Genomic DNA, 57,003 nt, shown 5'->3' on the forward strand with positions numbered 1-57,003 from the left:
AAATACTTATGAACGGGAGTCTCGATTCTGAATGAACATCGATCGAGTAAATAATGCCAACTTTTACAGAATGTTTCCCATAGGTCATCTAAAGTAAAAAAAAAAACAGTTAAAAAATTCAATCTAGGAGTATTATATATTTTTTATATTTCAGATATAGCCTCGCTTGGAGTTTATATGTTTTAGTTTGGTTGAATTCTAGGCTTAATATAAATGTAAAGTATTATTGTATGTCCCCTTGGACATAAGATTTTCCCTAAACTTGTGGGGAAATCTCCCAAGTTGGCATCACTGCTGTCAAATATTAAAAACAAAATTTAAGATAGAAAATTTGAAAAATTATACATTGAATTGACTTTTAAAACGAAATTATACATTTTATTAAAGAAAATAATGAATGTATAATGAATCTATTAGTTAGTTTTAAACCATCATGCAATTATATGATCGGTTTTAATTAAATGTATACACGATGAATCGTGAAAGAAGTTTAAAAATCATTGTCTAAAATTTAATTCACACAATATCACCTTATAATTACTAAAATATAAGTAAAAGTTTTCTATTTATTTAAGAACTTATATAAAATGTATAACTAAACAAATTATATATAATGTATAACTTAAATTTTTTATAACTTATACACTTAGCTGTTCGGTTGATAATCCGCCCATGTGCCGAACCAGTTGTAATTAAACATGGCTGCGTAGGGATGTTTTCTTTTCTTATGGAGTCTTAAGGATTCTTCAGACGCATACCAGTACTGTGGGAATTTGTCGAAAGGATATTTCACCGGCTCTTTAACAAAGGGCTCGGATGTTTCATCTGTAAAGATAATTTTAAACAATGCTACAGGTTTGTTTATGCCAGATTTATTACAATTTATTACCACCCCTCACGTCCTCTTGTATACAAAAAGAAGCTAAGTTAAAAATAGTTGTATAAAAACGCATTAATTTGTGGCATGAATCCTGGATAGTGAATTATTAATATAAGCATAGACAATATATGTGAAAAATATGTAATTACTGTCGACGTAATCATTAAATAAGATAGCCCCCTATATACCCCCACTATAGGGGGGGGGGCTAAGTGCTAACGTAAGACCTGAACGGCCCCATATCAGTCACAATTTCGTCTTGCTGTCAAATGTGTCAAACTTCATAAATAAAATTGACAGCTCTCGAAAAAACCATTCAGCAATTTTAGAGTAGAATCTAGGTTGTGGTCACAGATTTCTGATCTGTATTTAAATGTGAAAAACATTTTTTTTTGTATGTTTTAATGTTATGAATTGCTCATTTTTAATGCATTTACTGTATTTATATACACAGATAAACATAACATAAAGGTTTAATAATACAATTGAAGGAAGACTGTTTTGGAATCACTAATCATATTAAAACTGCTTACATCAAAGGATCTCAATCAAGAGTGTCTATGGGCAGCGGTATCACTGTTGTGAGTGTCTATGGGCAGCGGTATCACTGTTATGAGTATCTATGGGCATCAGTATCACTGTTGTGAGTGTCTATGGGCATCAGTATCACTGTTGTGAGTGTCTATGGGCATCAGTATTACTGTTGTGAGTGTCTACGGGCAGCGGTATCACTGTTATGAGTGTCTATAGGCATCAGTATCACTGTTGTGAGTGTCTATGGGCATCAGTATCACTGTTGTGAGTGTCTATGGGCATCAGTATCACTGTTGTGAGTGTCTATGGGCATCAGTATTACTGTTGTGAGTGTCTACGGGCAGCGGTATCACTGTTATGAGTGTCTATGGGCATCAGTATCACTGTTGTGAGTGTCTATGGTCAGCGGTATCACAATGTTTGGTTTAAGTTAGTCGTTATATATATCACTTTACCTGAGGACAAGGGCGATATGATGTCAAAGACACAAGATTTTTTTTTTAATTACTTACTAGGAGGTAAACAATAGAGACAGAATATCCTATGTTTCCTGCTGGCGTGTGTTTCCAAATGTTTCTTGTGCTGCTTCCGCCGCAGCGACACGTGAGGACAACAGGGGCATGGTATGGCCAGGTCTTTTGGCACTGAGCCGTGCCGTTCTGCCGCATGACTGATGAGAGTCGATGCCACTCGGTAACCCTGGAAATTTGTAAAATTTTATATTATAAAATTATACTTATACTATATTATTTTATATTACATATATAAAAATTTACAATCAATAGATTGCCTCAGTATTAAATATAGTATAGTATATAATTTAGTATAAATACCTTAAAACAATGTTCACAGCGATAAGGAAAGTTCTTCCACTTGGGATTCTTTTTCCGGCTGAATGTCATACGATAAGGTTCAGTTGGGAACCAGTCTTCGGGATCCAAGTAGAGTTCTACTAACTCTACACCTGTAATAATTGTATTTCATTATACTTTCTTACAGTAAGGTAATAGTAGTCAAAAGAAATAAAATTAATTCTAAATTAAAATTTACTACTTCACAGTCAAGGGAGTAGAGCAGACAAGAAACTTTCCCCCACAATTTTTAATCCCTAAGTTTTTAACTGGAGCAAATCAATCCCAAGGATAAGGATCATTTAAATATTCGTCAAATTTATAATTTGTTGAATTGATTAATTACATTTAACAAGAGCTTATTGAGTCATAATTCTATAATTTCACTTGGTTAAAACGTAATACAATATAATACTTTTTTACAACAAACTACGAAGGAGTGGTTTATATTCTGAGCCTGGTTAGTTGAATACTTAAATTAGTTATATTTTGCATATTATACAGTGTAAGTCTACATTAGTTTTAAAATTGTTTATATTTTTTTGTGCATACTTGTACATATAACAAGGCTTCAAGAATATATTGCCCAGATAGTGTCATAATATTTAGTTCCTTAAACTTATTCCATAACTATATTATGAGCAATTGGCATGGATCATAGATCTCCCTGAGAATAAGTCATATTAAAGCTTCATATATGTCAGGCACACAAGACTTAATTCTCTTCTGAAGGTAAATTATAATTGAAATAGATGCAGAAATATGTCAGTCCCCATTAAGTAACAACACAAGTTTATGGAACAGAATAATTATTAAGAGTCTTGAATTACCTGGTGGTAATTTTATAGGTTCGCTTATAACTGGTGCGGCTACTTCTGGGATTGGATCAACTGTTGTCACCGTTGTGTTGTTTGTCGCTAGGAGACTTGTCAGTATTTTGTTTTTTGTTTGCTGTAAATTAAGGTAAATTTATTAAAAAATGACTTAGCATAATATTGCAAGTTATCAAGCCTTACTAATGTATACCTAAATAACACTAATATAAAATTTAAGAAGAAGGAAGAGATAGGCCGTAAAACTAACAATAGTTTACAGATCAAAATTGTTTTGCAGGTCAACCAGAATGACTTCATACAAAAACTAAATCTTGAAATAAAATAAAAATGACTAGAAGTTACTTGCACAGAACTTATGTGACAATATACATGTAAGTAAGTGATTCAGTAGCTAATATTAATTCTCTAACATCTAAGTCAATGTAGAAATTGTAATATGTAGAACATACAGAAAATTAATAATAACTTTGGCTTCAATAAAAGACAATTAAGCGTACCTGTAACACAGTGCCATTAGTAAAACTCTGAGATAGTTCCTTTGGCTTCCGTTTATATCCTTTAGGTGGCCCTCTCTTCTTTGCTACTTCACCATTTTTTTTATATCTTACTATCTCTCCATCAGTCTTAGGCACCGGAGTTATCATCAACTTTGAAGGCAATGAATATCTACTTTGCAAGGACTTCACTACATTATTAACATTAGCAGCTAAATCTAACGGATTTGCTAAATTTAATGGGTTGTTAACAAACTTAGGCAGTGAATTAGAGAGAGTATTTGAAGGTATAGGATAGATTGATAGTGATTTTGGTGTATTAAAGGTGGGTATCTGGTATACTTTAAGGTTGAGTTCCGAGTCATATTTAAGTCTTTTGGCTGTAGGTTCATCATCACTTGAGTCTGTGAGGTTGTGACTTTCCAGGGGATCCTTTTCATTAAATGGATCAGAATGCAACTCCTTCTCTTGTAAGCAGAACATCTGTAATGAGAATTAATTTATGAAAAGTTTGTCTAAATTGTCTAGGCAAATAAAAGTATGTCAAAGTTCTTGTTTGTCAAACACTTGTTTGTTATTAATTTCTTATAAATATTTACAAAATATACTTAGTTCAAAATATTGCACTTGTACAAGAAAGACACTCTAAATAATGTAAGACAAATACATATATGTCCAGAAATAGAAAACACTGTTAAAATAATCAACTGTTTACTTCTTTTTGTAATAATACAATACTGAGAATTTCAAAACTCTATAATTAATTTAAGTTGATACCAATCAATATTAATAACAAAATATGTTTTTGACACCCACATAATCTAAATGCATAACTTAAACCAAGCTTACTTCAAGGAAGTTGGAAACTCAATCCAAGTTAGAAAATACACGTTTTTCTAATATATACTTAAATGTTAAAATTCAAAAGGAATGAAAGTAGAAAAATTTCCTTTCAAATTGTTCGCGTAAATATATTTGCGATTAGTGATTACTTCAAGCTTTCGGCGTTAAATACTAATGTCTAATGAATTTTTATCAATGTCAATCAGGAACTGACATTTTATTATGAAAGTACACAAAAATAACTGTAAATAATGAGTCAAAGTTTCCGTCACACGAGTAGTAAGGCGACTAACAACTTTTATTAACAATAGATATTAACTAGGACATTTACATAAGAATACAGTTAAAAATGTATACGTACCTTTTAGATTAGGATCAATAATGCCGAATAAATAAAGAAATAGTATCAAAATGGCGTTTATATTAAAACAGATACCTATAATTAACTCGTGAAATACAACACATGCTAATAAAACTTGGGTACCTAGAGAACGAATTAATTTAATTCTATATTATTTATGAATGAAAAACTTACCTTGAGTCATAAAATTCGACGGTGGTTGGAATATAATTCCAAACTTAACAATATTTTGCACTAATTCATTCGATTTGTAATGTTTATTGTTAGAAATAAAAGCGAAAATAAAGGTTATACGCTTAATAATAACAAAAGTACCCCATTATTCATCTGTGATCTGTTCTGACGCTTAGCAGTGTTAACACTCATATTTCCTTTAACTGCAACATATAGAAAATATTTTTAACCACAGATTTTTAAACACGATTTTTTATAGTTTAAACCATTTGATATAAATTGCTCATTATGAGCAATTTATATCAAATAAGTTTTAATTATATCTAAAATGAAAATAAAGTATCGCTATAACACAAATTTACCACGATTTCATACTACTGTCGTTAGTGGTCACACTGCCATGACGCTTATAAAAAAAGTTTAACGGTAACGTTCAGAAACTGACAAGAGCGTTGCTTTTAATAGGGTCGTTTGTATGTACCTGAATATAAATTAATATTAATGTGTACGATTAAAATTCCTGGGACATAAAGTTTAAATTTGATTATAAACTATAAATCGATTATTTCATCAAATATTTGTAACGTAATTTCGCTGCTTTTTAATTAGCATCACCTCTAACAGTTTAAAGTATTTATCTAAAACTTGTATTATTGTAATAAATATCTATTTATAACAATAATACATGAGAGACATAGTTATCACAAAATAACCGTTTTATTTAATTTAGTTTTGTGTCTTTGTTTTGCTCCATTTAATTTACTAAAAAGTTATAGAGGGCATTAAAACGATTCTAATTTTAAATGAATTTTTATAGTAACAGATGGCGTTAAAATAAATTCAGTTTTAATATCTATTAAGACGTAGTAACATTATAAGTCAACTCAGTATGATTAAAATAAATTTTGCTTGAATATGAGTCACTTAACGAACTCAAAAGATTATTTTTTTTAGGTCTTTTTTATTTAACTACTGTTTACCATGAAAATAACAGAGGGCGCTCAAAGTCCCATAAAAATTAAGCTTAAAGTTCTTATAACAATTCAGGGAGAGGTATGAACATAAAATTACACAGCACGGTACCTACTCTCAAGCTCAACTCACAACTCAAACTCAAGCAAACTCTCAGTTATATTAGGCAATGTCTAATATTAAGTCTAATATTTTTTATTCTCATGTAATTAAAATAACATTGTCTTTTTTTATTTTTGTCCACTGTTTTGTTTTATTGTGTATCCGTAATAATCTTTTATGTATTGAGTTAATAATAATTTTATAAGTCAATACATGAAACAGTGGATCATAAAGCCACTCAGCTCTGTATTTCTATACTTCAATTTATAAATAACTTTTTGAGAGTTGGAGTAGACTCATCCCTCATATTTTTAATTTAAAAGGTATGTATAAAAACAAAAAATAATTTTGATAACCATTTTATTTGTAAACTTAATCTAAATGCCAACATTGAAATCAAATGAAATTTTGAAAGAAAAAAATAAATTACTAACGACTAGATGACAACGCTATACAGTGACCATTAAAAAATAAAACTTATCACAAACTTGGTACCTTTACGGTCTTAACATATATTTGAGGCTTATTTAGTAAGACCTAGTACCTGCCTACAATTAATTGCAATTAAAATTATGTCATAAGCACAGGATATTCCATCTAGGTTTTACAATAACCACCATTACACAGAAATACATGTTTATGAAAGTTAATGTTACACAATCTGTAAAAACATTTGATCTATTTGAAATATATATTATTGAGTGTGTTAAAATGTATTCATAAATTTGTAAATACACATTAAAATTAATTAGCATCAATTAACAGCAAATATCCTGCACTTAATATCCCATAAATTAATATAAAATGTCACATTAACAAAAAATAATTTGGTTTAAAATCATTACTGGTCACATTGTTTTGGTAAAATACACATCGAATACAGACATTTTGAGTGGAATGTCAAAATGGCTGTACCCAATAATTAAAATAATCTTACACTATCAATAAATAATAAAGTCAAATCCGAGATACAGTTAACATACTGGCTGTATTAAAAATAGGAATGATTATAGAAAAAACAGAATTGAAAGGATTGAATCAAAATTTCAAAACACTCCAATAATATAGGAAAGTATTCATTAACATTTAATAAAAATAATTGTACCATTTAAACAATAGTGCTCTCTTTTCATAGTGTTAACACAATTACACAGAAAGAGAGAAATAGAGTGCTTCAGTTAAAAGAGTACAATTAGGCTTATTTAGTTTAGAAAAGGACTGTTTTGACGATACATTTTTCATTTAAAATTATAATGTAAATGTTTTATAAAATTATGTTGTAGTGTTGTGGAAACTGTTGAACACAATATGCATTAAATGATATGCCTAGAAACTTGAGCAGATAGGAATGGTTAATATCAATTCCTGATTTATAAAACTGAAATTCCTATAACACGAACGATGATTTTCTAAACAATTCGTTAATAATTAGCTATGTTAACCGAAATTTTTTAGAAGCATCACCACTTTTTACCACACGGATATTTTTAAATTCAAATTTGTAGCTAATACGAAAAATCTATCAAATTTAAAAACAAACATCAAACGAGGGATTTACGAGGAACTCGGTCAAGTTTAGGCGCGAACTGTCAAAATCGAGTGACAGATGACAGTTCCCGCTTAAAATTGTCTCTGTATAGCTTTATTGTTTAGTAGAAAATCGTATAATAAATGCAATATCACGAATGAGGACGTCGATGTTGCAGCCTATATGCCCTAAGTTTAGTACATCCTAGGAACCCTATTTGCCTAGCATAGCTAACTCTCATAGAAGTTTAAAACCTCGAGTATACCTTAAAACCTAGTGCAATTAAACATTTCACAGAATTTTTATTTCATTATTAAATTGTGCTTTATTGTGTCAAGCTGTCATAGATTAAATATTATAGTAATACTCCATTTATGTGTCCTAAATCTAAATTACTCAAATATATTACAATCTGTCATGGTTTATATACAAAACCTCGTTTTTGGCATTCGAGATTGACAGTGACAACTGTCAAATGACCACAGACTCACGACTTGTAAGTGCGTATGACATCTTTTATCTGTGCTCTACAGAGGGGGCACTGACCGCCCCCTTTGCCCCTCCATTGTTGCACCGCACACCTATAGCACATACACATATGTCCACACATATATAGAACACTATCGATTGGGTTTTCGTAGCAGATTGTGCACTCTGTGCCTGTGAGCCCTTCTCCGATGACTGAGTATATTGGTTGGTGCGATGTGGACGGTCGGCTGGTTGAAGGACCATTTTGATATCGGTCCAATCTTATTTCTGAGTGGCCGTTTGGTAAGCGGACTTGTTCGTTAGAGTTGTTTTGGCTTGTGGAGCAAACTTCTCTTGGACGTTGGTAAGATGAGCATGTCTGAGATTGAGATGCTATCGGCAGACTTGTGACGCACACTTGGGACGATGATTGGATTGGCTGTAAAGAAAATTATGTTATTAAACATTCAGTTTATATAACTTTAAGAGTTCATATTAAGAAATTCTACAATGAATTAAGATCACCCATTTTCTAGAAGTCAATTCGTTGAATGAGAAGATAATTGAGAAACTCACCTCAATATAATGAGCGCTGGCCAAGGTCAAGCCCTGCTGATGGTTGGCAGCATTCTGAGCTCCATTTTGAGGTGGCAGACTGACGACCAGCACAGTCCCGCCGTTGGTACCTGCAATTGGGGCTGCAGAACGCGTCAGGACTCGCAACTGCTGCGGCGGCGTCTGCGCTTGCATCACTTGTGACGTCAGCATCCTGACTTTCTGAGTCGCGCCATATATATCCACAAACGCCCACAACTTCAACGTATGATCCACGTGCATCACTGTTATAGGCGCCGATCCATTAACGCCAATTCGAACCTCTCCATCAAAGGTAAGAGTGACGGCCAGCTCGTCTCCCCTTCTCAGATCGTTCGCCGCATCCCTTCTAACAACCCAGTACTCGGGTCGATCCAAAAGTTGTTCAGCATCATCTGGCAAGTCGCATGTCCTGAGGGTAGCCGGATCGCAAGACGTCAGGCCAATAGCTAAACTTCCAGAATATTCTGCATCTGTAGATAGGATTTGCACGATGATCGTTTGGCCGGGTCGCATCGGACGCGCTGTGAAGACGTAGCCCTGGCAGAACTCTGACGGGACACGTGCGGCGATTCCCCTCTCGTTGACGAACTGGACATTTCGGCCTGTCATTCTATGAAGGTTTAGGGGCGCTAAGGGGTTCTTGTATCTCGGTATTGGCAATGGTTCCTCCACTGATAACGATCGCATGCTGCCGATTAACCTGTCCTCGGTAACCGGTGAGACGTGAGTGGCTTGGGGCATCCTTGGATCTACGAATTGTACGGCTGTGCAGTTACCGTAAACATCTACCAGAGCCCATAGAGGGCTGCGAGTGTCCACGTTGGAGAAGAAGCAGCCTTTGTCTTCGCCATTGATTCCGAAATGGACGTCGCCATTGGACGTAACATAGTAGTGTAATAGATTGTCTTTATCGTAGAACCTCTCCCCTAAAGCCTTTGCCCAACTGCCAGGTTTGTTGGTGAGGTCCGGACAAGCGTATTTTGGTATCGGATGAGGCAGAGTTTCTGGATTGTGGGAGGTGAAGCCAAATCTGATGACGCCACTCCAACTGTCCGAAACTTCGATGAATCGAATGCAAATCTGAAAACAAGATTTTTATTAAGCACAACTTTATATTTATACCAGCTGTGTCGGCTTAAGCATGCGACTGAGGTCGTAGGTTCGAACCTCGGAATAGTAAACGATTATTGGTTAAAAATGAAATCACCGCCAATCCCTTGATACACTTCCTGACTTTATGTAACATTATTGTTATCTTCAACAAGAATTATTACCTTTTCATTAACTCGCACAGGTCTGGCACTAAACGCGACGCCCTTGCAGAAGGATTCAACACGCCGTGCAATACTTCCATCTCTGGAGATGCGAATGTTCTCACCATGGACAGAATGGAAGGTGAGAGGTGGAAGATTGTTCGGCGTTCCACCAGTACAGGTAGTCCGGGGTGCTGTAACAAAAGAAGATGAGTTAGGGAGTTTATTACATCTGCATCATGAGCAAACCCGTCACATTCTCACTTTCACACCATCACACAACTCAGCCGAAATAGGTATTACGTTTCTTTCTTTTTTCGTTCGAAACTTTTTGTATATCTTATGTATTGGTTTTGGATATATCTTTGTTCTCATTGCTTTTTTAAATGTATAATATAAGTTAACCAATCGTCTAACGAAATAAATTAATAACTTAGTATTAGTGCGTATTTTTTTATTGTGTTTTGTCATTAATTATAATTATGTATATAAATCACGATTCAAACCGTTGTAGAATTTTGTTACTAAATGAGAATTACTACGATTTCACTATTAAAATACTACATTATCCCTGAATAATATACTTGCTGGCACTGAGAATTGACTATATATTAGCCTATAAAACAAAAACCTCATTCGTTCCGCGATTTGTAGTCTGTAGCTAATGGATATATCTGTGTACTTAGGGCATTTGCAGCCAAATTCTTATCGTGTTCCCCTCATTTACCCAAGTGTCATAGATAATGTCTCCCCCCAAGTTAAACTCAAGATGTCTGCCACCTGCGCGGCAGATGCGCTGTCAGCTTGCATCGCCGCCATTTTCTAGCACTTATGAGTTTTATAAGACATTATTAGTATGTAGAACGCAATTTATTAGAAATTATTAAAAATAATTTATATCGCTGTTAATTTTAATATTTAATATACCGTTTCGTAATTCGTAGTATCTAAATTTACGTAAACTTTAGATAGAATGATTCGTTATAAGCTTTCGTCTTTGTCTGTGATATTGAGAGACAACTGATTAATAATACAGTATTAAGTATTTTTTTCTTTTATTATTCGCCTGTGGCCAGGCTTAAGTTTTTAGACCATACCACTTTGAATAAGATATATTTATGGTATTTTCCCAATCCAGAAACATTTATCCAAATACTAATTAAATAGATAACAACGACTCAGCTCGCTGTTGTATATATTCGATCAATTAATAATTTGCTTAACGAAAACGCTTTGATTAAACCGCGTCTATATGTATAAGATACCACAGACATTTTAAACGTGGAACATTTGTAGATATATAGAATATGTCAAAAAGCCCGCCATACACGATGGGATATAGGACTTTCATTATTAATTACACTTCCTGGACATTTTTGTTCCTAGTAAATAGGGGAGGAAGTGACACGTGCGACGACAATACCCAACTGTGGGGTAAAAATCATAAGTACTTCCCGCTTATGCAAATGTTGCCACTTAATTAATTACTAGTACTAATTAGTTAATGTAGTGTACCAGCTTGAACTTTTGATTCGCGAAATATTAAAATATAATGTATATTGTTAAAAAAAATATTACCTCAAGCCCCTTTTAACTGAATAGATTTATTCTCATAGGATTTTAGGAAAAAAGTAATAAGGGGAAATCTCACCTGGTGAGAGGGTGGGCTCACTTCCGACGGAAGTAGATCCGTAGATTTTGAATTTCGACCCCAAAACGGGATGTAATTCGATATTTAAAGTACGTTAATGTAACAATAGACTTGAATAAAGATCCAGAGATTCTATGCACAGATGCTATATAAGTTACCATAGACAATAAAAATATAAGTTCTTGCGTTTTTCAATTTTTGAATTTGAATTGCGCTAAAGATATTTATACCAAATAGGCAACGGAAATTTTCTGTAATATCTAGTAGAACAAAGCAGTTAGGCAGTAACGACCCTTTTTAATAAAAATAATCACAATAGAAAATGCAACCCTCGCCCTAAACGCTTCTAATTAATTGCAGTGTTGCTAATATTAACAATGAATTTGGCCACGTGCCTACACCTAATATAGATATTGCAACACTGGTATCTATTAGTGTTGCTATTTATAAAACGTTTAACGACCCTTGACTTTTCAAACTAAACGATTTTGGACTAAACGAGTTATGGTTCTTATTTCTTTACTTTAAGTTTAAGGTTGCCTCAACTGCATCCCTTAATTGTGGCAATCCTCATTTCAAATTTGACTTTCCTCTAAAGGTGGAAATCAGCTATGGATATACAAAGAATAGGTGTGGAAGGATCGTAAACATTTCCAACGACCAACCTTTAAACCAAACCAAGAGAGAATCCTTTTTTGTTGTTATGGAATCTCGCTGTTGGCCTTAAGGGCCTTTACCGCTCAGCAAGGGCTGTCTTGGCGAGCTTAGCTCGGCCTGAAAGGGTGTGGTTCCCGCGACTTGCGCAAGGGCGTCTCCTGTGAGACTCGAACCTCGGCTTGGTCCGTCGCCGGGGGAAAGAGAGCATCCTCGACCAGTGGAACTACTAAATAACTGAAAATACTTCGTTAGCGCGTTTTAATGTGTGACGTCATCGCCATGGCCGTAAATTCTTGTTACATAGAAAATATGCAAATAAACCACAGAATTACAAAACAAACAGTGTTAAATGTCGCGTTTTGCGTCACTGTCTTCCTGGTGCATGCTATATTTACTATTTGACGTCATGAGTGCACTAGATCTGGTAATAGATGCATCTGTCGATAGCGGAGCTATTCTCGCTAGAACTTTTGCATGGGCATATTTGGAACACAAAACACTTTATTATTTGCTTATAATAAATTTATTTAAATTTGTACACACGAATATCAAATGTAATTAAATTAAAATCCAATCAATTAAGGGCTTAGAACAGACCTATTTTTGTAAAAACACTCGAGCATGGGCATATTTGGAACAAAGCGTAACAAACATAAACGCGAGTTACGTAATATTACAGTGCGAGAGATAATGATTCTATAAATATTCCAATACGGAAGTTTATAAAAAGTCATAACACTCCACTGAACACCCTTCAATAACAATTCCTGTCAGGATGCGCATGCGCCGAGCCGTGACTCCTATTATTCGTGACGCAATCATAGTCTATATCTATATGTAATACTCGTAGTCCGACATGGTACAGATAATACCGAAGATTTTCTTGGCCATAAATTTGGGTTTAAATTATCCTAAGATATTGGGGCAAACGCACCCATAAAGGGCAGTCAACAGAGCCCATTTACACCCATTTACACCCATTTTAATGGGTTCGTTGCCAGCCTTTGAAGGACTCTTCTCAGAGAATACCTCCACAATTGACTAGAATTGATTGTTTTAATGTATCCACAGAACAATACGATATATAATTTTGATAATTGACAATGTACTTCAAATATTACTAACAATTGAAAACCGAAGAGTTTCAAGAGGCTTTTATTTTTTCCACAGAACATTGCTGTATACAACTTTGACAATTGTCCAACTTTAATATCCCTTGGCGTGACAAAATGTCTATGAACATTCGCTTAGGGTTCGACCCCTGTATAAGAGGGGTCGAATACCCATGCATCGATCACTAAATAACAACAATTATCTATGACCAATGTAGCTCTATAATTTGTCTTTGGAAAGCGCTTAACAATTTTTCCGCCAGTTCTAGTAAGCCCGCGTGAAATAAGACGATACAGGATTTAGGAACAAATATGAAGAAAACAAATATTTTTTATTCAACTCGTAAAATATGAAATTAAAACTAATACACTAATAATATTACAAAGAGGAAAGATTTATATGTTTGTAACGAATTGGCTCAAATAGTACTGGACCGATTTTAAAAATTATTTCACCATTTAAATGCTACATTATCACAGATCACTATATGCTATTTTAATTGCAAGAAAACAAACAAGATCCCAAGATAAAATATCTGTCATCGCATGCGCTGCGAAAACTATTGATGGTAGAACAAAAAATGTGCAACAATATTAAAGAACATAAATTATCAATATCTGCATAAAACGATAAAAAAAAACCACTTCCACCCGTGCAAGCCGGGATAATTCAATAATACATATTTATTTATTTTTATTTTAAACATCGTTAAAACAAATCTTCGATGATTGATTTTGGTTCCAGCTTTTAAACTAAAATTTCTTACCACGCATTCGCTCTAAACTTTCGTATAGCAAAGCTTTCAGCTCTATTAATTTATAAGCTCCGAAAATAAACTCGTACATTGAACCATGTTTAATATCAACAAAGTTATCTTAGCATCTGTTTGACTAACATATTTTTATTATTAAAAACATATAAAAACATATATTCTATATTTAGACGAATTAAACAAAGCGGTACTTCATAAAATAAAACTAACACCGCCCTCCCTTGTACTATCAATGCCAGAAGGCTCGCGAGTGCGTTGCCGGCTTTTTAAGAATTGGTACGATATTTTCTTTAAGGACGGAAAATATTGAAGGGACATCATTAATCATATACAGTATTTCAAGTATCACGCAAGCAAGTTTACTGCAATTGACCCCCCCCCCCCCCCATCTTGACAGAATAAGTTAGTTAGGAATAGGAATCCGCGAAATTGCATATACCAAGCATAGACAATGTGTGGGTTATATGTGTAAAAAGTAAAAAATTACTGTTGACGTAATCAGCAAATAAGAAAATCAAAAGACCCTTCCTCCTCCCCCATATAGTACTAAACGTATTTATCAAGTAAATGAAATAGTCTATTTATTTTTAGAGATAAGTTAATAGGACTCAAAGTCGATCGTGAAATGTCTGCTCGCCATCTGTGCCGTCGGTAAGTCTCCCTTGGTATACCTATTTAATTATGAAGGTCAGCACTGCTACAGAAATTGAGGCCCATACCTCTTTGTACGCCACTGTGCCATAATAACACAGGCTAAAAAGCAATATTCCTACACTAAAAACCCTTTAACTTGACATTTCGAATGGAAACACTAACGGTCATAGACCCGAGATCGGAAACCGTGACCGACAAACCATAAATAATAGAACGAGGAATGAGTTTTTACATTCAATTATATTTTAGATTCGCTTTAAAATGGACTGTGACTGATATCATCTATGCTTTATTCAATTTAATGTAACAATTCAAGTCTTAAATAATATAACACGGGTTCATACGCAGAAGATTCATGATATTAAATGATACCCATACCCATAGACATTACTAGAAGGCTTTTAGGAAATGGTACTCTCTTATATATTACATAAGTTGAGGCAAACGGGGCGGCTCATCTGATATTTAGACTACCACTCTAATATTATCAAAATGCTCGCAACTACGTTGCCGGCCTATTTAAACCTTACACTCTTTTCTTGAAGACTTCCATAGCATTATTTTAACGATTATTGTTTAAAATATTTGTGTATAATGTAATTTACTAAAAAAAATAACAATAAACACTATTATGCATACGCTGTGGATACTACTGACAATAGAGCAAAGTTAACCATAGATTAATAGAATACATCAATGTCAACAAAAAAGTCCTTGACACAAAATGCCTATTACATATATAACACAATATATCCAGCCAACAATTATCCTGAAACAAAGCATTGTGAGTCACCGTACTCCCAAAAGGTTTTCAGTATATTTTACACAAAGCTGGTGAATCATATCTCCTTATACGGAGAAATATCAAGGCTGAGATTTGCCTGTCCCGACTTTTGACGGATTAATTTTAAATGATTTTTGAAATATTACTCGTACTTCCTGAGTCGTGGTAAATTATTTTTGATACAAATCTTTCCATATATTATTAGTACTGTAGTCCCCCTGGATATATAAAAACCTAGGAACAGATATATGTATTAATAAAGTTATGTAACACAATTGAAACAGATGCAAAGTTTCTTACGCAAAATTATGGACTTGTACATATATTATAGCTTAAATACACGATACACGAAAGTAAGCGATAATTCACGACCTGTCAAAGTTACGTCGTCTTTGTTAATCTGTTAAACTGAACTATGATCTTAAAGGAGGTTTTATACGTGTACATGAAGTGTTGCCAGTGATAAAACAATCGAAGCGTGACGATCTAAAAAACCACCGCGCGTGATATTGTTGCACGCTCGCGTGAGTGCACGAACGAGACGGTGCATTAACATCTAAGGATAGAGAGAGGGTGATAGAAATATTTACGGTAATACGTCAGATTTATTGCGTTACCTTTTTGTAATATTCGAAATTTAAATAACGATTTCTTTTGCGCCGTACTCAGGGTCTTTTATTAAAAGTTAACTGTTACTTAAGCCCTTGATTATAAGGCAAATCGATCTTCTGTTTCTTGATTTTAAAAATTAAATATACCCAGAAATGCGCCGGGTTTATCAATGATGTTCAGGGGAGGTCGTAGGTTCGATCCCGGGCTGTCCACGAACGAATTCGCTGGTACGAAGGAAGGAGGCTTGCCTTAGACCGAAACCTCAAAAAGTCGACAGCGTGTGTCAGGCGCAGGAGGCTGATTACCTTCTTGTTTATTAGACAAATGACCATAAAACAAATACAGAAACCTGAGGCCTAGACCTAAGAAAGGTTGAAGCACCAATGAATTGTTTTAACCAATCTTACTTTTATATAAGATCTTTTACGCATGTTTTTTTTCAAAATAATAATAAATTATACAATAGATTATATATTTACATTTTCTTGCTATCATAGATATTCCTATCGAAATTAGTTTTCTAAGTTACAAGTACATAGTAGTACTTCTAAGTAACTAATTAAGAACTTCATTATTCTTTCACCCCCAAGATGTCATAAAAATAAACAATAGACAAGAGAGTCTTTATCCCCGTGGGCCCACATCTGTTCGCGACAGTTGTTACCGAATTATCATGGCAACACCCCCGCACTCAAAATGGCGGTCCAATTCGGCGGGAGACAACCCTCTTTTGAGATTATATTGCAACGCGGGGAGATTCTATTAAAAGCTAGGCAAAACATCTTTACAATACTTTAAAATAGAAAAATATTTATGAGTCTGTTATTTTATGTTTATTTACATAAAAGTTTAAGTCTAAGCTTTCACATCTTGACAAAGAAAACAGTGATTTAGTTTTTAAAATACCATATACAGATTACAGATAAATTATCCCAGAAAGGTAATGAGAAAACCACAGATACGGGATGCAGAACTGGACGCAGCGGATCTTGTGGTTTCCGCCAAAGAAATCCCAACCTCATTCATATATTAATAAAATAATAAAGTTTTTTTTTAATTAAGTAGAATCAAATACACAATATTTGTTTTATAAATGTAATAGGACATTAGCAGCGGCATGGCAGTGGTACAAATATCCGACCTCAAATCGATTATTCGAAAGTTTATGTACACAAATCAAAATAATATTTACGATTCGAATACCACGAAAGTTTCTCATATAAATCCATAGACCTTTAATTATTCTATGGATTATGTGTTATCTATCGTTATCGTAACACCGTGGGAATGTGAAATGCGTAGGCGACATTTCAAAGTCATTATTTAAATTAGCTTCTCCGTTTGAAATGCATTCAATGGCTATGTAACAAGCCTCTTGATGATATGGTCTTCTTTTGTACTCATCACTGCCTTTAACGTTGGTCTAATTACGAAAATAAGTACCACAACGAACCATTTTTTAAATATTAAAACTTCATATTGAGACTCTTTAGTTCAAAGCATTGTTTATGGTTTTAAAATGTTGAACAAGCCCACATCAAACTTAGCTATCAAGATTCGAATCAATCATTTATAACAGCTACAATCGTTTATTACGAGTAAAAAATAGACAATTCATAGCATCAGTGTAAAAATAGCAAAATAAACGTCAAGTTAACGGTACAACATCCCGTTCTCACGCAATTGTCACTTTACGCGGGCTGAGCCATTTTGTTTTATTTTTTCGATTTTGTGTGGGCACAGATAATGGGAGCAAGGTTATTTTTTAATTGCGTGGGAATCAATGTTGCAAACATAGAATATACTTACACAACTTGGTACACACAAGTTCTTAAATTTATTTTATTGCTGAATTTTAACCTAATATGAAAAATACATTTACATGATTTGTTTATAGAATTTTAAGCGTAACAAAAAATAATAACATTTTTTTTATGATTTAGACCATCCAACAATAACGGGACTATTGCTAATAGCCAGCCATTTTGGAATATATAACCTACTTGTCAATGGTCTGCCTGTCAGACGTCAATTAATATTCACAAGACATTACCTGTTTCTTGACTCTACAATTATGACACAAGTCAAGGCTTTGTGTTATCGTGGGAAGATTTCGCTTTCATCCTCTTTGTAAATAAACACAAAAGAAAATTACTAGGATGACTGAAAATTAAAGAAGTCATTATGACTACGTATAGACGTTGTTAGCTATTATTATTAACAAAGTTAATATATAAACACGAGGTAAAGTACTGCAGACATGTTAATTGTTACTTCTAGTTACAGTTAAGTGTTCCAGTAGCATATCTTTTATCACTCAGAGATTATGATCAACGTTAATTTTATTACTACAATTAAAAAACGATACTTTCTACAATTTAGGAACATTCAATTAGATGTGATACAAGATCCAATATCAAGTACGCAATAACGAAACACTTATTATCTCACTCGCACATAGGTGGTCGTGACTATCTATCCTTGTCTAGTAATCCCACGGGCCGTGGGAACGCCACCTTTCAGTGAGCGATATATCGATTTGTCATTCGATACTACAATTCGGGAGGTAATGAACTCTTATGATTTTATGGACTTCTGGTATTTTGATCATAATTTGACCAGAACTAATAGTAAGTAGTAGCTAATAATTATTTAACACCATTAATTTAAGATTTAAATATAATTAAAAAAAAATTATAGAAAAAAATACCTCTTAAGAGAAAGAAGCAAGCACAAGAAGGAAGTCGTATACGTATTGGATACAAAGCAAAACAAAAATATCTTTAGTATTGTCTTTTATTTACATAACTTTTACACATTTAAAGAAAAACACTTTTTTAACGGATTATAGATATGTATTATTATATTTAAACTTATAATTATTTGTACATAATTTTAAATTTAAACCGACGTTTCGCGTGCTTTACAGCGTGCGTGGTCACGGTGACTGAAGACAAAGGTGTTAAATGTCAAAAAGTATTACAGCTGCAGAAAATGTTGTGTTATCTGTATTTATTTCCCCGGAGTTGGTATCGACTAAAAGATGTAGGGTTTTTGCAGAAATTGCTCACGGTGTCCTCCATTTTCGCGGGTTGTTTATTTTGAGATTAAAATCTAAAATTTAAAATTATGTACAAATAATTATAAGTTTAAATATAATAATACATATCTATAATCCGTTAAAAAAGTGTTTTTCTTTAAAATATCTTTATTCATATAGGTAAACAAGTACACTTATGAACGTCAAAAAAATTAAAGTAAATATGTATGTATGTATGTCGAGTATCAAAATAACACTTTGAAAAGCTAAGCAAGAGGTAAACATTTCCACAAAGTACCAGGAATGTATTAGCGTTAGGAATGCTCCTTTCATTTTTCCCATACACGCGTTTCTGGCTATCAGTGAAAGCAGTTATTCCCACGCACTGACAGTCTTAATAGTTTATACCAAATATCCTTGTATTAAGAACAAGTTATAATCTTAATTGATACGATAGATACCTATGTACTTATAAATAAACTTAATTAAAATAATATTTTTTTTTAATATAAAATTTATATCTACTATTATTTATTGTATTAAAATCAAGTTAAAGTACCAGGGAGACAGAAAAGCACAAGAACCTCCAAAACACATCGATACAGGTGAAATAATCTATACGGCGGAAGTGACTCTTGCAATTGTAATACAGAATTAGCAATTCACAGCTTGTGCCAGGAATAATTGTAATACAATATATATTTTCGACCTTAACACCTTTATAATAAAGATGAATTACAAGCAAATATAATTGTATGACATAGACATTCCCACGAACAATTTCAAGGAAGTTCGAAATTTGAAAATTGTAAAGGGTTGCCATCTGGTAAACAGATGCATTTCCATTGTATCTGTGTAAAATTAATACAGGTAAAAAAAACTCTTGTTTACGGAAATTAGGACTGTGGGAATATTTAACACATTTTTTTACTGACATAGGCTGCACAGACCCTAATGTATTATTTATGGACATGACTCAGAAACTGATTCATATAAAATTTTCTAAGTCTACGCCTTGACTCCTAGATCGATATTATTTTTTATCGTATGTAAAAATAGTGCAGTCAACTGATTTTACGTAAGTACATCCTAAAAGAGAAAGTATCATATGGATCACGGCGCATTGTCTATGACTATGCATAACGAAAAGGCCATAAATATATTGGTAGTACCTGTTATTACGCACAGATTATAATCTTAGACATCTTACAATTTAACGCAATAGGTGAAAGGACGAGTGAGAGACATTGCAAACAATACATTGCGTGGAAATACATAAGTTTTTATTTATTTACACCCAAGATGACACAAAATATGTTAGTGGATGCAATCACATTTTCGACAGTTTTGTTTCTTAGATTTATATGTTTAGACTTACAGTCTAAACATACTTAAATCTTACTAACGCGACGCTTGAAAAATGCCAAATGTAACTTTAATTACAACAATGTTTTGTCTCTTTCTATCGGAGCATTAACACGATGACCCAGAAAGAGACAAACGATTATATTAAATGTCTGTAGTATTATTGCTTTTTATAATTAAGTACGGTAAAAGCATTACATACGTCAGTATTTGAAGTACATTTATTAAAAATTACTTATTAAATCTAGTAAGCGCTCTACGCAATGTATTCACAACTAACTTGTGTTCGTAAATCGTAAGGTCAAGAGGTCGTGGGATGGGCTAAGCCTCGACTCGCTTACGTAAGTATTGAAATTGGTATCAAAGGTTTCGAGGAAGTGTCTTCAATACCAGGATAACAGAAATGTACAGCAGTTCCAATGCAATTTGTATGCAAATTATTTGTCTAGTATAAAATCTAACAAAAACAGTACTATAAAAGTGTATGGCATTATTATTTCACGATTTGTAAACATTACGAAATTCGTTGACACTGGTAATTTAAATTGGCAACACTGAAGATTCGGCGTGCGTTCGAAATTCGAATGGAAGCGGTCGCATTCCGCGTCGGTTCTCACGATCATTAGTTCCCGAACGTTTCAAATTCCGAATGCGTGATCTACAGATTTGCTGTCGTAAGAACTTTTTTTCGAGAAATGTGGTTTAAGTGTATAGCAGTTAAGGAAAATTAGCGAAAAATATCAATCGAAATTCGTTTCTAGCAAAATAAAATTAATGTTTCCTTATGCAGCTTTGTCAAATTAACAAAGCAATTCTTATAACGGTCTGATACATCTGATCTAACAATGCTGAAACGAGATGCAATATATAAAACATCTTAAGTCAAAAAGAGTCAGCGATATCAAGATGTTGAAACATTCAGGACATCTGCAGGATTAGTTTTGACATTATAATATATTGTAAAATGCACCTTATATCAAGGTAATAAAGACCAAACTTTAACAAAGATTGGTCATAGCAAGCTGCGTCTAAGTACCTGAAAGGGACGCAAGATATCCCTGTACGTACATAAGAAAAGGACACAAAGAAACAGCTGACTGTACTTTTTCATAAACTTTTGAAAACCACACCTTGCCTATTTCACCTTTACGAATTTAATGCACTAAGGAAACATAAAAAAATAATAGGTTATAAAGCGTCGTGTTGTCTCTTTCTCGCAGGTAGTGTTGAAACGAGACTGCAAGAAATAAATTTGTATTGGAATGATAATTCTTATTTAACAAATTTATTTAATAAGTTAATTAAACAGTAAACTTAAACTTAGTAATCAAACAGCCTTCAAACGGCTTAGTCGATATATATGTAATTCTTTGTTTTTATTCGTATTAATATATTATTTATAACTGATAATGGTGACCCCAATTTATTTTAGGACATTTTTTTTCTAATTATTTATTGATTTAATGAGAAAAAATATATAAAAGTTTGTAATTTAATACATACGGGCGTAATCTTTCGCATTCATAGTACTCTAAACAGCTGTTTGATAACTGTACCCAAGATGCGCCTACGCACTTCTAAGGGGTGGCACAATATTAAATATAATAAAAAAATTAATTTTAAAAATAAATAAAACCGAATGAGATATAAACGCAAATTTCTTAATCATTCAAAAATAAGGAAAGCAAAAAAATTATTTACAATTTAGAAAAGACATAAACATCAATTGTTTACTAAACATTAAATTAATTAATAGAAAATACATATAGATAAAAACACTTAAATGACAATTGTTTCACGATAGCTATTCTTAAAACTATTGTACACGTGACAGCCCTACCGTCAGCTGCTTCTTATTGTATCCTTCTTATTATCAAACAGCTGTTTAGTTTTTCTACGACCTTTTGAGGCCATTGAATGGCGTTCAAAAAAATATCCTGATATTATAGGTAGAGGGTAGTCGCAAAAACTAAACCTAAAATTGTGTTAAAAATTATATTAGGTTCTGACCTCTATAATCTGATATAAGATGATTTGTCCATGGTCACTCAATCCCACTCGCAAGTGTATATAAAAATATGCATTTATTTTTTATTTTTTGCGATGTGTGTGACAAGCACTTTTGATATACACGAAATATTAAACAAACAAAATAAAAAACTCAAAAAAAATAAACTTAATTAAACAAAAATCGATTTCAATGTGTGAGGTGAGCAAATATGGATATCCAGACCTAGCTTGTTTATCAGAATGCTTAATCTGGATATCGATGAGCTTTGACCAAAACGCGTTCTACGAAATGGTGGGACAAATGGGCAAGAAAAATGAAGCAATAGTACCGACAGTGTATTCCAAATACACACCAGATGACTTGGGGCGACATCTGGCTTGTTCCGGTTTTCACCTAATTTCCGGTCCCCAACATCTGGTTTCATACGTTTCATTGTATTCGCCAAATGTTCGAGTTCTAACAAAGGCAATGCAAAAACAATAGAATAGGGACATTTAATTTTTTGCAGGTCTTTTGTACGGCTCATCTGACGTGACACCCGCCGATTTTTCCCCACGAAAAGAAACCGCCGCCCATGGTCACTTAAGGACAGAGGGCTCGCGAGTGGGTTGCCGGCATAACTTTCACACTAATCACAAATATAGATCGATAATTAATTTTATGCTCTGTGGAAGTTAGGAATTGATTCCAAATTCAACACGACAGCAGTGACAGCATGACTCAAACAGTGGAGTACATTTATCTCGTACAAAATAAATTAATTCTAAAGATGATGGATCTGGATTTAGCGCCATTTCCTAGACCTATTTGGCCTAGGAAATGGCACGAATAAGCCAATTCCCAGGCTCTTTAAAGTTTTTATTCTCTTTTTCTTCTTTTTCTCAATATCATCTCAAGACTGTCACTATCATTTAGAAATTTGCTTACCTACTACGCCCATATTGCCAGGAAACAAGCTGGTGGTAGTATGGAGCGGACCTGCCTATCAAGACTATTCTCAACATTCCAAGCTCTCAAGCTGATAGAGTGGTATAAAGGCAGAAAGTCGACGTATCGGGTAGTCCAAAACATCCTAGGGCTACCAACTTTTTTTACAAGAAATAAAGTATATTCAGGTCTATGAAAAATATTAAACAATATTTTAGAAAAATTAACAGTATTTTATTTATTATAGCTTCTCGCACAGACAATATCTTTTAAAATCTTTATACGTCTTCACAATTATAACTGAAATTAAAAAATATGAGCTCTTTTTTTCATTAAATTAATAGATGCTCTATTTCCATCCTCCTGCAAGTTGATATCAGTATTTTGTATCATTTATTTTTATTACAGAAAAAAGAATATATTATTAGCGAAAAACAGTATACGCATTACGCAACCCCACTACAGTTGCGACCTTCAAGTAACGAAGACTACGAAGAAGAGAAAGAAATCATTGCCTTGCTCGTACATGCGTTCTCTCCCTCATGATAGAAATTATAACCTCGAAGTATTGTCTATATAAATAAAGTAGAATGGCAAAATGTATTTCCAAGCGCAAAATCCGACGGCAGGACCGATTCAAGTATTTTTTAATTATTCCTTAAACTCTATAGAAAAATTGTACGGACAAAACCAAAGTTTGTTTTCCGTAACTATAACGACAACAGTCATATTAAGGCGAAATGACGGCCAGCTAGATTCCAACACAATTATCCAACCACCATTGCAAGGTGCGCGAAACAGCTGCTAAAGCAGATGTAGAGAACTATGATCTTAATTGGTATGAACTTTTAGATGTTACAATCTACCCCAATAAATGTCTATGTCCTCCATGTGGTACCACCTTTGAAAGAATTACATGTTGCAGAATTTTAATGGCCCCCAAAAACCACTTTCGTTTTATTAAATAAAACCCCGACTAAAATACCTACTTCGTTTAAATAAAGCACACTCGACACCCCGCCCCTTTGTGTAAAGTCAAAAAGAATTTCAACTGTTGTCAACTAAAGTGAGTTTATAAGGGCTAATTATAAAATTTTAATTTTAAATAGTCAAGTTTTACGTTGCCCTTTTGTTAAAATAAATTAATACCTTTTTAGTCGTTTAATTCTTAATTAACTCAAATACGAATCATATATAAATTAACGGTCAATTTTATTATACATAGGAATTACCGATTTTTAAATTTTTTAGGGAATTCACATAATTTTTATAGTAACTCTAAGATTAGATAGCCGTTTAACGGTTTTCACGCGTCTGTTTCCTGCTGTTCTGATAATATTAGAACCTAAACTCTACTGTAACGTTTTTAATTATATTTAAATGTCTGTAGTTAAACATGTCAACATACAAGACTTACCAAGTCCGATTTTCTTTTTAATCTTCTTCAAAACTTTCATTTTCGATCCCTTTTTGTCTTTAACCGGGGTTGCTTCGGGTTCCAACGCCATTGGAGGCAACACCAACGTCTGCGGCGGCATCGCCCCATGCCCCGAAGCCCTAGGGCAAGCGGGACAGTGGCAGGCGCCCCTGGCTTGCCGCACACTCATACAACTGCTTACACCCATCATTTATACGGCTTTTTATTATTAGAAACAAATTTTCATATCAAAACACTTTCACAGTCACGATATATTTTTTTTCACTGTCACGAAGTCACTTGAACGAAGAACGCGTGTGACGTCCGCACGCAACGAGCCCTACCGGCGGAGTGACGTGAACGGCGAACGCGACGCGCACCAAGCGCAGCAACAACTGCGTTTCAAGGCGGTTACAATTAACAATCAACCTTATTACATTGAATTTAAGCACAAAATTAATTGCACGTAAATATTTTTAAATGTCAGCAGCTGCGCACAACAGCCCCACAGCATCTGTCCCTTTTATTTCAATAATGAAAGAGCGAGAATTGTTAACGTAGGGTGGATTTCAGGACCATTGTCTTCATGGGGAAAGGTGCGTAATTTTCGCGAAGCAAATTAAGTTTTTTTTTTCATTTAATGCAAAAGGTGCACTGCAAAATTTAAAGGTTAGCTATGTCCATCTTTTACCTTTTATTATCGAAGAAAGTTTGCGAGTCATAGGGGCTAGATACATAATATCCGCTCACATTTAAGTGCGAACTTCAACGCACGGTCGGTCGGACGTGCGGTCGTCGGTTCAAATCACCTTTAATTGTCTACATTTTACACTCACTCGTACGATCACGAAAACATGGTGTAATGCCTTGTAATGCATTTTGACATCTGAATATATAAAACAATTCGATATTTGTCATACACAGAAAAACATACTTGGCTATTAAAAAAACATATTTTAAATCAAGTATTACGTAAGATTTTCTGAAAATTATCCCCCCTTCCTTTTGTCAGCAAAAGTAAGCAACACTCTTAAAGATAATATTAGTTCGTAGTATTAGTATAAAGTATTTCGTTTCAAGCGTAGACAATGTGTAAAAAAAGTATCCACATAAGTAATATGTACACCGATCCGACCTACCAGGGATAGCTTGTATCGACAGATGGCGATACAATCCGTCGATTGGTTATTGGAACACGTATCAATATTTGGATAAAGATATCTATCTCAGATGGTCTATCAAAAATGGATTGAGTTAGGTTATTGGATTTGGCCGTTTGACACAAAATCCGCGGTTCGACCTTAATAAAACCATCCCTTTGTGTCAGCGCTGAGTCATCTCTTAATTTAAACATATTCTTAATACCCTACATTCATGCTTTGTTCTTAACTACGAAGATAATGACTGGATTCAAGGTTATTTCAGTAAAATATAAACCATAAAACATTTTGAAGTGAAACTTCATGAGCATGAGGGTAATTTTTTATATATAAATATATAAAAAAAATACCCTCATGCGTTATAAGTAATAATAAAAAAAATTGAAAATATTTTAATAATAAAAGAATACAATTTTGGAAAATATTTTTATCTTGTTACACCAAAGGAGTATAAGTTCTTACGCGTATTTACTTAAATACATATATTGTAAATATACACACATATTTTTTTGTATGAGTTATAACTTTGTACAATTACTATAGATTCACCGTCCATTAGGTTTAATAACATTAAGATAATACTATCTTTTAACTAATAAACTAATTATTAATTTCCTCAAATTCCTATCAACTTTCTTCGACAGGAACTCTGTTAATTGTCTAATTAACTGAATTAACCCTAATCACCACTAATTGCCAAGGCTTGCGTGAATCATACCATTGTTGACCTGTGTAATGTGTGTTTGTCTACAAATTTCTCTTAAAGATGCTTACGGACTGTTAATAATGTGAAACGTTGGTACTTTAAAAACAGCGCCATCTGTTAGAATAGTATCAAATAATGCGACTATAAATTGAGATGTAAGCTATCCTATCTTTTAAGTTAGATCAAAGTGCACACGGTGTGCAAATTTGATTGATATCGGTTCGGTAGTTTAGTCCATCGCAGACAAACATCGTGACAGGAGATTTATATATTATATTAAGATTATTTTCGAGATTACATTTGATGACAAGTGGAGGGGGTGGGTTTATCCCCCTACCCCCTCAGTAAATCTGCTTACATAATCGCCTTAGCAACATTAACAAAATTGATCAAAATCGTTTTGATACTTTAATGACTTTTCTGGGGACTCTTTCATCCGTAATTATAAAAGGTATTTGAGTATAATATTCAAACAACATAACTAGTGGCTACAAGCTTAAAGATCTACTACACGTAGAAGTTAAATAGGCACCTCGCTATATCAGGTGCCAAGTTTTTGCCCCCTGTTCTATAAAAAAAAAAAAAAAAAAAAAAGTTGATTTGTGCGTCTAGTACATCCTTATGAGTGGTCCTGTGACTGACCTGATATGGTCGAAGAAGGTTTTATATGCCTTCTTCTTCTTCTCCTTCGGTTCAGATAGGAGTCGCTGAAGGCCACTGGGCCAACCACTCTTTTTAATTGCTAACCACATGCTGGTCTTGCTCCATAGGACAATCATAGAGCCTTGTCAAAATCAATTAGTTGCTGATCTAATTTCACATATTTTGTTATTTTCTGTTGTATAATACAACAAACTTTAATTATTTTATTTTTATCTCACACACTGTTTTATTTTTTTTATAACTCTTTTATATATAATATTCTACGGCTTTGATATTTGTATATATATGTACTAACTATACAATAATACACCTGTATAGTAATTTTAGTCTTGACATATATTTAACTATTAATGTATACAAATATTGTAAATTATATTTAAAAAAAGTGTGGAGTTTCTTGCCCATTCTTCTCCACCTTTTGGAAGGGGCCACTAGAATCATCTTTATATTTTATTTAACGGTCAAAACTGCCATTAGGTTGTTTAATTGGAATAAATGATTTGATTGACCAAAACGAAGCCTGGAGTCACTGAGCTTAAGCCAATTGGAAATGTCTTCAAAGGACAGTCCACACATGTCGACATTCCAACACGAAATGTCGACCCGTCATAATACGCCCAGCTGTTCTAGCACCTTGCACTCCGCTTTTTGCTCCGTCAGCTGTCTTAGAATCGGTGCAATGACCTATTAAAAAACCTTTTTGGCAAAATGCTCTAAATAGCTAAAAAAAGAAACGAGGCACTCGGGGACTGCCGACGATAAAGCTATTGCATAGCATTTTTTATCAACCTATGCAATTATAATTGTTTATTTATTTTTTATTTATGCAGTATTTTTTTTTCTTTGACATTAATTCAATCTACCAGACTCAGACCTATATAGTCTGTCTCGTGTCTAAAAAGTATCACCGCTGTGCCGGTGGGTGTGGGGGGTGTTAGGTTTTTTTCGTTACGGAATTTCTGGATTCGGTCCCCACGCTGAAGGCCCGCGATAATATCTATGCAATAGCTTAAAAATGTTTTGTATCTAAGTATCGCAATACAGCGAGAAAATACTGCCAGCGGTAAATGTACTGCCACAGAGACCATACTTATCAAAAATTAATTGATATATCGTTTGCAGCTAAGATATTCAATAATAAGATTGATTGTCCGAACCTACTTTCTAAATTTAAGATTCATGTACCCTCACGATACCCCAGGCGTCCCATTATTCCATTTGTCCCTCCTTTTCGTAGAACGCGTTTTGGTCAAAGCTCTTCGGTGTCCAGATTAAGCATTCTGATAAACAAGCTAGGTCTGGATATCCATAGTTGCTCCCCTCACACTTTAAAATCGATTTTAGTTTAGTTTTTTGTAATTGTTTCTTTTTTGTAATGTTTGTTTTGTTTATAAATTGTTTCGATTGATATTTGTATGTGCTCTGAATGCATGTCATGTTTGCCTTTAAGTGCTTGTCACATTAAAAATTGTATTTTGTGTTTGTTTTTACCAATGTATCAGTGTGCCGAGCGTTGGCAAACTTTATCAATACAAAAAGAATAAAAAAAAACATCATATACCCTACCGTCTTAAAAACCTAATGAGTTCTAAAAATAAATTCATATAAATTTCAAAACTAAACACCCAATTAGATCTTTAGAAAAGGTGTTCTTGTAATTGTCTAATGGCGGAGTTATTAAAACAATTATTTTAATGACAGCAAAAATTTATCTTTTATATTTAAGTACATACAAGACTTGTATAAGTATATTACTATTAATAATATTGTTAAAATTAAAATTGGCGCGTTCTATAGTCTGTGGTTCGTTTATACTCTATAGTTACTTCCTTTTTATGACTATGTTAAACTGTTCCTACTGGTTATTGACACGTTTATCAATATTTGGATTAATCTATTTCGGATGGTATAAAATGGATTGAGAAAGGTTATTGGATTTGGGCGTAAGTTGTAAGAGCGAGATAGCCTATTCTGGACCATTAAAAGAAGCCGAGATGATATTATCTGTACTATACAAATAATATAATAATTGACAAATTCATGACTCATTCAGCCACTTATTTATAAAAACCTTTGATGTAATGTTTTCCTTTTGTTTTTCATATTAATTGTATAATTTTTCCTTTAGTTGATACCCGACACTTGATATAGTTACCTGATACCTTAAAGCCTGTTCATCATCAACTGTTCTTGGTATACTAATTTGTATGTCTGTCTGCTTCGTTCAATTTATATTATTCAAATTATATTACAAATCATATTTCGATTATAACATCTTGCGCATTCAAGGTGCGCAGACAGCTTTTCAAATAATTCTAACGGATATTAGAAATCGGCGCGTGCGCATCTGTGCAACAAAAAAATACGGCATATGCGTACGTTCAGATGGATTATAAATATAAAACCTTGTGAAATTTTTTTTATATTAACATTATTTTGGTGTTTTTTTTATATTACTGTATATACTTTTTTCCAGTGGTATCAGGTTGCCAACATACAAAACCAGGCCACCACTTTAAGATTGGATTGGAGAATGATAGAAAATTTAATAAATCAGGTCGATTACCCAAATTAAAAAAAAAATAAGTGGCGCCACTACCTTTTCAGCTCCGATGCTCAGCTGTTTGCATCTAAAGCAAATTCCTCACGAAGTTTTCACCGAGCGAATTATTTAATGCGCATAGATTATTTGGTGCTGAGCCGGGAATCAAATCTACAACCTCAGGGATCGAAAACCGAAGCCAACAGGCCAACTGATATGGCTCTTAATCTTCGTGTTTCTAGATACCCCCGGCATCCCATCATACTCTCTCAGAAGAACGACCAAAGATTTGGATAACCGAACTATGTTAGAAATACATCGCTTCCGTCATACTTGAAATCAATTTCTCTCTAATTTTCATTACAATCAATTACTCTCGTATGTTACGTTTGCATATGAGTAATTGTATTGTACTTAATATTTCTTGTACCAATGTATCAGTGTACATAGCGATTATTTATTTATCATATTTATTTAATTATAAGTAATTTTACATATTATAAGACAAAACACTAAGATAATACAGGAAGCCAAAACAGATTACATAGATAAACAATATATGTATATTAATCAGAAAACAAGCACATTAATACACAAAGAAACATAAAAAAACTAAAGAAAACTGAAATTGAACTATTGAAACAACAAATAATACGTAGAATTTAAAATTACTACTTAAACAAAATCAGAGTCTTCCCGCTTCTTTAACTACTTTCATTAGAGGTGGAGATGAATATCCTGATAATGGTTGTCATAGTTCGGTAAAATCCGAAACATTGGCGAATTAAGCAAGTAATTCGACTTCGTACGAGGCCCACGGAAAAACTTTGAATATCTTGTCGCATAAGTTGGGATTTTAAAAGAAATTAACGATAGGAAATATCTATTCGCAATCTTTTTTAAATAAACACAATTTAATAACTGAGATACATATTTATATTTTTCAATTATTAAATTACTGTAATCATAGCATTTTATCAAGTGCTAAAGAGTGTCTGCAAAATAGAACACAAGAACAGAGTGTCTTCTTCCCTTTAATAGAGACTGTAAGTAGTGTTATTGGACACTCACTTATATAATAATCCTTTTTAGTAAATTAGGTTAGACTTAAATTACTTATTAGTCTTAAGTTAGGCTAGATCGTAATGTTCCATTATGTCTTATTGAAGACACATGAGACACATAGAAAAAAAAACTGTAATCATAGAAAATATACAACAATTCGCCGTCATGAAAAAAAGCGCCTTCGAAATTCAAAAGATCGAACGCGCGCTGCGCACGCGTCTCGCATGCCGCTGCGACAGATGTTCGTTGGTTGGGTTTTTTTTTTATAATTTTTTCTTCAGAGTACGTCCTTGTTCGGCCTCGTAATTTTATAGCGACACATGCAAGATGGTTGAACTCTTGTTGCTAAGTACCGAGTCATATCATCATGTGTATATACATATATTAACTAGCGACCCGCCCCGGCTTCACACGGGTGCAATGCTGATACTAAATACACTACAGAAAATCTGTGAACGTTGTATATAAAAATGTGGGTTATCCATAAGAGATAGACATATACCATCACGCACTTTTCTGTAGACCTTTTCAATGTGTACAATATGTCTACAATACTTAGTACATTATTTTGATAAAACTCGTAGGGTTCAGCTTGCGTTTGCAATGTAAGCGGAAAAAAATTATTTACGACATCACATTAGAAACCTCAAAAATAACAGTACTTCTCCATTATTAGATAGATGTCATTATACATATAAACCTTCCTTGAATCACTCTATCTATTAAAAAAACTGCATCAAAATCCGTTGCGTAGTTTCAAAGATTTAAGCATACAAAGGGACAGAGAAAGCGACTTTGTTTTATAATATGTAGTGATACTATACAAACAATTTTTTGATGCACATGTATTTTAGGATGTACGGTGTGTATCATTTTTATCAACTCATGTCTCCAACATTATTTATTCTTGATTTTGTGGGCTACAACGAGTTAACAGTACGCCGAGAATTCGCGCTTGTGATGTACTTAATAAAGTTGTTACATGCCAAGGAGAGTAATTCAGCAGTACTTCAGTACCTTAGCTTCAATGTGCCTGATGGAAAGGTCAGAAGGCGACATCCTCCGCCGTTACTTCATGTGCTAGCTAGGACTACCTTCTGAAACGGGCACATAAGATTCGGTGTATTAATTTAACGAAATACATAGGTTAATGGACCTTTTTCATTGTCCGTTGAGTGAACTGGCAAAAGTTCTATTATTTGTTAGTGCCTGTAGTAGTTAATAAATTTCATGTATTTTTCATATGTAATTTTGTTGTTCTTAATTAATTTCATTTTATTTTTTGTTTCGTCTGTAAATTTAATTCATTTATTGTTCACTCTTGTCAATTTAGGGTCACCTGTTAAGGCAGGACCGTTTTTATAAAGAAATAAATATTGTTAAGAGGAAACATTTGTATGTAAGTAGGTTTGTAACGAAAAGTTGGCTAAAAAAGTACTGGACCGATTTTTAAGAAGAAACGATGTGATCTGGTGTTTATGTAGAACTTATTTTATATGCTGAATTATATGCTTTTAATTATTTCATACTATTGTCTATGAATGCTGAATGAATATTGTTTAATAAGCCTAGAGGTATCTGTTTAGGCTTCGACCTTCCGAGGGAATTAAATATCACTATGGAACAGTTTTGAAAGTATGTGTATAAAAAAAATATAGGATTTTTATAGCTATTTTTTTATTATAACAAAACAAAACTTGAACGACCTGCAAACATTCTTAACTAGACTGCTAAATTATGCCTCATTACACTACAAATTACTGAATGCTTAAATCATAAAATAAACCTAGTTAAACAAATTACTGAATGCTTAAATCATAAAATGCTTATAGGTTGCATCTTTTTAGACATGACAAAGGCTTTTGACTTTGTATGCCATGAAAGACTTTTAAAAAAATTAGAATGCTACGGAATAAGAGGTAATGCCTATAACTGGGTGAAAAGTTACCTTGATAATAGAATGCAATATGTGGAAATAACAAAGATTTGTAAACTAAAACAAAAAACCTATAGATCCAACTATAAGAAAAATGAGTACGGAACACCTCAGGGCAGTATTTTGGCCCCACTACTTTTTCTAACATACATAAATGACCTCCCAGATGCTATACACCAGAACTGTATACTATTTGCTGATGACACTACACTTATAATAAAAGGCAAAAACGACCAAGATTTAAAAAACAACTTAATTAAATCTCTAGACGACGCCATCAACTGGATGAATTCAAATAACCTACAAATAAACATGACCAAAACTAACATAATTCATTTTCAGACATATAACTCTAAAACACTAATAGACGTACAATATAAAGACAATAAACTGGACATAACGAACGAGTGTGTATTTTTAGGTATAACGATAGATAAATTTTGTAATTGGAAATCACATATTGGAAAATTACAGAACAAAATAGACCGTTTTGTTTTTGTGTTAAAACGACTAAGGGAAACTGTTAACCATGCTGCGGTATTAGCTGCTTATCATGCATATATTGCATCTATAATTAGATATGGAATTATAATTTGGGGAAATTCAGTCGAAGTGAATAGGGTATTTAAGGCCCAAAAAAAATGTATTAGAGCAATTTGTGGAGCAAATTGCATTGATAGTTGCGTGCCTCTATTTATGAGACTCAAAGTGTTATCTCTTCCATGTATTTATATATTAGAAATGTCCCTGTTCGTACACAGAAATATACATATTTTTAAATCGAATGTAGTAAGTAGTAGACATGGGGAGAAATTGGCTGTGCCAAAAATAAATTTAGAATTATTTCGGAAAAACGCCTTCTGTATGGCAATTAAAATTTACAATAGATTACCGAAAGAACTTAAAGATCTTCCGACAAGAATCTTTAAAAAGCGACTTAGTGCATTACTTTTAGAAAAAACGTACTACTCAATAAACGATTATTTGTGTGAGACATGGTAATTTATACAAATTTAATTATGTATGATAATTGACTTAATTGATATGAATCTGACTAATAATATAAAATCTAAACTAAGATAAATTTGCGCGCCACTGTGTGTGGCAGAATATGCGAACGACTGACAATTGTACCACCTTGACATTTTGTACCATATTCGTGCAATGAATAAATTATTATTATTATTATTAAGTATTATTATTATTACATACATATTAATTTTAAATATCTTCCTCCCATGCAAAAGCCTGAAAATTTCATTGTTTTGTGTATATTCTTTTTTTTTTGTCTTATTATCGTCAGTTTAAGAAGTCATTAGAACTGCTACAGCAAATTTGACAATTAAAAAAAGCAACATTGCTGAACGAAAATTTGTGATTTGGTATGAACACAAAATCCACATAGCAACGACCGACCATATGATTTTGTATAGCCTTTGAAACATCAGCTGATTTAAAAAAAAACCTTTTGCATAACCTCTTTGAATACTCATAGTGCAAGGAGTTCGTAATACAAACAATTATAGACCTATAGTCTATTACTATAAGCGTGGCTTTTGACAGTTCAACCGAAACGTCCATTTCGTACTGTCCTTTATCGCAAAGTACACGTGCATTAAAAAAAATAAAAGAATAACAGGTAGTTGCACAGCTGATCGTCAGCTGTTCGGGAGTTATGCGTTCGACTTTTTAGAAATAACGCAAACACGATATTCGAGCAAGGATAGACCGTATCACGTTGGCATTAGGGCTAATATTATACGCACATGATTGTAGTTATTACATTTTTTTTTATTTTTACTAAACACAATGTATTTATAAACGAATTTTATGTCTAGGCGAAAATAGTTCTAATTTTCAGTACCCTTGAACAAAGTTTCCTGTTGCAAGAATATTGGTTAGTTCAAATTCCCTAGCTTTGAAATTGCGTATTTATTTCTATGAAACCGTGAGAAGGTCGAAAAGGATGCAAAAGAAACTAGAATATCAATCTCCATGAACAATTTTTTATATATCATTATTCTAACAATTGTGGTTACCTACAATTGAAGAACAACACAAGACATTAATTCAATACTATCTTGGCCTGATATTATGCCTCTATTATATTATATTTAATTTACAGGACATACATTTTTTTTATAGAATAGGGGGCAAACGGGCAGGAGGATCACCTTATTAAAAAAATATTCATGCAGTTATAATTCAAAGAGTTAACAGTTGGACACTTCAGGTCAACACTGCTCAAAATATAAAAAGCTGCTTATATCACACATTTAACTAAAGCTGTATCTATGGCAAATGGCAAATTACAATAAACAGGATGTCCCAAAAATGTCAAGAGATCGCAGTTCGATGAACGCGAATCTTCATTATTTTTATAGATACAATAAATACATGGGTTTTATTCAGGTTTCTCAAAGGGTGCTCTATATCAGCTTGGCACTATTTTTTGGGACATGAAGTGTGTATATGATCAATTGAATTTCAGTTATTGATAAACTAAATTAAACATATTTTAGGTAATGCTTCACAATCATACATTATAAATAAATAAAATTAAAAATTCTATTTCTTTCTGAACTACTAAATATCCAGTGAAGAAGATAGAAGATTACATGTCAGTGGATTAAAAATATATAAGCAATTTAAACACAAAGTTTTCAAAGGTACAATTTTACAAATATTTGTACATACCACCAGCTTCATATTGATAAATGCAAATGATATACAATATACGTAAGTATATATATATATATTGGATGTAGCTAGCAATAGCAGGACTCTTAAAGGTAAGAAATTGTTGGTAAAAATACTGACTAAGCACTTGTTTTATCCAATTATCTTGTCCTTAGAATCAGTACTAGCTTGGCTAGATTATATTGTTGTTTTTGCACCGCCATAACCATCCAAGCAATGCATAAAAAAAACATTATAGTATATGATAATACAAAGGTATGTATATAGATTTAGGTGAATTGAAAATGCCATCTTGGTATAACTTCATGGCATATAACTTGCAGGCTAGAATGGGTGCCATGAAAAGAAGACTTTAACATAATATATTTTTTTTTCGCACCCTTTTTCGCACTCCACTACTGCTTTGTTTAAGAGTAAAATAAAGCAACTCTTAATGTCTTAACTCTATACTATTATTATGTGTGTTGCTGTCATGTTTTATTTTTATTTTTTGTATCATATGGTTGTATAAGTGTAACCTGTTGTGGATGCATCCAGTGTGTTTGTATTGTTTAATTTTTAACTTTGTTTTTATTATAAGGATGTCTCTGTTTGGTTTCCGAATAATTAAATAAATAAAATATACTATGTTAAATAATAACTGCAACTCTTAAATAATTATATCTAATATGTTTTTAGTTGATAAAACTAACTAGATGTTATATCACTTTAGGATATATTCATTAGAGTTGGTCATTTTAAACAATATGTATAATCAATTATTTCAATAATATATATATATATACTAAGTATCTTCTCTTTGGATATTGTTGAATTGAAAAAACCTTCACTAACTACTAAATTTAACCTACTAAGTAAGTACTCTTCTTTTAAATTATGGAAACGACAAAGGATAACATATTATAAAATAGATGTTGGTATTGTGTATAAAAGGGAATTCCAAATAAGCATTTAACACTGTTTAAGAGAATGAATCAAATATCAAGTCCATAAGGCACTTGTGTAATGATAAAAGTACACAAACACAACAAACATAAAAATGTTCATAAAGTACAGTTGTATTTAGGCTACGCAAAACAGGAGTCGTTTAGTACGTAGTTATTATATGACTTGTAAAAAATAAACTCAGCACTCACCAGGTAAGGAGCTTCCAGACTGCCCCATTATTTCAAAAATCACACACCAATAAAGCGCAAGGTTCACGAACTTCTTGTTAACGCATATTTGTTTAGATAACTATTTACTACAACCAGTATGACCCTTTATCACTTAATTAATATTTAACTTATAACTTCAACACTATGTACATAATTCGTATTAGTTATTATCAATGAATTAAAACTACACACGCGGCTTACACAATTCTTATTTGAATCTAGTTAGTTTCGGTTTATATAAACTGCAACAAAACATACTAAAAAATACTTGGCTAATTTAATTATTTTATATTTCATTCCGTATTGTTATATGTTATCAGTATTCTGGTATACAAAACAACAAAATAATCATTATTAAAAAATTAGAATGTTTTTGTAAGTTCAAAGTTCTATCGTTTTGACAATTGACTAGAATCAAGAATGAATTATCTTCATTCTTTGATTATTCCTTTGACAGTACAAGTGTCAAGTGTTACAAGTTGTAAAAAATACAATATTACAAAATAATTTTCTACAATGTTCCTTTAATGTTTTCCTAAGTTAAGATATTTAGAATACAATTCACCCGACAATGAATATTTTCAGATGCGTATTGTTATATGATAAATGCTGTTAAAAATAATTACAATATTCTGATTTAATTTGCTGAAAGACAATTATTGGAAGCGACCGATAGTGATCAACAAATAAAATATCTATTTATTTTGAAAATTGATATATAGGCAGCGGCACGTAAGTCTAGCGCTGGTCGATACGAGCAGGGGATTGCTTCGCATGTGTACTGTGGTACGGGGGACAGAATGCGACTGGAGAGCCAATCGACGCTCTTCATTCCGCCAGCCCCCCTCAGGTACCTTATTTTTTACTTCTGCGCAATAACGGTCAGCGCTAGAGTTTCGTGCTGCTACTTGTATCAAGTATTGTTTTCAAGGATGCTTTTCAAGAATAATGAAAGTAGCGTTTACACTAATTTAGAGAGACACCACCACTAATTGAAAAAGTTATATTGAGTGTAGTTTAGTAATACTACCGAATGGCTCTAAGGGTCTAATTCAGAAGCGTAGTAAAAACTATGACTCCTATATGTCACCAAGTTATAATTTACACCTGAAATACTGTAGACTTACCTTACTTAAAGTGTCTTACAAGACATAAAATGTTTCAATAAATTATACTTTATAAATCAGTTTTATGGGAAACAGCTTTTTTGCTGTGATCACTTTAATAATTGAGTCTAGAATATTTTTGCTATGGTTAAATCTAGAAAAAGTGATATTTCTTCTGTGGACTTGAAAGTTAAAATTCAAATTTCAAACTTCTAAAAGTTTAATATAAACGGTCGATTTTGAGACAATTGAATTAATTAAATGGGAATATAATTAATTGAGTATAGCATTGTGATAAAATGGATAAAAAACAACAATTACTTGATAAAGTCAGTTACCTTTTGAAGGAAATAGACCATTATGAAATGAGAATTAAAGAAGCGTTGCAAAATGAGAAATCCAAAACAACTAACATTGAAACTGAAAGTGATAGGTAACATAATTGATTAAATATATGCTCATGTTAGTTTTTGTTGTTTAGTTTAATAACATTTTTTTGAATACATCTAATTTTAAGTGTTTCTTTTTTACTATTAGGATCTTGTATCATATGAGGTGTATGTACTGTTTCTATCATTGAATATATTCATTACAGCTCTGATTTAGAATATGAAGTCAAAATTAATAATGAATCCTCATTAGTGGATTTGAAGCTTGAACAAAAACAGCTTAAAACATGTTATATGGCGACAGCTGAACTGGCAGATCTAACCATTCTGCAGTCTGAGATGAATATTCTTACTGAAGACCCTGAATTTGATGGGTAAGTTAGTATAAAGATTATAAGTAATCGGTCATTCTTGCTCTCTTAGCTATAATTATAAGAGTGAGAGAGATACAGTATTTAATAAACAATGAGTTCAGACAGTTTTATTTGACATTCAATAAAAAATAAGAAAAATATATGTAAATGATCCATTTTCACAAGTAATAATATTCGTGTATCAACAGAATAGTAAGTTCTGACAGCCAGAATTTTGAGTGCATTCATTGATTATTTAAAATAACATTGGAAGATAAATTTCTTAGGTACATGTGTTATTTTTTTGTTAATGAAAGGAAGTACTGTTAATTGAAGTCACTAAAGAAATCATAATATGCTTCTTATCATATATTTAGTCACATAATGAGTTCTTTGCCAATACATTAGACCCACAAACAAGAGAGGTATGTATAATACACTAAAACTACAGTTGATAAGTGCATGTCTTTTAATTTTTACACTAGTACTTGACCTCCGATGGAGTGAAGGCTTCCTTCAGATTCATCCAATTATCCCTATTTGTTGCAATAATTTTCCAGCTTTTTCCTGTTACAGATAGTAACTGGAGATAACAGAATGAACTTTGCCATCTTTCAGAGTACCAATATCAGAGGGTGGTCTGTGGAAAGAGGTAATGGCAGAATGCAGAATAGGAATGGTACCATTTTCAATTAGTTTCTACTCACACCAAGCTGTAAGTATTTTTTTTTAATTGTCTCATGACAGAGACTAAAATTTGGAATAATTTATGACTAATGGGTTTACATTGCTATTTAATACCTGGTTGCATTGTTATCATTGGCGATGGTTGTACAATTGTTATGGGCCATAAACTATGCAAGTCTTGCCATCGTTATTCATATCTTGCTTCTAGTGTTCATCTTATTTGAGAAACTATAGTTGCGAGGGCCATGACAAATCCATTCCACCTACACAACCTCGGTCAACTGGGCCTACTCTTTGCAGTTGAAAGAAAGAAAGAAAGAAATAACTTTATTAGACACAAAATACAATAATTGTTTCTATAAAGTAGAGTGCTCTGGCCCCCACACTAGGATTCCCTGTGTTGTGGGCAGCCAGTCTCTTCCTTTTACATCTAAACGTTACTTAATTAATTAATTTTACTTAACAAATTTATACCTATTCTATTTTTTTACGATAAGAATGTTTTCTGTGTTAGTATATGACAGCTTAACAAGATATTTTTTGAGTTTTTTAGTGAAAGTATGAAGTGTGATTTTTGAAATGTTAGTAATAATTTTATTTTTAATAAGGTGGTTAAAGATGAATGGACCTCGGAAGGAGAAAAAGCGTTGAGCGAAGAAAGTGCGTTTTTTAGGATGCTTATATAAAGGTTTGCGTTTGGTTAGATTTGGTGTATGTTGGGGTGATACGGGGTGTATGTAGGGGATGGGGTGTTTGTTTCCAAAAAAGCCTGCATATTGCCATTAAATAAAGTTGTCTTACAGTTAGGATCCCTGCTTCGCTGTAAAATTTTGAAGTTGGGTAGCGGAAAGGTTTTCTGAAGGATATTTTCAGAATGGCACGTTGGGTGCGCTCAATTTTCAGCATCGAGGACAATGCCACTCCACCCCATACCGATATGCAGTAAGATAATATCGACTGGCATAATGCAGTATACACTATCTTGTTGTATGTGGGTCAGAAGGTTTTCTAAGGCGTTTGAAAACATTTATAAGTTTGCGAACTCGTGAACTATAATGTACACCATTATATAATTAATCCCAGGTATTTGGTTGTTTTCGTGGGTTCCAGGAGAGGACAGTTACATTTGTTGCGAGGGTTCAGACATGAGTGTAATTTAATAGATAGTTGTGAGTTCAGTATGGACCTTGAAGCTCTGTTGTCTGCCTTCTGAATTTGAGTTTACTTCAGTTGTGTTCAATTAAATGGCATGGTATGGTTTGTGCAGTGGCATAGCGAAGGGGGTCGGCGAGGAAAGGCCACACCAGGTGTCACCTTTTTGTGGTGTAACAATGTAGAAAAAATATTGCTATACTACGGACGCGGAGCACGAAGAATTTCGTACAATGACCTTTGGGCCTACTGCCAGTGGTTGAAAACATTTTTTTTAAAAGTACGAATATTAAAAACGGTAGTTTAGAATTTGAGTTAGCTTTGTAAATAAGATCATCGACTTAATATAGGTAAGTACCCAAGGATAGCTTTTTACCCGACTGCGCCAGAAGGAGGGTCATGTTTTTCGAGTGTATGTATGTATAATTCTTTGACAAGCTCTACTAAGAATTAAAATTAATAGGAATTTTTAATCGCTTTCCGTTTACTGGCCATGTTAACAGTAACATAACATAAAAAAATAATACCGATAAGCGTTAAAAAAGGAATTACTACTTATAACAAAACAAACAAATGGTTATGACTAAAAGGTTTACAATCTCTGAATACGGCGGTCACTGCATCTGTGTGAGCGAAACGGCAATATGTTTATGCGCGAGCGACAAAGACATAAGATGACGGGTCATTATACGAAATTCTTCGTGCTCCGCGACCGTAGTATAGCATAAATTTTATTTTTCATGGATTCCGCATAAGAGCCTGATGCTGTTGTGTGGGATTTCCCGTCCCATACTCGCGATGTTTTACTAAATGATCCATGTCCTTTATCAAATAAAAGGGTAGCTACACCACTGGGTTTTTGGACTTAGTTTCTGCAGTTAGACCCTCAATAGATCCGTTGTACGTAAAGTCCTGGCTAACTAAGCCAGCCTATTTCCTTCCATAACCTAATGCTGCCTTCTGCTCTATGTGTAGGTCTGAGGGTACCATTTGTAGGGCTCCATTGCTGCAGTTGGCGTTGTTGTGTTCAAGTGCATTTGAGAATGGTGTACATTAGTAATTAGATTTTTTTGTTAAAATGTTTTCAAAATTTTTGTACTGAAGATGTGTGTTCAGGCTGATTGAATAATTGACTTTTCGATGTGCACATGAACACTGGCTTCATTAATAGTGAAATTTCTTTCAATTCATTTACATAATTGCAATCTGTGTTTCATGTTTGTGCTTAAATGTGTATTCAGTTTATGCAATTTGTGTAATTGTATTGCTATTATTATATTTATTTATAGCCTTATATCAGAATCAATATATACATTATAGCTATTGTTTTTGTTGATCTACGATAACTGATTTCTGTGCCCACGGGCAAAGGCCTCTCCCATTTTTTTTAAATTTAAATTTGATAGGCCATGACAATCTTCGAATTGCTATTATTAACTAAAAGAAATATATTTTCAGAGTCGCCCATTTGCACCGATATCCTTTAGGAACCTCCAAGTGTTGCCAATTAAAAAGCCTCAAGAAATGGAACTATCGAAATCAGTGTTGCCACGTTTGACGAGACCATCTGATGTTATACAGGTAACTTTACTTTCTTATGTATGTATATATATATTAATGTCATTGCTTGTGGCGGCGTCCATGCGTCGGGTTGTCTGTCTCCCTAAAATATGGCCAGGGGGCCGATGGCTGACCATGCGTCATACTCGTGAACGGGTGCTACTTGTGGTGACTGGTCGTACTTGAATTCGTGTATGCGGTGATATTAGTTGTTTTTTGTATTTGCGTGTTGTTCTCACGAGTATGTAAGTGTGTGCTCCTATTTCATCATGCCTCCTGCTGATAGAGGACAAATCTTTGTTTTTAATTTATTTTATTATTCTTTATTACTCAAGATGTCATATGGAACATGGTGTAGTGGTTGCAGCTCCTTACAAACATTGTGTAAAAAAAACTTGGCGATTAATAAGAGTGGCGGAGAGTTTATTGCCAGTTCTTCTCTTCCGTTCTACGCCCTTGATTTGAGAACTGGCAGTAAATGTAAAATTAGATTCATTTACTTAATTTTTTTTTGACCTTCATAGGTGTACATTTTTTTGCCTATAAAAATGATTTTTGATTTATCCATGATGCTATTAAAATTAATACTGAATCCGCATTGTGACAGAAATATAAATAAAATATATATAATAAAACCCATCTTTTTTCCAGATATTTTATTAAGACAGGATTTAACTTTCTTCTCTTTTCTTTTTCAGACAATTCGTAGTTATGAGAATGCTTATCGCTCAAGACGGACTACATTAGCTAAATTATCAGACAGATATGGTGACTTTCTGTCCTTGGAAGCAAAGGTAATATTAAAGTAAAAGTAGCTATAATAGGTATAGTGAGGGCCTGGGTTATCCGGGTTCCTTCCTGGATTATCCGTTCCTTGATAGTTGGAAGTCTTTTACAGTCCAAAAGTGTGCCTCCAAATCTTGGATATATTATGTTATGTTAATATTATTAAATTTTATCAAATTTGTTTTTATTATTAGCTTGAATTAATCCTGTGTTTAACGTTAAATTATATTAAAGCATATATTAGTTTATTTTATATGTTTAAAAATTTTTTTATTATTTTTTTATTATGAAGGCAAATAATTTTTATCTTTTTCTTATTGTGCCGCCAAATTTTGAAATCATTAAATATGTGCCGTAACGAAAAAAAGGTTGAGAACCACTGGTCTTTAAGATTCAATTAACTCTAATAACTACTTTACTGCGAAACTTTACACTCCTAAACGGCTGCACAGAATTCTATAAAATCGTTTTGTGTGATCAAGTGGAGTCTAGTATGATTGAGACTTGTTGACGTTTATCGGATCTGCTAGGTTCTAGAAATTGGTCTATGATATTTAAAGATATCCAAAATTATTATTATTATCCTTCAGTAGACCATTTCTATACATAAGTTACATAGTCCCACATTGAGTTGGATGTATAGAGTAGCCCTATTGAGCTGTTGATCTCAATGGATCAAATATTTTGTTCAATTTCAGGCCGATGGAGGTTATATATTAAAATGCGACAATATATTGAACCTAACATGGCTTTTGCAAAACAAGAGTTCTCATTTAGCGCGATTCCAACACAAAATGAGCTTTGACCTGGAATATATTGGTGAGTGTTTGCTTTGTGTGCGTTGGAACCCCCTTAAGAATCTCTATTCTAGTCTATGTGTATTAGAAATTAACTTGTTTGGTAATCATGAGGACTATTGGTGGCAGCTGTCAGCATCGGAAGGCAGATCATCCTCGAAATCCATTGTTCCACATGAGCAATCTTGATGGCTGTAAATCTTCCATCGTCCACCTTGATCCACCAGTTGTATCAGTTCTCAATGGTTTTCCATTGGATATATTACCTTCAGGCTTCATGGCTTTTCCTTTATGACTGTCCCAAGCATTACAGATTGTCATGAAGTTAAAGTGGAACTTTTATTTCATCGTCTCAAACTTTTTGGTCTGTGTGGCGCATGTCGCGTGACGGTCGGCCGCGGAGTGGGGATAAAGTCAAAGGCCAATATGGCGGCGCACATAGTTCGCAGCAGCTGACCGTGTAGTGTATAGACTATTATTCATTTGTGCCAGTGCTCTACGCTATTTAATATTATAATTAAATATTATAATATTATATTTAATATTTTATTTAAATAATTGTTAATGTATGTCGTACTCTCTAAGACACAGAATTCATTAAAAATATTAGTTGGAGACTTGGTCTACTTTTATTAGTCCCATTATCATTACAATTTTCCAAGTATAAAATTAAGATTTATAAAGCGATTTTATACCCTTAATAGAATATTATTCCAAAGAAATTATTTAAATGTCATTTTTATTATCAATTTTTTTTTATGTCAAAAAGTTGATTTTGTTTCTTAACTATATATGTAGTTGGTAATATTAATTATATTTTGCAGATGAATCGTACGTAAAAATAATTAGAAAAACGAACAAGAAGCTTGAAAACCAATCCATACAGACAGACGAAAGGACACAATTACTCGCTGCTATAATAGATGCCTGTCTTCAAGCCAAGGCTTCGCTGGAAAGCCAATCCGAAAGTGAAAACGAAAGGATCAAAGAGACATCTCAAAATGAAGAAAATGTTATGGCTCCACCAAAAACTGTTCCAAAGAAATCTAAGAAAGCTTCACCAAGAACAGCTTTGATCGAAAATAGCCTTGAAAAAGCAAACACTGATCAACTAACTTTGAATTCAAAGACAGATATCACAGTTAATGATAAAAATGCACGGTCTAATAACGAAAATTCAGATAAGGAACTCGAAGAATTGATAAGCAATCAAAATGTAGAAGAATTTAATAATATACAAAGAGAGAAACAGTCTAAAATAAATGTTGCCAGTGAAAAAGATAAACAGAGCACAGATGCCACGATTAAATCAGTTAATGCTGCCAAGAAGAAAAAAATTCACATTATTGAAGATAGAATTATAAAGACAGCAAACAGTAATATAGAAAATAAGAAAAGAAAAATTGATGCTACTGAAAAGATAGCTGTTAAAAAAATTAAGTCTAATATAGAAAATAGGAAAGAAAATGTAAATAAGGACTTTAGAAAACCAGACAAGACGGATAAAGTGACAGAAAATCAAAACTCTAAAACTAATTTGGTAAAAAAAAATAATGATAAGTTAAAGCCGAAAGATAATGTAAACAAAGAAACAAACAATGATTCTAATAGAATTGAAAAAAATCAGAAAATCGTTGGAAAACAAAATGGAGATAATCTTAATAAACAAAAGATGCAAACAAACACACAAAATAAAGAAAAAGCTGGAAACGTACAAAAGCTAAACAAACCTGGCAATTCACAGAAGATAAATCAAATAACTGGTTCACAAGAAGAAAAATCTGTTAAAACAAATAAAATTACTGAAGGAGTTGTTAAAACAAATAAAATTACTGAAGGAGTTGTTAAAACAAATAAAATTACTGAAGGAGTTGTTAAAACAAATATAATTACTGAAGGAGTTGTTAAAACAAATAAAATTACTGTAGGAGTTGTTAAAACAAATAAAATTACTGAAGGAGTTGTTAAAACAAATATAATTACTGAAGGAGTTGTTAAAACAAATATAATTACTGAAGGAGTTGTTAAAACAAATAAAATTACTGTAGGAGTTGTTAAAACAAATAAAATTACTGAAGGAGTTGTTAAAACAAATAAAATTACTGAAGGAGTTGTTAAAACAAATAGAATTGGGAATCCGCAGCTAAAGGATAAAACACAAAAAATAAATGAAAACACAAAAAGGGATAACCCGAAGATCCAGAAAGACAATGACAAAAGGACACAAAGTGAGAAACCGGGAGAGAAAAGAAAATCTTTAGGCAGCGGTGGCAAATCGAAGATACCACAGAAGAAGACAGAAGCTAAGAATCCAGAAGTAGTTAAGACAGGTAAAGTATCGGGGCTTGGGTTATTTCTTAGTTAAGACAGGTAAAGTATCGGGGCTTGGGTTATTTCTTAGTTAAGACAGGTAAAGTATCGGGGCTTGGGTTATTTCTTAGTTAAGACAGGTAAAGTATCGGGGCTTGGGTAATTTCTTAGTTAAGACAGGTAAAGTATCGGGGCTTGGGTTATTTCTTAGTTAAGACAGGTAAAGTATCGGGGCTTGGGTTATTTCTTAGTTAAGACAGGTAAAGTATCGGGGCTTGGGTTATTTCTTAGTTAAATCTAAAAAAATGTGTTAAAAGTATTATTAGCCGTGTTATAAGTGTTATTATTCAATTTTTAACAATAGTGTTAGCTTTTATAAGTCAAATTTGAAGTAATACAGAATACGTAAAATCAGTGAAGTGAATAATAGTGAATCTAATCAAGCTATGAAGTGCCATGGCTGTAATAACGTATTAAATGTCGATCATTTTTTAAAGTGTAATAATTGCAAACGCAAGTTTTGTTATGAATGCCTTGATGTTGCTGCCGGGTCGACTAAGCAGCTCAGTGCTGAGCAATTGGCATCACTTAATTGTCCTCTGTGTCAGAATGTAACTCGGCGTAAAAACAATGACGATAATACTCCTGTCCGGCGGGGTCGCAATAACCAATCACCAAGCGCCTCCTCATATATAACGACGTGTAAAGAGCCGGAGTGTGATTTTGCTACGAAAACTTCTGCAGGCGCTGACTTTTCTAAGCAGCCGGTTACGTTGGACAGTATTAGCAAACTTATAGACTTGAAACTGTCCCCTGACTCATCGTTTATGCTAAATCTACGGTCCGCGCTTAGAAAGGACTTGAAGGACATGGTGACCGACGAGGTTAGCCGAGCTGTTGAGTTGGTAAAGGCTGACTTCACGACGACAACGGATTTTATCATCTTAGAACAAAATGATTTGAAGTCAAATATTGCAGACAAAGACAATCGAATCAGGGTACTCGAGACTGAACTTACGAAATCTCAAAACACGTTATCAAAACTCCAGAGTCGTTTATTTACAGTTGAAAAGATTTCACGTGACTTAAACCTCGAGATTCACGAGGTACCCGAAAGCAAGACTGAGAATCTGATGGAGTTATTCAAAAAACTCTGTGAGTGTTTAAATGTTGTGGTATCTGAGAGTGATGTTAAAGCATGTCGTCGTGTAGCTAAGATGGACTCAAACTCCAAAAGGCCGCGAAACATACTAGTTACCCTCTCAACGCAGCGTCAGCGTGATACACTCTTGTCTGCGTTGACTCGCTTCAATAAGTCCCACCCTGACACCAAACTATCTACTACCGATATTGGTATTGGCGGCTCGTCGTCGAGCAGGATATACTTGTCTGAACATTTGTCTCCTGAAGCTAAAGAGTTACACCATGCGGCACGTAAATTTTCTACTGACAAGAACTACAGGTTTGTTTGGGTGCGATATGGCCAAATTTATGTTCGTAAGGATGAATCAAGCCCGGCCATTCTAATTAAAAGTCATGATTCCTTCACTAAATTGTCTTAATTGTTATTACTACTACTAATTTGTTTGTTTATCATTGCTTAGTAAGTTACTTGATCAATTTTTGTTTTTATATACTGAATCACACGTTATTTCCACAATGATTAATATATTTTATCAAAATGTAAACAGAATTCGTAGCAAGTTAACTCAATTTTCTTTAAATCTGTTAAATTCTAACTTCGATATTATATGCTTGACGGAAACGAACTTAAATATGAGTGTTTTCGATGGCGAAGTTGTTGACGCCCGTTACAATCTCTTCAGACGAGATCGTGCGGATTCCTCCTGTGCTAAAACCGAGGGAGGTGGAGTTTTACTCGCCGTCCATAAAAAATACCAGGTCATCCGTCAAGCATCGTGGGATAGTGATATGGAGGATGTCTGGGTTACTCTTATTCCTGAAGCACGTGACACTTCTCGCATAAATTTATGTGTTTGCTATTTGCCTCCTGATATTAGAATTAACAAGCTTGAACTCTTTTATAGCCATTGCCAAAATTTACTTCTTAATCGTTTCCCTTTGGATAATTTCTTATTAATTGGTGATTTTAACACACCTGATTACTCTGATTCGATTAATCCCTCTCTGTCAATTTCCCCTAACCCGAGTAAGAAGCTCCTTCTACTAAATGAATTAATGTCACTGTGTAATCTAAAACAGCATAACTTTATCACAAATGCAAACGCTCGCTTGTTGGATTTGGTGCTTTCTAATATAGATTGTATAAGTGTCAATGAAACACTTGCATTAAGTTTGTTAGATAAAAATCATCCCGCAATTTTGATTACTCTTTCTCCGATTCAGATTTCTAAAGGGCTTCAACGCGCTAACATTAAACGGCTTAATTTTGCTAAATGTAATTTTGAAAACATTAAATCTGAACTCCAGTCTGTGAACTGGTCCGAAATCTTATCGTCCCCTTGTATTGATGAGTGCACCGAAGCTTTTTATGAGCTTTTATTTGAAATAATATCAAGAAATACACCAAGTTGTTGTAGCAAATTCTCATCTTATCCAGTCTGGTACAGCAAATCCTTAATTAAATGTAATAAAGAAAAAAACTTATATCATAAACGGTTTAAGAGGTTTGGGAATCCCCGCGATTACGACGTTTTCTCTTTGCTGAGGGAGAGATGCAAATTTCTTACCAAGATTTGTTACGACAAGTATATCGCATCCATCGAGGACTCGTTGGCCAAGGACATAAAATCATTTTGGAGATTTGTGAATAATCGTAAAGGCCATATTTCAGTGCCTCACACCATGACACTTGAAAATACTTCTGAGACAGACGGTCAGGGGATATGTGACCTTTTTTCGCGATACTTTGGTTCAGTTTTTGACGATAAAACTAATAAAACTATATACACTGACCAATCTGGTGCTGTAAATAACACGTATTTTAATATATTATCTGGCTTTTCTATTACGGTAACAGATATCAAACGTAAAATAGATAGTTTGGATATTAACAAAGGGGCGGGTCCTGACCTTCTGCCTCCTATTTTCATAAAAAGTTGCGGAAAGGAGTTGTCCATTCCATTATGTGTTCTCTTTAATAAATCGTTAACTAGTGGTGTGTTTCCTAAGCGCTGGAAAACTGCCCACATAATACCTATTTATAAAAGTGGTGATAAGTCCAATTGTAAAAACTATAGACCGATAAGTATTTTATCTTGCGCTGCTAAATTATTTGAGTCAGTGATGTATACTCATCTGTTCAGTCATTTTAAGCCTGTTCTTTCAGACAAGCAACATGGTTTTGTTAGAAACAGGTCTACGGTCACTAACCTTCTGGAATACAAAAACTATCTCTGTCAAGTGTTTGCCACAGGTGGCCAAGTTGACTCTGTTTACACTGACTTCTCTAAGGCTTTTGACAAAGTAAATCACCATCTGCTCTGTCATAAGTTAGCGTCACATGGTATCCACGGCAGTTTATATAGATGGATCTGCTCATACCTAGACTCTAGAACTCAGTTGGTTGCGTTAAAGGGCTTCATCTCTGCACCTATCGCAGTTACATCGGGAGTACCTCAGGGATCCCACTTAGGGCCATTATTCTTCGTAGTTTTTATTAATGACCTTATTCAACAACTGTCCTGCAATTGTCTCTTATATGCAGATGACTTAAAAATATTTACTTCTATTACTAATTTAGATGACTGCTTAACATTACAGCGTGATATCAATACCGTATCACTATGGTGCAAGACGAACTACATGTATTTAAATATAGACAAGTGTTTTGTCATATCGTTTACTAATAAACGAAACAAAATCGTATGGAACTACGTCATAGATGGTCAATTAGTTAACAGATCAGATGTTGCAAAAGACCTAGGTATCCTGTTCGATGACAAGCTTTCATTCCGTGCCCACTATAGTCACATCACGTCTAAAGCAAACCATCTACTTGGTTTTATTCTTAGATCCACAAAAGGTTTTAAAAATCCTCGTAGCACCTTGTACTTATACTTCAGCCTCGTAAGAAGTATATTAGAATACGGTAGTCCAATATGGTCGCCGAATTATAAGGTGCACATTGACGATATTGAACGAATTCAGAGGAAATTTCTCAGAATTTTATGTTATCGTATAAAACCTGGCCGGTCTAACTTAAATTATTGCGATAGACTCCTGAAATTTAAAGTTCAACCATTAGAATCCAGACGCATAGTCTTCGACTTAGTTTACCTTTACAAAATCACCCACTCCATTATAGACTCTCCCGAACTACTAGCTCACATTAGCCTTAACATTAGATTTAGTGCCCGTAGAGCTAACGAAGTCAATTTATTTTCCCTTCAAACTTATAAGAATAACATCTCTTTTTACAACCCTTTGACCAGGATGGCTCGTCAATATAACGAGATGGCAAAGAGCAACCACTTACTTGTGGACATATTCTGTCGCAACATCAATAAATTCATTAGTGTCGTTAAAGACATCCTCCATCGTAGGTTAAGTGCTGACCCTTGTGGTCCTGGTTAACGTTACGTTAAATTGGTGTCGAGGAACTTATTATTATTATTATTATTGTTTTTTTTTTACTATGTTACCTTTGTTAGTTATGAGCCTTTTATTGATGTAACATTAATTTTGCAGTGTGCACATGGTTTTACATTAGAATCCTGTTCATAACTATTAGTTTTAAGTTTATTTTTGTAAAGATTATAATGTGTTTTGTGCACCAAATAAATAAAAATAAAAATAAAAATAAAGGACCTGGATGAAGCTTAGCTCTGTATTTTTTTATAAATTGTGTTTTTTGTAAATTATATTTAAGTACGAATTACATACTAATAGTAATTACATAATAAATAAGATAATTATATTCATATTTAAGTTTTTATTTGACTGACATCTTTAAACGAGCAATTCTATGTTTAAGTTGATAAAACACAAATAAAACATTTTCTAGAAATGATTCCTAGCTAAATCGATTTATCGCCCCCGAAACTCTCTGTATACTAAATTTCATGAAAATCGTTGGAGCCGATTCCGAGATTCCAATATATGTATATACATATATACAAGAATTGCTCGTTTAAAGATATAAGATAATGGATCATACCATAAGTATATCTGAACCAATTCGACTTAGGGTCCTTCAAAAAAAGAGCGTAACAATTCTTAAAAGGCCGACAACGCACTCGCGAGCCCTCTGGCATAGTGTCCATGGGCGGTGGTATCACTTAACATCAGGTGAGCCTCCTGCCCGTTTGCTGTTCTATAAAAAAAATTATTACGAAACTAAAGCCCCAATAGATGATCATGTATCGGTATGTGATCATTCCATGTATTTGTATATCTATATTCACACTGTATACGTGATAATGATAATATAAATAAATAAAAAATCTGCGGTTACTGCACAAGAAGTTATGCGACAGAATTTCCATCTAAAGTTCTAACATGTAACTGCTAAACGAATACATCAACTAATAGCATGTATTTTTCTCGATCTCTCTTACTCTCTCTCTCTCTCAATATTTCACTACGGCTCTCTCCTACCTCCCGCTCCATGGCTATAGGATAGAGAAAGGGCGAACCCTTTCTCTTTTAATCGGTCTCAATCGCTCTCTTCCTTTTCTTCGACAAAAACGTTGCACGTCTTCGTGACGCTAATATTATTACTATTGCGTTTCATCCGAAACACTTTAATAAATAATACCAAATTTTTCAAGCTGCTAATAATTTTCACAATTTTAATTTCTAAAGAAATAAAAATAAATTTAAAAAGCTCCTCCACTCAAATATTTAAAAAGTAGAAAAAAAATTACAACACTTGAAAAGTATGTAAAATTCTCCTATCGCGGTGTTTGTGGTTAAATTTCTCCGAAACGGCTTGACCGATTCTCATGAAATTTTGTGTGCATATTATTTCTGAGAATCGGACAACATCTATTTTTCATCCCCCTAAATGTTAAGGGTAGTCCAGTCCACCCCTAATTATTATTTTTTTAATTTTTCGATAAATTTTCATTTTTTTATCAACTGTATCAACGGCATTAAAAAATACATACAATCCTAAATTTTCAACCCTCTACGATCAACCCCTATTTTTTATTATAAATGATATACATCACCACCTAGTAGTAATATATTAGTGCTAGACAAACCTCGTTATAGGAAATCGCGTTTTGGAGATATTCTCGTTCATTGAACGTTCTATATCTATATTCTAAAAAGTTCTCAACCAAAAAATTGACAAATATGACCCATTTGCCCTCAAATGGGTCAAATTTGTACATTTTAATAAAATATAAATCCACTATAATAAAATGCTATGCATTTTTTATGAGGTAAATCTTAATATTTACTTACGCAAGTGACCTAATAGGGCCCATTTTATCCACGGGTCTCTGGGCTGCAGAAAATCCCCCAAGTTGACCCCCATCTGACCAACGCCTAACCCATTTTATATGTCCTTATAAGTTAGTGTTTTATTACAGGTACAATTAAACCTACGAGTCTTCTGGCAAAGTCGAAAGGCACCAATATACCAAGTAAGTGTACCTTACCATTTCAATCCAATCCATGTTTTTTTTATAGAATGGGGCAAACGGGCAGGAGGCTCACCTGATGTTAAGCGATACCGCCGCCCATGGACACTCAATGCCAGAGGGCTCAAAATGTAATAAAATCCTCCTATTAGCAACGAATAGAAGCAGTTCTTATAGGCGTTTTGAAGACAAACTTTCCGCGACCAGTTGTCTCTCTCTTACGCATTGCAAAGCGAAGAGAGCGAGGGAGACGGACGTGTACGAAAGACCCGTGTACGAGAGAATCGGAACACGAATCTTTATGATCTGCATGTTCTTCCTACGTCTGAATTTGTTTATATTATGTTCATTCTTAAGAAATATACAGTGTTACTTGATGTGACTTGTGAATAATAATAATCTTTAAAAAAAACTTGGCGATTAAAAAGAGTGACGGAGAGTTTATTGCCAGTTCTTCTCTTCCGTTCTACGCCCTTGATTTGAGAACTGGCAGTAAATGTAAAATTAGATTCATTTTATATTATTTTCTTTTTTGACGTTCATAAGTGTACATTAATATGTTACCTATATGAATTTTGACTTTATTTATTTTCTTACAAAAACTTCATAAGTTACAACTATTTATTAATGTATGTAAATAATTGTCATTTTTTTAAGGGAGAGTTAAGAATGAATGTATGACAAGATTTTAAATAACATTTCAGATTTATCAGTGACTAAAAAACCTTTACAATTTCTTATTTTTAAATCTATTTTTTTTCAGTTGTGAAGCGGCCATAATTGGGAAAGGATTAGAATTTTAACTTTTTTCGTATATTTGTATCCAGTATTGATTTTTTCAGTGGAACACGATAGAAATTCACGCTTTAATAAGAAAAAATGGAAATATATTGTTTAATAAAAGTTGTTTATTTGAGTAATACATTATATTGCCCTCATCCATAAAATATAAATTAATTAACAAAAGTGATAATAAGAATTTTCTTGATGCGAATTTTTAATAAATTGCCGCCCTCATCCATAAAATGTAAATTAATTAACAAAAGTGATAATAAAATTTTTCTTTATCTGTATTTATATGTTTATTTTCAGTTTTATTTAAATTAAAATTGTGTATAGGATTTAGGTCCTGAAAAAATAATGAATGTATGTAATTTTGCCGGAACAAAATTTAGTTATTTTCTATTTCATGTGTATTTAATAAAAATGTATTTTCAATTTCGTTTGTTTTATTTAATGATGGAATATTTGGTTATTAGTATTTTATTTAGAGAATAATTTAATTTATGTATTTCATTGTATCTTCATGCAATGGATAAATCTATAACAAACAGTGTCAAAATCTATACAAATGTCAGAAATGAAACTTCTTTCTAAATTAATTATTACTAAGGTAATAACACAGGTCTACAACAAAAATGCTGTCTGGATATTTTCAACTGATTTCTATGTATTAAGGTGTTCTGAAAACTAAAAAAATACTCAAAAAATTCCAGAACGTAAGGTTTTTTTACAATCACACAATTCTATTACAAAAAAGGGAGTTTTGGGCTAACTTGTAGTCATAATCTATGGGTATAATTTTATTTTTATAACTGTTTTTAAATGTTTTCTGGACGTAACTATCATTAATTTCTAAATAACGAACACCTGTTTGAGCTACATTAACAAATATAAACATATTGTAACCTGAACGTGCGCGCTCCGACAGTGTCCAGTATGGCGCGGTACAATTACGTGTTTACTCGTCATTGTTTTATAGATCTTAGATCAATATATTGCAATGTCGTCTGTGCGGAAGTGTGTGAATTCGTCTGATAGTTTCTGTTACATTTGTGGCGAATATATGATATTAAAGCAACAAGTGAATATTACGGACTTTGTAAAAAAAGTATACTTTGCGTATTTTGACTTAAAACTTGGAGATCAGGATAAAGCTTGGGCACCTCATAAAGTCTGCAAACGATGTGTTGAAGACCTTCGAAATTGGTTTAAGGGCAAGAAAAAAGCTTTCCGATATGCGATTCCTATGGTATGGGCCGAGCAAAAGAACCATAGTGATGATTGTTACTTTTGTTCGTGTAATGTATATGGTATAATTCAAAATGGAAGCCGTCAATTTCCTACCCCAATCTGCAATCAGCTACTCGTCCCATCCCTCATGGGACCGAAATACCAGTTCCCAAGGTCCCTGCTACCTTGGAAGAGATTCCAAGTTCTGACGAAGATGGTGCTGTACCTAAGCCCGATGACCAATCAAGTTTTGAATTTGAAGATGACAACAGTCCGAAATTGTTTTCCCAGGGCGAGCTAAATGATTTGATAAGAGACTTGAATCTTCCTAAAAACGCTGCTGAGTTGCTTGGATCAAGGCTTAAAAGCAGGAATTTACTTTTAAGGCAATTACAAAGACCCAATCTACAAACAAATCGTCAAAAGAATGTTAAAAGCATTTCAAGCCTTAGGTTGCTTAAGGAGTTTAAAAGTACATTTTCTTCATTCCCACCTCGACTACTTTCCAGAAAATTTAGGAGACGTGAGTGAAGAGCAAGGTGAACGATTTCACCAAGATATTAGGAGATGGAAAAAAGATACCAGGGAAGATGGAGCGTCTCAATGATGGCAGACTACTGTTGGACGCTTCAGAGACCTTCCAGATGCTTCCCACAAGCGAAAATGTACCAAAAGGAGTCTCACTGGGAAAAAAATGTATTAAGTGCTTATTAATTAATGTATTTTAAATAAAAAATAGTTTTGTTACGCAATTATAAATTAATTTTTTAATTTTTTATGTTTTATTTTACGATAATAACTTGTTTAACATAGAACCTACATTGTAAAAAAACGTGACGTTCTAGAACAAAATGAAAGTTATTTTCGAATTCAGCATAGCCAAAAACGTAAGAATTCAACATAAAAACCAAAACAGCTCTTATTTTTTTTTTTTTTGCAGACTTGTGTAATTGATGATCATGAATCACTGCATGTTGCATGCAGCAGAATTGCCATTTAAAGTTCTATGTAACTTCTAAAAGAATTCCCGATCTTCCTTTACTTCGACAAAAAAACGATGCACATCTTCGTGATTCTTTAAATTTTTCCCTCATGCGTCTAAAGAAGTTAAAATTTTTATATTGATACTAGCTGACCCGGCAAACGTTGTTTTGCCATGTTTTTGTGCCAAAAAATTAAAGTTTATAATTAACAAAAAAAACATAAGGGATGATTGTAGAGGGGTGAAAATTTAGGGTTGCATGTATTTTTGTATGGTGTATCGTAAAAAAATAAAAACGAAAAATTTTGTCTAAAAAATAAATAAAAAAATTTAGGGGTGGACTCACCCTTAACATTTAGGGGTATGAAAAATAGATGTTGTTCGATTCTCAGACCTACCCAATACGCACACAAAATTTCATGAGAATCGGTCGAGCCGTTTGGAGGAGTTCGGTTACTAACCCCGTGACACAAGAATTTTATATATAAGATGGTCACTATAAGGTTGGGTATTTACCAATTATAAGTAGCAGTGATGCCAGACAATAAAATCATGTAATTAAAGTAAAGTCGATATATTTATTTATTTTGCCGATGAGTAGGGATGCCAGGCTCAAATTTAATGACGTGGTATTTGTGATTAGTGATACCATTATGGTCCTATGTTCCAACTTAAATGTATTTTATTTTAGTCGTGATTTTGAAATATTTATTTAAATTTACCTGTAGGTAAAACAAAAAATACGTAGCATTTTAATTTTTATTGCAATGAATTGGGTAAAATTTGTTCCTTTTTCGGTTTAGAACTTTTTTAGTACCATCTCTTATGTATCAGTAATAACTGTTAAGATAGACTAATTATATGAGAAATATATAACTGTCAGGCAAACGAGCCGTAGGGTCGCAAAAAGGGCAGTCATCGTAGCCCATGGACATTTTAGTGGGTGCGTTGACGGCCTTTGAGTGAAGAGGGGGCTGAGCTAACTTAACCAATTTGAGCTTTTTCAAAAGTAGTACTTGTCAGAAGACATCTGATTAAAAATTAGAAATAAAACACTTAATCATATTGGAAATCAATATATTTCAAATAAATTACAATAAATCGAATAACACTTATAACAAACAGGACGTAGAATACTGAAAGAAAAAAACAAAGTATAAAAAACTCTTTAAAATAAATAAACTAAAATACTGGAGTGTAAAAATAATTAAATACTAAAAAGTTAAAAAAAATTGCACATGAGGAATGCGGGTAGTCTGAATACTACCCACTTTTTACAATAATTCTTTCGAACCACTACAGATTTACGAACCCTTACCATGTTAAACGTTTCAGTTCGTTAACATTAACAACTTTTAGGTAATTGAAAAAGAATTCAGTTTAAGAAAATCAAATTAGTACTAAAGGGGCGCGAGATTAAAACACTTTTAATGTCGTCAATATGTTTTTACAACAGTAAACCTCCTACCAT

At 33.3% G+C, this 57,003-nt stretch overlaps 2 protein-coding genes and 1 long non-coding RNA gene across 7 annotated transcripts; 1 reads left to right on the plus strand and 2 right to left on the minus strand.

Moving 5' to 3' along the window:
* Positions 1 to 403: 403 nt before the first annotated feature.
* On the minus strand, positions 404 to 5,144 carry LOC110995988. Of its 3 annotated transcripts, none has more exons than XM_022263468.2 (6): positions 4,974 to 5,144; positions 3,599 to 4,078; positions 3,096 to 3,216; positions 2,248 to 2,378; positions 1,927 to 2,113; positions 404 to 825 (listed from the first exon to the last, which is right to left on the minus strand). In XM_022263468.2, the coding sequence occupies exons 2-6, from the start codon at positions 4,076 to 4,078 to the stop codon at positions 647 to 649; spliced, it is 1,098 nt and encodes a 365-aa protein (XP_022119160.2). In that variant the 5' UTR covers positions 4,974 to 5,144; the 3' UTR covers positions 404 to 646. The 3 variants fall into 3 exon arrangements, with proteins under 3 accessions (XP_022119160.2, XP_045489562.1, XP_022119168.2); XM_045633606.1 differs by lacking the exon at positions 4,974 to 5,144 and adding an exon at positions 4,800 to 4,879; XM_022263476.2 differs by lacking the exon at positions 4,974 to 5,144 and adding an exon at positions 4,445 to 4,590.
* Positions 5,145 to 6,390: 1,246 nt separating this feature from the next.
* Positions 6,391 to 37,201, minus strand: LOC110995976 (protein neuralized). Of its 3 annotated transcripts, none has more exons than XM_022263455.2 (4): positions 36,805 to 37,201; positions 9,915 to 10,087; positions 8,620 to 9,720; positions 6,391 to 8,482 (listed from the first exon to the last, which is right to left on the minus strand). In XM_022263455.2, exons 1-4 carry the CDS (start codon positions 36,830 to 36,832, stop codon positions 8,063 to 8,065), a joined length of 1,722 nt encoding a protein of 573 aa, XP_022119147.1. In that variant the 5' UTR covers positions 36,833 to 37,201; the 3' UTR covers positions 6,391 to 8,062. The 3 variants fall into 3 exon arrangements, with proteins under 3 accessions (XP_022119147.1, XP_022119138.1, XP_045489631.1); XM_022263446.2 differs by lacking the exon at positions 36,805 to 37,201 and adding an exon at positions 24,897 to 25,236; XM_045633675.1 differs by lacking the exon at positions 36,805 to 37,201 and adding an exon at positions 24,888 to 25,236.
* Positions 37,202 to 45,660: 8,459 nt separating this feature from the next.
* On the plus strand, positions 45,661 to 53,592 carry LOC110996033. The gene is made up of 3 exons (XR_002600271.2): positions 45,661 to 45,985; positions 52,487 to 52,540; positions 53,301 to 53,592. It is a non-coding gene; the product is annotated as an uncharacterized LOC110996033 (long non-coding RNA).
* The last annotated feature ends 3,411 nt before the right edge of the window (positions 53,593 to 57,003 follow it).

This window comes from Pieris rapae, chromosome 24 (assembly GCF_905147795.1).
Source record: "Pieris rapae chromosome 24, ilPieRapa1.1, whole genome shotgun sequence".
Lineage (NCBI taxonomy): Eukaryota > Metazoa > Arthropoda > Insecta > Lepidoptera > Pieridae > Pieris > Pieris rapae.

What these genes read in the sequence shown, in the direction of transcription:
- LOC110995976 (XM_045633675.1), bottom strand. Translation starts at nt 25,107, where the DNA reads ATGATGGGTGTAAGCAGTTGTATGAGTGTGCGGCAAGCCAGGGGCGCC. An exon ending in CTGTGCGAGTTAATGAAAAG is followed by an intron (nt 9,721 to 9,914) that starts GTAATAATTCTT and finishes TCTTGTTTTCAG; the next exon opens with ATTTGCATTCGATTCATCGA. An exon ending in CCAGCGCTCATTATATTGAG is followed by an intron (nt 8,483 to 8,619) that starts GTGAGTTTCTCA and finishes TTTTCTTTACAG; the next exon opens with CCAATCCAATCATCGTCCCA.
- LOC110995988 (XM_022263468.2), bottom strand. Translation starts at nt 4,078, where the DNA reads ATGTTCTGCTTACAAGAGAAGGAGTTGCATTCTGATCCATTTAATGAA. An exon ending in GCTGTGAACATTGTTTTAAG is followed by an intron (nt 2,114 to 2,247) that starts GTATTTATACTA and finishes ACAAATTTCCAG; the next exon opens with GGTTACCGAGTGGCATCGAC. An exon ending in TCTCTATTGTTTACCTCCTA is followed by an intron (nt 826 to 1,926) that starts GTAAGTAATTAA and finishes TTATCTTTACAG; the next exon opens with ATGAAACATCCGAGCCCTTT.